Source organism: Coregonus clupeaformis, chromosome 30, assembly GCF_020615455.1.
Source record: "Coregonus clupeaformis isolate EN_2021a chromosome 30, ASM2061545v1, whole genome shotgun sequence".
NCBI classification, from domain to species: Eukaryota; Metazoa; Chordata; class Actinopteri; order Salmoniformes; family Salmonidae; genus Coregonus; species Coregonus clupeaformis.
This window is the reverse complement of record NC_059221.1, coordinates 51,916,256-51,988,344: the sequence shown is the minus strand read 5'-3', so window position 1 is coordinate 51,988,344 and position 72,089 is coordinate 51,916,256. Positions and strand designations below refer to the sequence as shown.

Below are 72,089 nucleotides of genomic sequence, written 5' to 3'. Positions count from 1 at the left end.
GGTTTTACACCGAAGACCCTGTTTAGAGTTACCTACAGAGAGAGAGAGAGAAACATACAAGAAACATGGTATAGAGGAGACGGACCCACTGGTTGCCCTCTAGGTTACAGAGAGCTGGTAGTCCCATCCACCAAACTACCAGGTGTGAAACAGGGAAGGGACTCAGGGGGTATGCTAATTTGGTATAGAGCAGACCTAACTCACTCTATTAAATTAATCAAAACAGGAACATTTTACATTTGGTTAGAAATTCAAAAGGAAATTATCTCAACAGAGAAAAATGTCCTCCTGTGTGCTACCTATATCCCCCCACTAGAATCCCCATACTTTAATGAAGACAGCTTCTCCATCCTGGAGGTGGAAATCAATCATTTCCAGACCCAGGGACATGTAATAGTCTGTGGCGACCTAAATGCCAAAACTGGACAAGAACCTGACACCCTCAGCACACACGGGGACAAACACCTACCTGGAGGTGACAGCATTCCCTCCCCCATATGCCCCCCTAGGCACAACTACGACAACATAACCAACAAAAACGGGTCACGACTCCTGCAGCTCTGTCGCACACTGGGTATGTACATAGTCAATGGTAGGCTTCGAGGGGACTCCTATGGTAGGTACACCTATAGCTCATCTCTTGGCAGTAGTACTGTAGACTACTTTATCACTGACCTCAACCCAGAGTCTCTCAGAGCGTTCACAGTCAGCCCACTGACACCCCTATCAGACCACAGCAAAATCATAGTCTACTTGAACAGAGCAATACTCAATCATGAGGCATCAAAGCCAAAGGAACTGAATAATATTAAGAAATGCTATTGATGGAAGGAAAGTAGTGTTGAAACCTACCAAAAACAAACAAATTCAATCCATTCTAGACAACTTCCTGGACAAAACGTTCCACTGTAATAGTGAAGGTGTAAACTTGGCAGTAGAAAACCTAAACAGTATATTTGACCTCTCAGCTTCCCTATCAAATCTAAAAATCTCTAACAGAAAACCAAAGAAAAGTAATAACAGTGATAAATGGTTTGATGAAGAATGCAAAAACCTAAGAAAGAAATTGAGAAACCTATCCAGCCAAAAACATAGAGACCCAGAAAACCTGAGCCTACGCCTTCACTATGGTGAATCACTAAAACAATACAGAAATACACTACGGAAAAAGAAGGAACAGCATGTCAGAAATCAGCTCAATGTAATTGAAGAATCCATAGACTCTAACCACTTCTGGGAAAATTGGAAAACACTAAACAAACAACAACACGAAGAGCTATCTATCCAAAACGGAGATGTATGGGTAAACCACTTCTCCAATCTTTTTGGCCCTATAACAGAGAACAAACAGCAAAAAAATATACATGATCAAATGCAAATATTAGAATCAACTATTAAAGACTACCAGAACCCACTGGATTCTCCAATTACATTGAATGAACTACAGGACAAAATACAAACCCTCCAACCCAAAAAGGCCTGTGGTGTTGATGGTATCCTCAATGAAATGATAAAATATACAGACCACAAATTTCAATTAGCTATACTTAAACTCTTTAACATCATCCGTAGCTCTGGCATCTTCCCCAATATTTGGAACCAAGGACTGATCACCCCAATCCACAAAAGTGGAGACAAATTTGACCCCAATAACTACCGTGGGATATGCGTCAACAGCAACCTTGGGAAAATCCTCTGCATTATCATTAACAGCAGACTAGTTCATTTCCTCAGTGAAAACAATGTACTGAGCAAATGTCAAATTGGCTTTTTACCAAATTACCGTATGACAGACCACGTATTCACCCTGCACACCCTAATTGACAAACAAACAAACCAAAACAAAGGCATAGTCTTCTCATGCTTTGTTGATTTCAAAAAAGCTTTTGACTCAATTTGGCATGAGGGTCTGCTATGTGCGGTTAAAATTGGCAAAAAACACACACATTTCTTTCCACAGGGCCGTGGGGTGAGACAGGGATGCAGTTTAAGCCCCACCCTCTTCAACATATATATCAATGAATTGGCGAGGGCACTAGAACAGTCTGCAGCACCCGGCCTCACCCTTCTAGAATCTGAAGTCAAATGTATACTGCTGGCTGATGATCTGCAGCACCTAGATCTTCTGCACAGATTCTGTCAGACCTGGGCCCTGACAGTAAATCTCAGTAAGACAAAAATAATGGTGTTCCAAAAAAGGTCCAGTTGCCAGAACCACAAATACAAATTCCATCTAGACACCGTTGCCCTAGAGCACACAAAAAACGATACATACCTCGGCCTAAACATCAGTGCCACAGGTAACTTCCACAAAGCTGTGAACGATCTGAGAGACAAGGCAAGAAGGGCCTTCTATGCCATCAAAAGGAACATAACATTTGACATACCAATTAGGATCTGGCTAAAAATACTTGAATCAGTTATAGAACCCATTGCCCTTTATGGTAGTGAGGTCTGGGGTCCGCTCACCAACCAAGAATTCACAAAATGGGACAAACACCTAATTGAGACTCTGCATGCAGAATTCTGCAAAAACATCCTCTGTGTACAACGTAAAACACCAAATAATGCATGCAGAGCAGAATTAGGCCGATACCCACTAATTATCAAAATCCAGAAAAGAGCCGTTAAATTCTATAACCACTTAAAAGGAAGCGATTCCCAAACCTTCCATAACAAAGCCATCACATACAGAGAGATTAACTTGGAGAAGAGTCCCCTAAGTAAGCTGGTCCTGGGGCTCTGTTCACAAACACAAACAGACCCCACAGAGCCCCAGGACAACAACAACAACAACAACAACAACACAATTAGACCCAACCAAATCATGAGAAAACAAAAAGAGAATTACTTGACACATTGGAAAGAACAAACAAAAAAACAGAGCAAACTAGAATGCTATTTGGCCCTAAACAGAGAGTACACAGTAGCAGAATACCTGACCACTGTGACTGACCCAAACATAAGGAAAACTTTGACTATGTACAGACTCAGTGAGCATAGCCTTGCTATTGAGAAAGGCCGCCGTAGGCAGACCTGGCTCTCAAGAGAAGACAGGCTATGTGCACACTGCCCACAAAATGAGGTGGAAACTGAGCTGCACTTCCTAACCTCCTGCCAAATGTATGACCATATTAGAGACACATATTTCCCTCAGATTACAGCGATCCACAAAGAATTAGAAAACAAACCCAATTTTGATAAACTCCCTTATCTACTGGGTGAAAAACCACAGTGTGCCATCACAGCTGCAAGATTTGTGACCTGTTGCCACAAGAAGAGGGCAACCAGTGAAGAACAAACACCATTGTAAATACAACCCATATTTATGTTTTTTTTTTCTTCCCATTTGTACTTGTTTCCTATTTGCACATTGTTACAACACTGTATATATACATAATATGACATTTGAAATGTCTTTATTCTTTTGAATCTTCTGAGTGTAATGTTTACTGTTAATATTTATTGTTTATTTAACTTTTGTTTACTATCTACTTCAATTGCTTTGGCAATGTTAACATACGTTTCCCATGCCAATAAAGCCCTTAAATTGAAATTGATTTGAGAGAGAGAGAGAGAGTGGGGGTTAGAGAGAGAGAGAGAGAGTGGGGGTTAGAGAGAGAGAGAGAGTGGGGGTTAGAGAGAGAGAGAGAGAGAGAGAGAGAGAGAGAGAGAGAGAGAGAGAGAGAGAGAGAGAGAGAGAGAGAGAGAGAGAGAGAGAGAGAGAGAGAGAGAGAGAGAGAGAGAGAGAGAGAGAGAGAGAGAGAGAGAGAGCGAGAGCGAGAGAGCCAGAGACAGAGACAGAGACAGAGACAGAGACAGAGACAGAGACAGAGACAGAGACAGAGAGACAAATGAAGAACCCCAAGCCCAGGGGATCCCAACCCCTCTGAGCAACCCCCCAGTCAGACACCCTGATAGCCCTCATGACGACCCCCCCACACCCACTGAGGACATACACAAGCCACAGATTGTACTCCTTATGGACTCAAACGGGAAATACATACAAGAAAATAAACTTTTTCCAAAACACACAGTGTCTAAACTCTGGTGTCCAAACACCCAGCGCGCCCTAGACCTTCTGTCTGAGGACCGACTAGGATCACCCAGCCACATAATAATACACACAGGCACAAACGACCTGAGAACACAGCAGGAAAGGGTGGCCACAGCACTCAAGGGAGTGATAGAAAAAGCTTCTTCTACTTTCCCCAACGCACAAGTGGTTATCTCAACCCTGCTACCACGAAAATACTTCCACCCTGCTACCATACAGCGGGTAAACGCAAGTATTTCCCGTGACTGTGCATCAAAACCAAATGTCTACCTGGCCCACCACTCCACCCTGGACGTGAACAGCCTTTATGACCAGGTCCACCTATACAAGGCAGCAGTGCCCACCTTCGCCCGGACCCTAAAGGATATCGCCCTCAACCGCAGACCCAACACCTCACACAGGAGCAACAGATCAACAGACACCCCGCCCAGACCAGCGAGACACTCTCCCAGACCTGCGGGACCCCCCCAGGACCTACACATAGAGGACCCCCGCAGAGAGGACTTACATCCAGACCACAGCACCATCAACCACATCTACACCCCCCACCAATTAACTCCCCCCAAGTCAACCATGCCCACACCCCATTTAGGCCCCCCTCAGATCAGACCTATGCCCCTCCTACCCACCCCAAGCCCCCCCACTCCCACAAAGAGGGCCTCAACATGAAAGTCACACATACGCCCAGGCCGTGAGCAGGCAAACAGGCCCAACACCCACTCTTACACTAGCCCAAGCCAATGGCATGTACCAGATGCTCAGCAGGCTCTGCTCACAATTACTGGCCTGAGGCCAAACCACACAACCAACAACATTAGACACTTTATGGAACACAAAGCCTTCACTATTTCATCCTGGAATATCCAAGGCCTGAGGTCATCTGCCTTTGGCCTAAAGAGCAGGAATCTGGACTTCACCAAAGAAATCGGAAATACAGACATTGTCATCCTACAAGAAACATGGTATAGAGGAGACGGACCCACTGGTTGCCCTCTAGGTTACAGAGAGCTGGTAGTCCCATCCACCAAACTACCAGGTGTGAAACAGGGAAGGGACTCAGGGGGTATGCTAATTTGGTATAGAGCAGACCTAACTCACTCTATTAAATTAATCAAAACAGGAACATTTTACATTTGGTTAGAAATTCAAAAGGAAATTATCTCAACAGAGAAAAATGTCCTCCTGTGTGCTACCTATATCCCCCCACTAGAATCCCCATACTTTAATGAAGACAGTTTCTCCATCCTGGAGGGGGAAATCAATCATTTCCAGACCCAGGGACATGTACTAGTCTGTGGCGACCTAAATGCCAGAACTGGACAAGAACCTGACACCCTCAGCACACAGGGGGACAAACACCTACCTGGAGGTGACAGCATTCCCTCCCCCATATGCCCCCCTAGGCACAACTATGACAACATAACCAACAAAAACGGGTCACGACTCCTGCAGCTCTGTCGCACACTGGGTATGTACATAGTCAATGGTAGGCTTCGAGGGGACTCCTATGGTAGGTACACCTATAGCTCATCTCTTGGCAGTAGTACTGTAGACTACTTTATCACTGACCTCAACCCAGAGTCTCTCAGAGCGTTCACAGTCAGCCCACTGACACCCCTATCAGACCACAGCAAAATCACAGTCTACTTGAACAGAGCAATACTCAATCATGAGGCATCAAAGCCAAAGGAACTGAATAATATTAAGAAATGCTATAGATGGAAGGAAAGTAGTGTTGAAACCTACCAAAAAACAATTAGGAAACAACAAATTCAATCCATTCTAGACAACTTCCTGGACAAAACGTTCCACTGTAATAGTGAAGGTGTAAACTTGGCAGTAGAAAACCTAAACAGTATATTTGACCTCTCAGCTTCCCTATCAAATCTAAAAATCTCTAACAGAAAACCAAAGAAAAGTAATAACAGTGATAAATGGTTTGATGAAGAATGCAAAAACCGAAGAAAGAAATTGAGAAACCTATCCAACCAAAAACATAGAGACCCAGAAAACCTGAGCCTACGCCTTCACTATGGTGAATCACTAAAACAATACAGAAATACACTACGGAAAAGAAGGAACAGCATGTCAGAAATCAGCTCAATGTAATTGAAGAATCCATAGACTCTAACCACTTCTGGGAAAATTGGAAAACACTAAACAAACAACAACACGAAGAGCTATCTATCCAAAACGGAGATGTATGGGTAAACCACTTCTCCAATCTTTTTGGCCCTATAACAGAGAACAAACAGCAAAAAAATATACATGATCAAATGCAAATCTTAGAATCAACTATTAAAGACTACCAGAACCCACTGGATTCTCCAATTACATTGAATGAACTACAGGACAAAATACAAACCCTCCAACCCAAAAAGTCATGTGGTGTTGATGGTATCCTCAATGAAATGATAAAATATACAGACCACACATTTCAATTAGCTATACTTAAACTCTTTAACATCATTCTTAGCTCTGGCATCTTCCCCAATATTTGGAACCAAGGACTGATCACCCCAATCCACAAAAGTGGAGACAAATTTGACCCCAATAACTACCGTGGGATATGCGTCAACAGCAACCTTGGGAAAATCCTCTGCATTATCATTAACAGCAGACTAGTTCATTTCCTCAGTGAAAACAATGTACTGAGCAAATGTCAAATTGGCTTTTTACCAAATTACCGTACGACAGACCACGTATTCACCCTGCACACCCTAATTGACAAACAAACAAACCAAAACAAAGGCAAAGTCTTCTCATGCTTTGTTGATTTCAAAAAAGCTTTTGACTCAATTTGGCATGAGGGTCTGCTATACAAATTGATGGAAAGTGGGGTTGGGGGAAAAACATACGACATTATAAAATCCATGTACACAAACAACAAGTGTGCGGTTAAAATTGGCAAAAAACACACACATTTCTTTCCACAGGGCCGTGGGGTGAGACAGGGATGCAGTTTAAGCCCCACCCTCTTCAACATATATATCAACGAATTGGCGAGGGCACTAGAACAGTCTGCAGCACCCGGCCTCACCCTACTAGAATCTGAAGTCAAATGTCTTCTGTTTGCTGATGATCTGGTGCTTCTGTCACCAACCAAGGAGGGCCTTCAGCAGCACCTAGATCTTCTGCACAGATTCTGTCAGACCTGGGCCCTGACAGTAAATCTCAGTAAGACAAAAATAATGGTGTTCCAAAAAAGGTCCAGTTGCCAGGACCACAAATACAAATTCCATCTAGACACCGTTGCCCTAGAGCACACAAAAAACTATACATACCTCGGCCTAAACATCAGCGCCACAGGTAACTTCCACAAAGCTGTGAACGATCTGAGAGACAAGGCAAGAAGGGCCTTCTATGCCATCAAAAGGAACATACAATTTGACATACCAATTAGGATCTGGCTAAAAATACTTGAATCAGTTATAGAACCCATTGCCTTTATGGTTCTGAGGTCTGGGGTCCGCTCACCAACCAAGAATTCACAAAATGGGACAAACACCAAATTGAGACTCTGCATGCAGAATTCTGCAAAAACATCCTCCGTGTACAACGTAAAACACCAAATAATGCATGCAGAGCAGAATTAGGCCAATACCCGCTAATTATCAAAATCCAGAAAAGAGCCGTTAAATTCTATAACCACTTAAAAGGAAGTGATTCCCAAACCTTCCATAACAAAGCCATCACCTACAGAGAGATGAACTTGGAGAAGAGTCCCCTAAGTAAGCTTGTCCTGGGCCTCTGTTCACAAACACAAACAGACCCCACACAGCCCCAGGACAACAACAACAACAACAACAACACCAATTAGACCCAACCAAATCATGAGAAAACAAAAAGAGAATTACTTGACACATTGGAAAGAACAAACAAAAAAACAGAGCAAACTAGAATGCTATTTGGCCCTAAACAGAGAGTACACAGTGGCAGAATACCTGACCACTGTGACTGACCCAAACTTAAGGAAAGCTTTGACTATGTACAGACTCAGTGAGCATAGCCTTGCTATTGAGAAAGGCCGCCGTAGGCAGACCTGGCTCTCAAGAGAAGACAGGCTATGTGCACACTGCCCACAAAATGAGGTGGAAACTGAGCTGCACTTCCTAACCTCCTGCCAAATGTATGACCATATTAGAGACACATATTTCCCTCAGATTACAGCGATCCACAAAGAATTCGAAAACAAACCCAATTTTGATAAACTCCCCTTATCTACTGGGTGAAAAACCACAGTGTGCCATCACAGCTGCAAGATTTGTGACCTGTTGCCACAAGAAAAGGGCAACCAGTGAAGAACAAACACCATTGTAAATACAACCCATATTTATGTTTATTTATTTTCCCATTTGTACTTTAACTATTTGCACATTGTTACAACACTGTATATATACATAATATGACATTTGAAATGTCTTTATTCTTTTGAAACTTCTGAGTGTAATGTTTACTGTTAATATTTATTGTTTATTTCACTTTTGTTTACTATCTACTTCACTTGCTTTGGCAATGTTAACACACGTTTCCCATGCCAATAAAGCCCTTAAATTGAATTGAGAGAGAGAGAGAGAGAGAGAGAGAGAGAGAGAGAGAGAGAGAGAGAAAGCGAGAGAGAGAGAGCCAGAGACAGAGACAGAGAGAGAGAGAGAGAGAGACAGAGAGACAGAGAGACAGAGAGAGAGAGAGAGAGAGAGAGAGAGAGGTAAAAAGAAAAGAGGAAAGAGGAGAGTTAAAACAAGGACAGAGACCTGTGAGGAAGATACAGAATGTAGTAATAAATAAGGTTGGCATGTGATCAGAGCAGGTTCCTGTTTGATGTAAATCGCCCAGAGAGGGTTGATCAAGCACTGCCCTATTTTTATTGTGCTGGCACTGCCTGCTGAACTAAGCAGTGCACCAGCTGGAGGCATTTGGGTTCTATTAGTTTTTTAGTCACACCAATTCTTATCAAGCACTGTTAGAAACAAGCCTAGTTAGAGTGGAGAAATGTTCTTTGTCCTCTTTCTTGATATAATTAGTTTTGCGTTTTTCTTTTATATGTTGGAGAGAGAGAAGATAATCCCTATGACATTCAGCTGCATTGTGTTGAGTTCCAAACAATTTATTTCCAGTTCAAGGTTTACTTATTCACTGGTGCCAAACATATTGTTTAGAAGGATTTAGTCTAGAGCCCTATGATTACCAATCCATGACAAAGACGTGGAAACACAAACCAAAAAAACATGAATTGAACTGAATCTTCTATTTGCTCTAGCTCAGTTACAAACTGCATTAGGAGACTGGGAGAGAGAGGAGAGACTGGGAGAGAGAGAGGATATACTGGGAGAGAGAGGAGAGACTGGGAGAGAGAAGAGAGACTGGGAGAGAGAAGAGAGACTGGGAGAGAGAGAGGAGAAACTGGGAGAGACTGGGAAAGAGGAGAGACGGAGAGAGAGGAGAGACAGAGAGACTAGGAGAGAGAAGAGAGACGGAGAGAGAGAAGAGACAGAGAGACTGGGAGAGAGAGGAGAGACTGGGAGAGAGATGAGAGAGAGAGACTGGGAGAGAGATGAGAGACAGAGAGACTGGGAGAGAGAGAGGAGAGACTGGGAGAGAGAGGAGAGACTGGGAGAGAGAGGAGACTGGGAGAGAGAGGAGAGTGGGAGAGAGAGGAGAGACTGGGAGAGAGAGAGGAGAGAGACAGAGAGAGGACAGACTGGGAGAGAGAGGAGAGACTGGGAGAGAGAGGAGAGACTGGGCGAGAGAGGAGAGACTGGGAGAGAGACGAGAGATTGGGCGAGAGAGGAGAATGGGAGAGAGAGGAGAGACAGAGAGACTGGGAGAGAGAGGAGAGACTGGGAGAGAGAGAGAGGATAGACAGAGAGACTGGGAGAGAGAGAGGAGAGACTGGGAGGGAGAGAGAGAGAGAGAGGAGAGACTGGGAGCGATGAGGCAGGCTACAGGACAGCTGGATCAGCTGGTGCGTTGAAGAAAAAACGATGATGTAAGCAAACACAAGCAAACGCAAGCACTAATAGCTTCTGCAATCAATCATGGTGACAGGAAGTAGATTTAGCAAAGAAGAAAAGAGTATGAGAATGTTAAGGGACCTCTACACACGCAGCAGCATATCAAATCAAGGGCATGTGAACACACTAACTAGACTTACCCTCAGCTGTCCGAAAACCAAGGATACACATATGAGCGGAGTGTAATACCATTTCTATGGTACCTCTGCTATTCTCCTGCATAAATTCAAATTATAGTCCACCTAATGTTTGCTTCACTGTTATCAATATTACATTGTTATTGCTATTGAATAGGAATTAAATTATGTGAGTAATTTCAACTAATTATTCCAGTCATTAGCTACCTAGTCAAGTGCTGCCTTTGAAGTCTGTTCACTTAATAGTCAAGTGGATTCTAGTGTAATGGATAGTGGCAGTGACCTAATAAAGTAATATTACTGATCAGCTAGAAATACAAGATCAAGCAACCAGGATAAATGTCTGAATGAAGCAACTAACCCTACATAGACACTGAGGCCTAAGCAGGCTGGTAGTGTCGAGAGGCCTGGGAGTAAAGTTCGCACCTTACCCACGATCAGGTGCTTGCAGAGCTGGCAGTGGGTGGGCTTGCGGAAAACGTGCTCCTGGAAGCAGTGGGTCACCTGCGTCAGGGGGCGGGCCGGGGGCGGGGCCTTGGAGGACAGCGAGGGGGAGGGGCTTAGAGACGGGGAGTGGGAGCAGAGGGAGGGGTTGGGGCTGAGTGACGGAGAGAGGGAGGGTGAGCGTTCACTGGCGAGGGGAGTGCCAAGGGGCGGGGAGGGGGGTGGTGGATCGGTGATGAAGTCTGGGGGGAGACGGGCGTCGCTGTAGGACCTCTGGAAGAAGTTCTCCACACTCTTACTGCGCATCAGGGTCTTAAAGGAGAGGGAGCGCTTCAGACGCTGGAGCTGCAGGGAGGGAAAGAGGAGGAGAGCAAGAGGAGGATTCACAACAGATACCAACACGTTAGGGATTTAACAGGTACAATAACAGGTGAACGTACCAGTTGTTCCCCAAGAGGACAAACAAGCAATTTTCCATTACCAAGTTGTTTCCATAAAACAAGTAGTGTTGTATAATAGTTTAGAGAGCTCACAAGGCCATCCGTGTGCAAAACTATTTCATGGAAAACCGACAGCACAAAAGGACATTAGCACTCACATGGGAAAGAATAATTTGTGAAATCCCATTTAGTTGGGTTTCATGTAAGGTTGCTAGCGGTAACCCACTGGGCACAGACGTCAATTCAGTCTATTCCACGTTGGGACTGAGCCAGTTTACCCAGCAGCCTTATCACCCGCTATCAGCAGCCAATCTCCTGGCTCCTTATCTGATTCAGTTCCTTTACAGTACCTATTGATGATGTCGCCACACCAGCCTGCCTCTGGCTCATTGTCAGTACGGATGATGGGCTTAAAATACACACACATCACACACACAAACCTATGCATGCAATGTACACATACACACACACACACACACACACACACACACACACACACACAGCATCCTTACCCCACATACATGACTTGACTATCATTCATTCCTTATCAGCTCTATTGACCAACCTGTTCCTGCATGACTGATAAATGAACACATGTCAAAGCCATCACTCCTGTATCCTGTCTCTCTAACTTGCATTGATTACCTAAATAAGTACATGTCCCCTAACTGACTGATGAGCTCCCCAGGCGCAGGTTGACTTTTATTGTCATGAATCTTGCGCTTGAGGCAGAACTGAACAATTTCTGCTAGATGGGCCAGCTGCAAAGTCAAAATTGGCTATTATCGTACAAATCCATGAAAACAATGTGTTTTTTTTTGTCTTAATTTAAGGTTAGGGTAAGGCATTAGGATTAGCCGTGTGGTTAAATTTAGGGTTAAGGTTAGAGCTAGGTTTAAAATCAGATTTTATGACTTTGTGGCTGTGCTAGCTAGTGACCACTGCAGAGCTGCCTCCAGGGCAAGATTCATGACAATAAATGCCAACCTGCTCCTCAGGCCCGAGATATTGATGATCATACATCATGTGGTGTTAGGTGTTATGGATGGTGCTGTGGTGAAGTATCTGTCACAGAGACACCATAGAGGTGACAGGAGGAAGAAGAGCTAGCAGAGAGAGGAGGGAGTTGTCCTCTCTGTCTAAATCTAAAAGAAGGGACCAGGGTAGGCAGACACACCATTGATCCACCACAGACACAGCTCCCTGCACTGTGCGTGCGAATGCACACCGGCACACACACACACACACACTCTCTCTCTCTCTCTGTCCGTCTGTCTGCTGCTAGCAGAGCTTACGCCTCTGTTTCTCAGGGAATAGGAGATGAAAACAGTTTGTCCAAGAGAGCGTGTGAGTCAGAAAGACAGATAGCTACCCAGTGTTCCTTTGTACGTGTTAGTGAGCATAGAAGTGTGTGTGTGAGTGCACGCGTGTGCTTGTTTGTGTAAAGTGTGTGTTTCTCCCCGTGTCAAATCTTTTGATTACTGTTGCTCATCTGAGTCTATGAGGATTGGGAATTGAAGTGGAGAGGCTGTTTGGTTTGACACACCTGTCAGTGCAGTGCTCCCTACGTAGCTACCATAAGGTGCGGTGCAGTGCGTCATGCGTTTGTACAGAGCATGTTAACTCAGAGGAAAGAAGCGTTGGCGTCATAGTAATAAAATCTAGATTCTATTACTATGGTTGGCGTAGCCTGCTGCCCGCACCGTGCTAAAACACGTCTCAATTAGAACTTATCTAATAAAGCCTCTGTGCTGGGCCGTGGTCAAAAGCAGTTCACTATAGATAGAATAGGGTGCCATTTGGGACGCAGCCAAAGAAAAATCCTTGTTAACCTCTATTTTAATATTAGCTGAGAGGTCCACAGCTTATATTTCTGAAGCAACGCCAAAATTAACATACAGTACTTCCAGTTCGCTTTATGCATAGTAATCCACAAGACTCCTGTTCATAATGAATGTTTGATGTACTTTCTATGTGTATTATGTCCTTTGCATTCAATACCCACGTGACCTAGCTACTGTACACATCCAACCCTGGCATACATACAGTTGAAGTTGGAAGTTTACATACACTTAGGTTGGAGTCATTAAAACTCGTTCTTCAACCACTCCACAAATTTCTTGTTAACAAACTATTGTTTTGGCAAGTCGGTTAGGACATCTACTTTGACCATGACACAAGTAACTTTTCCAACAATTGTTTACAGACAGATTATTTCACTTATAATTCACGGAATCACAATTCCAGTGGGTCAGAAGTTTACATACACTAAGTTGACTGTGCCTTTAAACAGCTTGAAAAATTCCAAAAAATGATGTCATGGCTTTAGAAGCTTCTGATAGGCTAATTGACATCATTTGAGTCAATTGGAGGTGTACCTGTGGATGTATTTCAAGGCCTACCTTCAAACTCAGTGCCTCTGCTTGACATCATGGGAAAATCAAAAGAAATCAGCAAAGACCTCAAAAAAAAAATTTGTAGACCTCCACAAGTCTGGTTCATCCTTGGGAGCAATTTCCAAACGCCTGAAGGTACCACATTCATCTGTACAAACAATAGTACGCAAGTATAAACACCATGGGACCACGCAGCCGTCATACCGCTCAGGAAGGAGACGCATTCTTTCTCCTAGAGTTGAACGTACTTTGGTGGGAAAAGTGCAAATCAATCCCAGAACAACAGCAAATCACCTTGTGAAGATGCTGGAGGAAACAGGTACAAAAGTACAGTGAGGGAAAAAAGTATTTGATCCCCTGCTGATTTTGTACGTTTGCCCACTGACAAAGACATGATCAGTCTATAATTTTTATGGTATGTTTATTTGAACAGTGAGAGACAGCATAACAAAACAAAAATCCAGAAAAACGCATGTCAAAAATGTTATAAATTGATTTGCATTTTAATGAGGGAAATAAGTATTTGACCCCTCTGCAAAACATGACTTAGTACTTGGTAGCAAAACTCTTGTTGGCAATCACAGAGGTCAGACGTTTCTTGTAGTTGGCCACCAGGTTTGCACACATCTCAGGAGGGATTTTGTCCCACTACTCTTTGCAGATCTTCTCCAAGTCATTAAGGTTTCGAGGCTGACGTTTGGCAACTCTAACCTTCAGCTCCCTCCACAGATTTTCTATGGGATTAAGGTCTGGAGACTGGCTAGGCCACTCCAGGACCTTAATGTGCTTCTTCTTGAGCCACTCATTTGTTGCCTTGGCCATGTGTTTTGGGTCATTGTCATGCTGGAATACCCATCCACGACCCATTTACAATGCCCTGGCTGAGGGAAGGAGGTTCTCACCCAAGATTTGACGGTACATGGCCCCGTCCATCGTCCCTTTGATGCGGTGAAGTTGTCCTGTCCCCTTAGCAGAAAAACACCCCCAAAGCATAATGTTTCCACCTCCATGTTTGACGGTGGGGATGGTGTTCTTGGGGTCATAGGCAGCATTCCTCCTCCTCCAAACACGGCGAATTGAGTTGATGCCAAAGAGCTCGATTTTGGTCTCATCTGACCACAACACTTTCACCCAGTTCTCCTCTGAATCATTCAGATGTTCATTGGCAAACTTCAGACGGGCCTGTATATGTGCTTTCTTGAGCAGGGGGACCTTGCGGGCGCTGCAGGATTTCAGTCCTTCACGGCGTAGTGTGTTACGAATTGTTTTCTTGGTGACTATGGTCCCAGCTGCCTTGAGATCATTGACAAGATCCTCCCGTGTAGTTCTGGGCTGATTCCTCACCGTTTTCATGATCATTGCAACTCCACAAGGTGAGATCTTGCATGGAGTCCCAGGCCGAGGGAGATTGACAGTTATTTTGTGTTTCTTCCATTTGGGAATAATCGCACCATCTGTTGTCACCTTCTCACCAAGCTGCTTGGCGATGGTCTTGTAGCCCATTCCAGCCTTGTGTAGGTCTACAATCTTGTCCCTGACATCCTTGGAGAGCTCTTTGGTCTTGGCCATGGTGGAGAGTTTGGAATCTGATTGATTGATTGCTTCTGTGGACAGGTGTCTTTTATACAGGTAACAAACTGAGATTAGGAGCACTCCCTTTAAGAGTGTGCTCCTAATCTCAGCTGTTACCTGTATAAAAGACACCTGGGAGCCAGAAATCTTTCTGATTGAGAGGGGGTCAAATACTTATTTTCCGTCATTAAAATGCAAATCAATTGATAACATTTTTGACATGCGTTTTTCTGGATTTTGTTGTTGTTATTCTGTCTCTCACTGTTCAAATAAACCTACCATTAAAATTATAGACTGATCATTTCTTTGTCAGTGGTCAAACGTACAAAATCAGCAGGGGATCAAATACTTTTTTCCCTCACTGTAGGCTACATGGCCTATGTAGGCTATTTCAAACATATTGAAATCAATTTCATGTTCAATCAATTGAGTGCTATTTTGCTACTAGGCTACTATCTGTAATTTTTGCCTCAACGTGTTTGGTATGTCACGGAATGAAGGGTACAGTAACATGGTGTGTGACAACATGTGCGCAATGATGGGCCCACTCTGTGATTTAGTGCATTATTATTAAAATTATAGACTGATCATTTATTTGTCAGTGGGCAAACGTACAAAATCAGCAGGGGATCAAATACTTTTTTCCCTCACTGTATCTATATCCACAGTAAAATGAGTCCTATATCGACATAACCTGAAAGGCCGCTCAGCAAGGAAGAAGCCACTGCTCCAAAACCGCCATAAAAAAGCCAGACTACGGTTTGCAACTGCACATGGGGACAAAGATCGTACTTTTTGGAGAAATGTCCTCTGGTCTGATGAAATAAAAATAGAACTGTTTAGCCATAATGACCATCGTTATGTTTGAAGGAAAAAGGGGGAAGCTTGCAAGCCGAAGAACACCATCCCAACCGTGAAGCACGGGGGTGGCAGCATCATGCTGTGGGGGTGCTTTGCTGCAAGAGGGACTGGTGCACTTCACAAAATAGATGGCATCATGAGGAAGGAAAATTATGTGGATATATTGAAGCAACGTTTCAAGACATCAGTCAGGAAGTTAAAGCTTGATTGCAAATGGGTCTTCCAAATGGACAATGACCCCAAGCATACTTCCAAAGTTGTGGCAAAATGGCTTAAGGACAACAAAGTCAAGGTATTGGAGTGGCCATCACAAAGCCCTGACCTCAATCCTATAGAAAAGTTGTGGGCAGAACTGAAAAAGCGTGTGCGAGCAAGGATGCCTACAAACCTAACTCAGTTACACCAGCTCTGTCAGGAGGAATGGGCCAAAATTCACCCAACTTATTGTGGGAAGCTTGTGGAAGGCTACCCTAAACGTTTGACCCAAGTTAAACAATTTAAAGGCAATGCTACCAAATACTAATTGAGTGTATGTAAACTTCTGACCCACTGGAAAGTGATGAAAGAAATAAAAGCTGAAATAAATCATTATCTCTACTATTATTCTGACATTTCACATTCTTAAAATAAAGTGGTGATCCTAACTGACCTAAGACATGGAATTTTTACTAGGATTAAATGTCAGGAATTGTGAAAAACAGAGTTTAAATGTATTTGGCTAAGGTTTATGTAAACTTCCGACTTGAACTATATGTGTATCCTAGTCCCTTAACTGCCCTATTCAATGCCTATCCCCTGCAATTTCATGATAATATCAGGCTGGCAATCATGTCAGAAAGTCTAGGGAAAGTTTCTCTTTCTTTTTGTTGCTGTTCACTTTTTAAATCGGAAGCAAGCAGCACAGTGGGAGGAGGCATTGGGGAATAGAACATTATTCCAGTGAGGCAGAAGTCTCTGTGAGAAGTTTGATCCAAAGCTGCAGTGACTGATGCTTTGTGGTCTTTGAGATGTTGTTGAATGTATCCCCCTCCAACATTTCTCCTCTCCTCAGAACCACCCCTTCCTTACCTCTCTGACTCACACGGAGGTAAAGATATGACACAGCTAATTTCTACTCCACAATTGGTTTTCTGTGTACTATTTTAACTTGTTTTAACTGTCTGGTATTGGTTGGTAAGGAAGTATTGTATCGTAAGGCAAATTTCAGCGCAAGCAAACAATCAAGTATAATCTTATTTTACCATCACCCAGCAATCCCCTCCCTGACCGGACTACATTATTGTTCAGACTACAGGTTGACTACAGCAGATTGACTAGCTGGCCCTGGAGACCCACAGGTGTCTTCATATTCCTCACCCCTCCCACCTAGCACCACTCTCTGTAGCCATCCTCCGACCCAATATCTCCACTTCCATAGGTGTTGGTTTAGAGTGCACACATTATGTCAATTAAATACAAAAATAAACCAGCACCAAGTTTAAGTGCTACACTATTTCTAAGTGCTACACTAGGAGATAATTCTGCTGCAGTGCTACTGCTAGAAGCACCACCAGTAGAGTATTTTGTTGATGGTGGTGGAAAATGCTGTATCAGGTGCCGCTCCAGAATCTCCCATAAGTGTTCAATTGTGTTGAGATCTGGTGACTGAGACGGCCATGGCATATGGTTTACATCGTTTTCATGCTCACCAAACCATTCAGTGACCACATGAAACGATTCAGTGACGCTAAGCATGATGGGATGTTCATTTCTTAATTAACTCAGGAACCACACCTGTGTGGAATCACCTACTTTTAATATTTACATTTTAGTCATTTAGCAGACGCTCTTATCCAGAGCGACTTACATTATTATTTTTATTTTATTTTTCATACTGGCCCCCCGTGGGAATCGAACCCACAACCCTGGCGTTGCAAACACCATGCTCTACATCCCTGCCGGCCATTCCCTCCCCTACCCTGGACGACGCTGGGCCAATTGTGCGCCGCCCCATGGGTCTCCCGGTCGTGGCCGGCTACGACAGAGCCTGGATTCGAACCAGGATCTCTAGTGGCACAGCTAGCACTGTGATGCAGTGCCTTAGACCACTGCGCCACTCGGGAGACTACACTAATACACCTTGTATCCCTCATTTACTCAAGCGTTTCCATTATTTTGGCAGTTACCTGTAGATGATAGATAGATAGATGCAAACAGGACTCATTTAAAATGCTGACAACAGAACTAACATTAGTCTAATGAAGATACAAATATCTGCAGAGTCTGTGTTGATGGAGGAAGTGGTGGGGATGCAGATTCTGTGTAGGTTGATGATGTTGATACGAAACAAGAGCAAAAACAGGTGGCCAGAGAGGAAGAGAGGAATAGTGGGGAAAGACACAAATGATCACGCTATGCAACAGTGTTTCTAAGGTCCAATTAAATGCAAGGGAATCCTGTTGTGAGATGATTAAAGTAGCCAATCCGGTACTAAGGGTAATATAAACACTTTTGTTCTTTATCATATATGCAAGAAAAACAGAAGGGATATGAAACTGTTGAATGTCAAACTGTTACAGACCTATATCCATCCTGCCCTGCCTTTCGAAAGTATTTGAAAGCCAAGTTAACAAACAGATCACCGACCATTTCGAATCCCACCGTACCTTCTCCGCTATGCAATCCGTTTTCCGAGCTGGTCATGGGTGCACTTCAGCCACGCTCAAGGTCCTAAACGATATTATAACCGCGATCGATAATAGACAGTACTGTGCAGCCGTCTTCATCGACCTGGCCAAGGCTTTCGACTCTGTCAACCACCGCATTCTTATTGGCAGACTAAATAGCCTTGGTTTCTCAAATGACTGCCTCGCCTGGTTCACCAACTACTTCTCAGATAGAGTTCAGTGTGTCAAATCGGAGGGCCTGTTGTCTGGACCTATGGCAGTCTCTATGGGGGTGCCACAGGGTTCAATTCTTGGGCCGACTCTTTTCTCCGTGTATATCAATGATGTCGCTCTTGCTGCTGGTGACTCTCAGATCCACCTCTACGCAGACGACACCATTTTGTATACATCTGGCCCTTCATTGGACACTGTGTTAACAAACCTCCAAACGAGCTTCAATGCCATACAACACTCCTTCAGTAGCCTCCAACTGCTCTTAAACACTAGTAAAACTAAATGCATGCTCTTCAATCGAACGCTGCTGGCACCCGCCCAACCGACTAGAATCACCACTCTCGACGGGTCTGACCTAGAGTATGTGGACAACTACAAATACCTAGGTGTCTGGTTAGACTGTAAACTCTCCTTCCAGACTCACATTAAGAATCTCCAATCCAAAGTTAAATCTAGAATCGGCTTCCTATTTCGCAACAAAGCCTCCTTCACTCATGCTGCCAAACATGCCCTCGTAAAACTGACTATCCTACCGATCCTTGACTTCGGCGATGTCATTTACAAAATAGCCTCCAACACTCTACTCAGCAAATTGGATGTAGTCTATCACAGTGCCATCCGTTTTGTCTCCAAAGCACCATACACTACCCACCACTGTGACCTGTACGCTCTTGTTGGCTGGTCCTCACTACATGTTCGTCATCAAACCCACTGGCTCCAGGCCATCTATAAATCACTGCTAGGCAAATCCCCGCCTTATCTTAGCTCATTGGTCACCATAGCAGCACCAAACCCGTAGTCTGCGCTCCAGCAGGTATATCTCACTGGTCATTCCCAAAGCCAACACCTCCTTTGGCTGCCATTCCTTCCAGTTCTCTGCTGCCAATGACTGGAACGAATTGCAAAAATCTCTGAAGCTGGAGACTCTTATCTCCCTCACTAACTTTAAGCATCAGTTGTCAGAGCACCTTACCGATCACTGCACCTGTACACAGCCCATCTGAAATTAGCCCACCCAACTACCTCATCCCTATATTGTTATTTATTTTGCTCTTTTGCACCCCAGTATCTCTATTTGCACATAATATCTTGCACATCTAGCATTCCAGTGTTAATACTAATTGTAATTATTTTGCACTATAGCCTATTTATTGCCTTACCTCCATAACTTGCTACATTTGCACACACTGTATATATATTTTCTGTTGTATTTTTTGACTTTATGTTTTTTTACCCCATATGTAACTCTGTGTTGTTGTTTTTATCGCACTGCTTTGCTTTATCTTGGCCAGGTCGCAGTTGTAAATGAGAACTTGTTCTCAACTGGCTTACCTGGTTAAATAAAGGTTAAATAAAAATAAAAAAATAAAATAAAAAAATGTATGTAGATTTCACTGCTAGACTAAAGCTGCTCATTATGTATGGCAAGGGCACAGTCCCACTTTGAATGAGAGATGCAAGAGCACAGTCTCTCTAGCTCTCTCTGCACACACACACTCATACACACACACAAATACACACACGAACCCAACTGATCAAACAATGGGCACACACAGAGCACACTCACAAACACGTTTTCTCCCTCCCTCTCTCTCTCTCTGTATTTCTTCCAGACATATTGTGCTAGGCTGTGTGAAACCAAACTCCAAATAAAAGGATAGCTGCTCTACCTGGCTGGCACCTCCGCCCCCTCACCCAGACACCCTCCATCACCTTCACCCTGACAGCTCATCACCCGCCCATTACACTCTCCAGTCACTGTCCACACGCTAGACCTCAATACACAGCCTGTCAATCACAGAGAGAGAGAGAGAGAGAGAGAGAGAGAGAGAGAGAGAGAGAGAGAGAGAGAGAGAGAGAGAGAGAGAGAGAGAGAGAGAGAGAGAGAGAGAGAGAGAGAGAGAGAGAGAGAGAGAGAGAGAGAGAGAGAGAGAGAGAGAGAGAGAGAGAGAGAGAGAGAGAGAGAGAGAGAGAGAGACCCAATTGCCAAAGCACATGCTACCTGCGGTATATCTGGAGCTTTTCCAGTGAACACATAATCATATGATACATGGATATTTCCTTATCTTTGCACTGCTTCACAGTCCTACAGCAGTGCATCCCTGTCAGTGAGGCAAGACGTCACATCAATAAACATCCAAGCAGTGAAGGTGTTACACCAATTAAAGCCCCCCCCCCATCACTCTGTGGTCTCTGTCTCTCAGCTCTGCCCAAAGGGAGATAGAGGAGTATTAGAAGTATCAGAGGGGAAGACAGACACCATGTTATAGCACAGCCTAAAGCAACAACTCAAAAGCTAACTGAGGAAGAGCATATTGAATTTGAAAGTTTGGTGTTGTTGTTGTCTTACTGAAGGAATCATTAAAGTTCACATACAGTCTCCCTGAACTCTCCTGTATTCTGTAGGCTTGATCAAAGCCATCACAGTGGTTTTCTAAGGAGAGAGACTGGTGGTAAGTCAATCAAATATATTTATAAAGCCCTTTTTACATCAGCAGATGTCACAAAGTGCTATACAGAAACCCAGCCTAAAACCCCAAACAGCAAGCAATGCAGATGTAGAAGGACTGTGGCTAGGAAAAACTCCCTAGAAAGGCATGAACCTAGGAAGAAACCTAGAGAGGAACCAGGCTCTGAGGGGTGGCCAGTCCTCTTCTGGCTGTGCCGGGTGGAGATTATAAGAGTCCATGGCCATTAAGGCCAGATTGTTCTTCAAGATGTTGATAGAGATGACAGTCTGCAGCTACGCGAAGGGTGCTATTTTCATGGCTGCTGTCCACTTCTCCAGAATCTCATCTGTTCCTCAACACACACAAAAACACACCTCAGCCAGTCTGGACATAACACACCACTGTGAGCCAGCCCAGTCAGCCCAGCGGCGACACTCTAGAGTCCTCCTCTCCTCTCCTTCTCTCTCATTGGCTCTCTGCCTTTCTCTCAATTTCTGACATCCTTCATCTAAGTTGGGACTAGTGGGAACACGCTGCAGGCAGCTTCAGGGAGCATCTGTTATCTGATGAGAGTAATTCTTCTCTATCAATTCAATTCAATTTCAATTCAATTTAAGGGCTTTATTGGCATGGGAAACGTGTGTTAACATTGCCAAAGCAAGTGAAGTAGATAGTAAACAAAAGTGAAATAAACAATAAATATTAACAGTAAACATTACACTCAGAAGTTTCAAAAGAATAAAGACATTTCAAATGTCATATTATGTATATATACAGTGTTGTAACAATGTGCAAATAGTTAAAGTACAAATGGGAAAATAAATAAACATAAATATGGGTTGTATTTACAATGGTGTTTGTTCTTCACTGGTTGCCCTTTTCTTGTGGCAACAGGTCACAAATCTTGCAGCTGTGATGGCACACTGTGGTTTTTCACCCAGTAGATAAGGGAGTTTATCAAAATTGGGTTTGTTTTCGAATTCTTTGTGGATCGCTGTAATCTGAGGGAAATATGTGTCTCTAATATGGTCATACATTTGGCAGGAGGTTAGGAAGTGCAGCTCAGTTTCCACCTCATTTTGTGGGCAGTGTGCACATAGCCTGTCTTCTCTTGAGAGCCAGGTCTGCCTACGGCGGCCTTTCTCAATAGCAAGGCTATGCTCACTGAGTCTGTACATAGTCAAAGCTTTCCTTAAATTTGGGTCAGTCACAGTGGTCAGGTATTCTGCCACTGTGTACTCTCTGTTTAGGGCCAAATAGCATTCTAGTTTGCTCTGTTTTTTGTTTGTTCTTTCCAATGTGTCAAGTAATTCTCTTTTTGTTTTCTCATGATTTGGTTGGGTCTAGTTGTGTTGTTGTTGTTGTTGTCCTGGGGCTGTGTGGGGTCTGTTTGTGTTTGTAGAACAGAGCCCCAGGACAAGCTTACTTAGGGGACTCTTCTCCAAGTTCATCTCTCTGTAGGTGATGGCTTTGTTATGGAAGGTTTGGGAATCGCTTCCTTTTAAGTGGTTATAGAATTTAACGGCTCTTTTCTGGATTTTGATAATTAGCGGGTATTGGCCTAATTCTGCTCTGCATGCATTATTTGGTGTTTTACGTTGTACACGGAGGATGTTTTTGCAGAATTCTGCATGCAGAGTCTCAATTTGGTGTTTGTCCCATTTTGTGAATTCTTGGTTGGTGAGCGGACCCCAGACCTCAGAACCATAAAGGGCAATGGGTTCTATAACTGATTCAAGTATTTTTAGCCAGATCCTAATTGGTATGTCAAATTTTATGTTCCTTTTGATGGCATAGAAGGCCTTTCTTGCCTTGTCTCTCAGATCGTTCACAGCTTTGTGGAAGTTACCTGTGGCGCTGATGTTTAGGCCGAGGTATGTATAGTTTTTTGTGTGCTCTAGGGCAACGGTGTCTAGATGGAATTTGTATTTGTGGTCCTGGCAACTGGACCTTTTTTGGAACACCATTATTTTTGTCTTACTGAGATTTACTGTCAGGGCCCAGGTCTGACAGAATCTGTGCAGAAGATCTAGGTGCTGCTGTAGGCCCTCCTTGGTTGGTGACAGAAGCACCAGATCATCAGCAAACAGAAGACATTTGACTTCAGATTCTAGTAGGGTGAGGCCGGGTGCTGCAGACTGTTCTAGTGCCCTCGCCAATTCGATGATATATATGTTGAAGAGGGTGGGGCTTAAACTGCATCCCTGTCTCACCCCACGGCTCTGTGGAAAGAAATGTGTGTGTTTTTTGCCAATTTTAACCGCACACTTGTTGTTTGTGTACATGGATTTTATAATGTCGTATGTTTTTCCCCCAACCCCACTTTCCATCAATTTGTATAGCAGACCCTCATGCCAAATTGAGTCAAAAGCTTTTTTGAAATCAACAAAGCATGAGAAGACTTTGCCTCTGTTTCGGTTTGTTTGTTTGTCAATTAGGGTGTGCAGGGTGAATACGTGGTCTGTCATACGGTAATTTGGTAAAAAGCCAATTTGGCCTTGTGCTTGTGTGATATCTGATCCCATCAAATCACTCAAGAGGCCTTATCTTTTGGAGTGGCTCTGATTGTGTGTGTGTGAAAGAGAAATAGATGGATAGAAAGATAAGATAGAAGGATAGACGGAGAGATGGGATGTGTGCAGCGTGTGTGTGTGTATGCATGCGTGTGCGAGAGACTGACAGCAAGACCCCCACATCCTGAGACCATCAGACCCTGTCTATAGAGTCCATTCCCCACCCCCTGATCCGTTTATTTGGAGAGAATGGCTTTAACATTTCCCACAGTGCTCATCTAATGGATTCTTAATAGACTACAACTGAGAAAGTGTCTTTGGGCACCAAGCTACTGAATTGCAAGCATTTAATGGGAGCTCCATAGACATCGCAATTAACCTACTATTTTAACACTGCCGGAGTTAACCTCAATCAGAGCCATGGGGTTTAAGGTGAAAGAGATAAATCATTGTGGCACTGACCCTTGATACTACAACCTAAGCTCCCAGTAATGAAGGGAGATATTAGTAGCTGACATTGAGGAATGTGTTTTCATCCTAGTAGTGATGACATGATAGGAACATTTTTGGATTGCAATGTCAGAGTGATGTAGTAAGTTTTATGCTTAAAAATAAATAAAGAGAGTTGCATCCTCTATATACAAGCTCCCAGTAATTTATTAGGTAAACCACTAACGTTTTGGCATCACTGTGCTTTCTTCAGGGTGATGTAGTAAACCATAGTAATCTGGAATACAAAAGAAATGTGCAGCATGTGTGAGCTGATTCAGTGTCTGTGTGAGACAGTGTGTGGCATGCATGTGTGCGTGTGTGAGAGAGAGAGTATGAGCGACTGAGTGAGTGTACGTGTGTGTCTGAATGCATCATGGTCCATGGATGGACTCAAGAAGACTGAATCGTATGTTTATTGCGCTCTGCAACATCTCTTACAGTCAGATGCCAGTTGTGTACAGACAAAACTGTCTGAACAGAGGCTAGTAAATGGAAGCAACCTGAGAGAAATGGATGTGGCTAGTGGCTGCTGTCTGTGTGTCTGTTTAAAAAGGCACTTCAAGAAAAAGCACTTTAAACCCTGACACACTTCACAGTGTATTCTATAGCCTACTACTTCAAGGTTACCTTTCAAAATGGTGTCTCGCAGTCAGGTAGCATTCTATGCAATCACAAACCTCATTTGAACAACTGAGGCTGAGCGTAGGTAGGCTACATCAAAGGATGTTGTGTGCCTTATGCTGCATTTAGAGGAGGGACGCAAATACCGTCATACCAGTCGGCATACGGGACAAGAAAGCAAGAAAGACGGTGATGGCAAAAGCAAGCCAGTACGATTGTATGCCTTGCTATGGTGATTTCAGTAAACAAACAGTGCAAATCAACATCCGGTAGAAAACAACGTTACGGCAGACGGCAAAAGTTGAAATATTTTTACTCTGGTGGCAAGTCCCGTTTATGGTGGCGGCTGACGGCATTTACCGTCGTTGTCTCATTGAAAACAATGACATCCAGTTTGCCGTCTACCGTCTACCTCATGCCATCTAAACGCAGCATTAACTTCAATCTCAGCAAATATGTACAAAAGTGCTGCCGACACATTCAATGACACATGATAGGCAATGATAGGAACATGCACAGCAAGGCAGTCAAATGACCAGAACATCAAGGGACAACATGTAATTGCTTGTTTCTATCATGTTTAACCGCAGGGGCCCTTGAATTCTGGACAGTAAATTGGTTTGTATCAGTTGAGAAATTGCTTGGCACTCTTTAATCTCTTCCAGTAAACTAAATGTTGTGAGTGGAGTAGTGCTGTGAGTGGCTGCAGTGTTCAAACCATTTACATTCAAAACTAAACAAACTTTCCTAATGGGCCTAATGGTAAGAGAACCTGGACAGGACATTCATTCTAAAACATTCTGGAACAGGCGTGTCCCTTCCTTAGTAAAGTATTCTTCATTGAGCAATGCGCGTAAGCGCAGACACACACACAGCAAGAGAGAGAAAGAGAACGTTCCAATCCTCTAGCCCCCCTTACGTCAGACCTGACGTGAGTTATTTTATATACCCCTAGTGACGCAATTTACTGATCATGCGGTTTTGAAATACACCTGGCTGCAATCTATTGTGTTCAAGACAGTTGGGTTTATTACCATTCAAATTATGAAAATGAACTATATATATAAAAAAATATTTTACTCCAATACTGTAATAAAGCAGTGATTAACTATGATTTTTTTCTGATATTAAGTCAACAGTATCTCCATCTCAGCATCGTAAAGCAAAATAAAGATATCAATGTGATGGTGAAAGCAACAAGCACTTTTAACTTTCTGAAGCCAAGTCATACAGGCTACTGGTATGTGGTTGTCATGGCTTTCTGGCCAAATAGTATACGTGTTAACACAAAACAAACATATTCACCATGTAAAAACACCTGGAACAACCATTCAAACACCTTCACATTTCAAAACCTCCACTATCTAGTCAAAAGAACGGACTGCGTAAAACCTGCAAACCACTATGGACTGAGGTTCAAATTTCTCCAGCTGGTTATCTTGCAAGGATATTTGTTGTTTCACCGCGGTCTGAACCAGTTGTCAGCCAGTGAGACATTTGAGTATAGTATACTACTTGCCTTGGACACCGGTGTGATGGACATGTTGCTTGGCGAGCGTTGGAGCTGCGTCTCGGTCTCCATCTCGCTGTTCTCTGTCATCATCAGTCTCTTCACGGGATGAAATGAGACAGTCGGGTATATGTGGTCCGGGTTCCAGAATAATTGGACTGTTACTGCTGATTTCATTCAAATGTGAGTTAGTCAAAAGTACTGCCCAGTGTAGCCATTGAGATTGGCTAAATAAAGTGTGCCATCTCACCACGTTTTAAGGATTCGCGCGCGCGGGGAATAGGCAGGCTGTTGAGAATCATGCGCCACGAGATGCACAGGTTTACATCCAATTAATATACATCACAGGTCTAAAGGCATTTCAGGTCAGGGCTGCAGAAAGGGTGCAGTCTGTGGCGGTATTCGAAAGATTGGACCTTAGTTACGCATCAGCAAATAACGGTCCTATCCTGCCCTGCGAGGCAAGTAACCTACCAACTGCTATTCTCCCTGGTAGTATTATAGTTGTCAACTAAAATCTGATCCAAATACCTCATGTTGGAACAAGCAGGTGCGACTCTCCTAAAGAATAACAAATATTGATGTTTTCGAATCTGAGGGCTTATAGTCCATTAGATTTCTAAAAACAAATAGTTTAGATGTTCCCGGAAGGTTTCTCGCACAAGCCAGAACTTCTATAGTAGTAGTATGGTAAGGGTACAATAGCATTTTCCTTTCGTCCAACCTTTTACTGGACGTGTGCTGCCAACATAAATTCGACTAAACCGCAAACCCAGTCACGCCTCAATGTGCGTCCGTGGCGCATGATTGGAGCACTCTTTACAACTATGTCAATATTAATTTACTCAAAATTCAGGATTGGTGGTTGTCCGAATTTCATAAAGGGGGCGGTATCTTGGTGTAACAGTAGTTTAGGATAGAAAATACTGGGCTTCAAATAAAGCTCCCATAACCATGTTGGGCACATGGAAAATCTCTGTGTAAATGAATGCCATTTCATAGAACATTTATATTGTCAACATTTCCATTGATGGGCTATCATATAGTGTTTCCTCACATGCCTAAGACGATATGGTTGAAAGAAAGATACCTTTTGCATAATGATTACATTAGGAATGATGTGATTTTAGAATACATGGTCAGTGTAGTGGTGAAAAAATAAATTAACAAAATTTTGAAAATAATCTCCAGTATTTTTGTTTCCACCTTCACCACCATGTCTTGTTTCTAGGTGTTAGTCGTCAATATAGGTAGCCAGCCTATACGTGCCCTTCTGTATGTGTCATCGAGCACAAGTCAAACAAGATCAGACTCTCTCTCTCTCTCTCTCTCTCTGTGTGCACTGAACAGCGCATGAATCAGCATGATGAATCACTTCGAAATAATATACTGTACCTTATTACACCTTAGAGCACGCACCAAAGGGTACATGTAGATGTCATACCTGTCTCTTATGACATGGATAGGGTAGGGGGCCAGGTTTTCCACACAGATGTGATGACATCTTGCCTGAAGTGTAATATATTATTCGAAAACAGTTTCAATCATTGCACGTTGACTAGTGCACTTGTCTTGGAACGAATACAGAGAATGAAGCTGTCTCAGCAGGTATCCTACTGATAATGCGGTCTGTTTCTACTTAGGCTACATATGAAAAACACTGATCTGAATGACCCAGAGGAGGGGGAAAAAATCTGAGCAGTCAGTGTAATGTTTTAACAGGACACTTAGGAATCTAATCCGAGAATAGCTTCAATTTTTATTAATAGTTTTCAAGTGATTTTCCCCAGAAAGACGACCCATGTGGGACAGGTTGGCCCATTTTCCACTGTCTGTGTGTAAGTATCTACATGAGCATATCTAAAAGAGAGGTAGGAAGTAGGAGGATAGAGTTAGAGAAAGGAAATAAAGAGAGAAAGAGCGAGAACGAGGGAATGAATGACAAAGAGAGACACCAAAGCATCTTCTAGTAATGATCTTCTCTGTTCTCTTCCAGGTTTCTGTCCTCTCCTTTCTTTAACCCCTATGCTCCGCTCCAAGGTTACCTGTGCTTATAAAATGAACCCCTACATGTTATCTTTGTTACAGCATCTTCCATTTAGCAGATACAGTAAATGTTGCACAGCCCATCTCCCCTTCATTTTATCACTGTCCTATAAAACACAGCGGGCACAGTCACAGACCCTATCTGCAATGCTGCCTTATAGGCACAGACCCTATCTGTAAGGCTGCCTTATAAAAGGTGAGCTCCTAATCTCTTATACAGATGTGCCTCTGATGCCTAACCAGCAGGCAGTGGCCATTCATCATGGGTCATGTGATACTGACAGGGTGATGGTTATAAAGGGGGGGGGGGGCTATGGATGGTGGCTGTGATTACAAACAATTTCCTTAGTCTTTGAACCCATCACATTCAGTGGTTTTCCACTGATTGATCATTACACACAGTGGCCATCCCAATTACCAATACTGCACCTGTCCCCAGCAGTAGGGAATTCAGATGGAGGACAAAAACAAGTAACATGGGAAAATAGAGATGGAGGCAAGAGAAACATAAGAGAAAAAGGAGAAGACAGGAGGAGGGAATATGTAAAGGTTTTGGTGTTTTGGTCATTTGTTAAACTGTGGACTCACAGACAGGGACAAACTCTTCTACTTTCACATAGGTGAACGTGGAAGAGTGATGGAGAGCCTGTGTGTGTGTGGTAGCAGTCTGCCACAACATCAGAGAGAGCTACACTTCTGCATATGATTACAGTATTTCTATGCGTTCCATTATTCCACCTAAGCCCTTCATCAAAGTTTGGGCTAAGCTGTCAGAAGCCATTTGGTGGTAGAAGAAGAAGAAGAAGAAGAAGAAGAAGAAGAAGAAGAAGAAGAAGAAGAAGAAGAAGAAGAAGAAGAAGAAGAAGAAGAAGAAGAAGAAGAAGAAGAAGAAGAAGAAGAAGAAGAAGAAGAAGAAGAAGAAGAAGAAGAAGAAGAAGAAGAAGAAGAAGAAGAAGAAGAAGAAGAAGAAGAAGAAGAAGAAGAAGAAGAAGAAGAAGAAGAAGAAGAAGAAGAAGAAGAAGAAGAAGAAGAAGAAGAAGAAGAAGAAGAAGAAGAAGAAGAAGAAGAAGAAGAAGAAAGAAGAAGAAGAAGAAAGAAGAAAGGAAGCCAAGGAGAGTGACATTATTATTGTGTTACCCCAGCAATCCTATTCCAATGAATTATTCCTAGTTTTCTCCAGCGCGTCAGCACCAAGTGCCAGCTGTGTGGCGGATTGTGCAGACACAGAGAGCAAAGGAACATGCTACCTAATAGAACACCGGGCTGCAGTTTGTTCACCTGCATGTATGTTTAGGGGAGGTATGTTTGTGTATTGTTTGTCTACTGTAACATGCGTCATATTTAAGCATATGCCACATTAGTCTCTGAAGTGTGTGTATAATGTCATTATGCTGAGTGGCACAAGTGTAAGCGTGACCAATTTGCAGAGTGTGAGTCGTGACTACAAACTTAGCCATAGGACACAGCATTCTTATTAGTCAATTGCTTTGTGTGGAGAAAACAATACACCCTCATTGGACATTCATAAGATTTTCAATCTCCCTGCTCTGCTGTGCACTCGCAGACTGATACCCCAGGTGTCTGTAAGCCAGCTAAAAATAAAGGTCCCCCCAGTGACAAGAGAGGAGGCAAAAACAAGCCACTCCATGCCAGAGGGAATGAGAAGGAGGAACACAATATCTACAGCAGCAGGGGGACAACTGGAGCCAAAATGGCCCCCATGTGGCACTATGAGCCCAACAACATCACAAGCTAAGTCGCTGGTCGTCATGGCACTGTAGGAGGGGTAGCAGTGTGGTTACTCCCAATGGGGCAGACAGAATTATCCTGTTCATTCATGTGTGATTTCATCACTGACATCTGATACCCACACACCACTAGTATGGAGACTTGGGTTACATACATGTTTGAATTAAGTGTTGCTACAAAGTGGATCAATTAAGTAAAATAGCATTTAACTACTCTTAACATAGTTCCAGTCTGCTTCTTCCAACCCCGCACAGTACTCAGCTTTGGATTTCTCCACAGCCATATTTTGGAAAGAAGCTTATTGCTGCCCTCTAGTGTTCCGCTAAGGTTGGGACAATACGCATTACATACAGTAATAGGAAAACATGTAGGACTACTAGGATATAGTGTAGACTACATGACCTGATCAGGAAAAATTCTGGTCCCTACATATAGCCTATACCTGGGGCCAAGAGTTTTTCCAAATAAGGTCAGGAAAAACTTCAGAGCGAAACAAATTAACACTTCAACATACTGCAATTACAGAAATAACAGGCAGATCTTAATAATATAGTTATATATTTATTCATACATACATATTCATTTATAATCAGTTAATTGTAAAAAAAAAAAGAAAAAAAAAGGAACGATTTACATTAATTTAGATGAACTACAGTCATTGTCAAAAACAAAACAAAAAGTAATCCCCAGGTGTCAAACTACCAAGAACACACTTTAGATCCACCATCTTGTTCATGCAGCCAGCCGTCCTCCCACCACCCCCTCCAACACACAGTCTAGTCATAAGGACTGAGTGGGCATGAAAATGGACTGATCCAGAATTCAGTAATCTGTCATCTTCCATGTAAACTGCTGGAAAATCAGAGGGATGAAGCGCTATAATTGTTCTGCATGTGTTTAGTCTTGACATTCTACAGGGTAGTTTATGTCGTTTATGAGACAACCCAGTATGGACATGTTCTCGTGTGTTTGTATATATATACACATTCTAAAGGAACCGCTTGAGGCTGAATTTGCCTGTTGTCTGTGTATGTGTTGGCATGTATGTCTACTCTGCATACCTTCGCTCTCAACTGAGTTATGATTCAGAGAGGTCCATGGCAGTGCAAATGGTCAGTGCGTACCGTGTGTGTCTCAGTCTCAGTGCGTCTGTGTATGACTAAGCGTGTATAAGTGGTGCCTGTGTATGACTAAGCGTGTATAAGTGGTGCCTGTGACTCAGCAACTATGTGTGAAGAGGGCAAACAGGTGTTATGGATCCAGGCTTCACCATGACTTTCCCTCTCCCTCCAGTAACTCCAGACTGTACGGAGCAGTGGGAGTACAGTTGCACCCAGCCAGAGGGTGAGTAGTATGAGAGTACATTATGCATCTCTGCCATCTTGGCTCCTGGATGTTCTCTAATCCCCCATAAACCCGCATTCAAACAAAACAGATCAGACTGGATTAATCTCAGCTTGCATTATCCCACTCCGACTGACAAATCACAAAATAGAAAATAATACTCATTAAATGTTTTGCCTGGTTGGTTTGAATCTTAGAAGGAAATATGTAGTTTTAGAGAACATAAAACAATTCCTATTGGGCGTACCAACTGTTTTTTGTTTTGTTTTCTATAGTGGGCTGGGCAGCAGACAACACTTTCATGGAAACACATTCAATATGTTGTATAACATCCATTATACATACAAGCAACACCGGTTCATCCTTACTGACTCATCATTAACTTCTATTACAAATTGCACTGGCTCCAACCCTTTCCCCTGTACAAAGGCTACACTCTGGACATTAGGTAACAAGAACTCTTAATAGAACACAAACTGCATAAGACCAAAACCAAGGACTGCAAGAGGGCTCAAACTTAACGGGGGAAAACACTGAACTCATGACTGAATGCAAAACAAAAACAGCCCCACCCCAAAACACACCAAACAGAAGAGAGAGAGGGGAGGGGTGAGAACGAGATGTAGAAGTCACCAACTTGAACAGAAAAAGGCTAAAAAAAGACTAAACTATAAAAAGAAAAACAGAACAGAGAGAACAGGAGAGGAGAGACAGAAAACAGAGAAGGTTAAAGTGTGGGAGACGAGGAAGGATCCAGATGAAAGGCTTTGATACTCATGAGCAGGGGCCAAAGTATTTTGGTAAGGTGGTAGTAGTGGCGGTTTGGGACACATACCCCTGCACTCCAACATGTCTCTCAGCAGGCCAGTGTTGTGCGCTCAGCTCACTCCAGGTCAAGATTCTAAACTACTTCCTTGTTTAGTGACCGCATCTATCCAATCCCAGCAGCCCCTCCTCCTCCCATGTCACTGGTCCCACGCAGAAAGAGGGGGGTGTTGCGCTGGTGGCAGGGTAAACTCTACTGTCACCCTTTCCCCTGCAAGGCCTCATGGGAGTTGAAGGGGCATCACTGTCACTGACCAGATCACAGTGCCCGCTAGCAGCCTGGCACTCCAACACTGGGCATCAACTACTACCCGTGTGTGGTTCACCAGCTCGCATTCATCAAGAATGTTCATCACCAATGGGGAAAAAAACTAAAAGCAACAAAATGAAAATAAAGATACTTTGTTTTCGGTTGGCTTTTTCTTTCCGTCCTCCTGGTCTGCCTGGCATCACAAACTCACACAGTGACGTCAATCTTTTTCATTTTATGTGTTTGTGTCTCTATTCTATATTTTGTTGTTGTTGACAAGACTAGCTTGCAGGGGCCTGATTTATTATGTCTCCAAAATCCAAAACTGATGCTAGTTCACTGTCCAAACTACTCCCCATAGCAACGGAACATTCTCTCACACACATACACACACCTGTGTGTGTACAGTATGTGTATGGCTTAACATAGTTCATAGTGTGAGACCCATTGACGTAAATCTCTCCTTCACACCATGGTCTGTGGTGTGGTTTAGCTGGCTGTGGCGCTGGAGTTCCACAGTGCTTACATATATTACATTTAGATTTAAAAAACTAGAATTGTTACATGCAACATTTGGCATCTTCTCAACTCTCCACATGTAAGTCTCAATTGGTGTCCTTTTTAGAAAAATATTTGTCTTTTTTTTTGTACATGAAGCTTCTGATTGTAACAGAGAGAGGGGAAGGGGAAAAGGGTATTGAGCTGTGTGTGTGTGCGCCAGTGTGTGTAGTCATGTGGCAGTAAACTATTAGGTGAGTCATATAACTCTTTAAAAAGTAATTTTGCTTGATAAAGTCAGCATATACCTTAGCAGGCCTGCGCTAAGCTGTAGCTACTTTGAGTCTACAGAAAAACTACTACCCACTGTATCTACACTATGTGTGTGAGTGTGTGAGTGTGTGAGTGGGGGGGTTGGTAGGCAGTTTAATGGCTGTAGAAGACACCAGGACTCTGTTCAATTAAGCCCCCTTTCCACTGGCACTTAAAATTCTGGCCAAATTCGAGTTGGTTCGAATGGAATTCTCAAATTCGAGCCAGCGCAGCCCAGTTTCACAACTGGTGCCAGCGCAATTACAATTTTGGCTGGCGACTCAGTTACTATGCAACCACCAAACTGATCACTGCTGGATGCTGACAACGCTTAGCTAGCTCATCTGGGCGTGTTGCTGTTAGCTAGCACATGGACAAGCTGTACTGCAGTAGTCAGACATGACACGAATTACCACCACAGCTGGATCCATTCATTTTTGCACAACACAATAAACGTTTATGACAACAGTCAGCCCTCAAATGCTAGCTACCATTCTTAGCTAGCATATTAGAGTTAAAACAAGCTACTGTAGCTAGCTAACGTGAGCTAGTAGGACTTTTAGCTGGCCAGGTTGTATTGAAAGCTAGCTAGCTACATCATATCAAACCGGTCGTCTGGTTTGCTTGGTTAGCTAGCTAGCAGCCAATAGCCAATGTAATGGCAAGCAAGGTAGGAATTAAGCTAGCTAGCCTGTTATACCAACGACAACGCTAACCGTTCAGCTAGTTAGCGATCTAAATACATTGCTCTGAGTATGGCTAGCACTGACAGGAGTATGTGGTAACGTTAGTTACAGCTGGTTACGTTAGTTACAGCATGGTGAGGGTGAATTAAATTATTCAACATCTTGCTAGTTAGCAACATTAGCGAAGCCAGCTGCAGTCACGTATTGGCTACCTAGCAACATGACATCATTTATTATTTTTGGAGGCAGTGGAAACGCAATTTCAGCTAGCCCACCAAGGCCCAACCTGGGTTGACTTCAAAGTGCCAATGGAAACGGGTCTTTAGAAGAAAAAAAATAGGCCTAGCTATAGGTTTGGAGTGGGCAGTCTGGAATCAGAGGCTAACAAAGAGCTACTCACATTGAAGTGCAGTTATGTCTAGAGGTAGCTTGTCAGTCCTTTAAAAAGTCTGAGGGCATTTCTACCAAACCAATATCCTCATCGTAGCTCTAGCCATGTTTCTGGTTATCCGCCCAGCACCTACAGACACACATTGGATGTGAGTTTCTTATCCAAACGTATCTCCTGATCCTTCAGTAAAAGGTCATTGTAGTTCTTAGGGAACCGTGTATGAAGTGATCCCTAGCTACATGTAGTCCATACAGTGTATCAGGAGTCTAATCTGTGAACAGCAGTGGTTCTATTATGTAATCCTCCCTGTAATGCTGGGCTGTCTTTAGAACATGGGCCCGGGGACAGCAGGGAATGTGCTGATGTTCATCTGTGGTAATAATGTGTGTGCGGGTGTGTGTTTGACAAAGGCTGTTGTGAGTGGGTTTGAGAATGTTGTTGGGAAGGTTCTTCCCAGACCCTGTGGTGGTTGGGCTCTCTCCCTCTCTCTGCGGCGCCAATCGGGGACACACACCAGCATGTATACCTGGAGGCCGGATCGGACCATGCCGAGCCAGGTTGGGTGGATGGGCAGCAGGGCCAGGGGTGTTCGGGTCAGAAGTTGGGCTGAGGGGGGCGGGGGCGGGGGCGCAGTCTTCACATCATAGCAGGATACAGCAGCGACAGAATCTCTGGCGACTCCCCCCGACTGAGGGGGGTGGGGTGACGGGGGCGAAATACGCGTGCACTTTGATGTTAGGCAGATGGGTCTGGAGAGGAGGACAGAAAGAGATAAAAAGATAAGTGTTGGTGTAATGCATCTAAGAAATGTTCATTCATCTACTGTAATCTATGTGAGTCTGGGTGTCCGTGCACAACTCATAAGCAGCCATGTATGCTATAGCACCAGTGCCTACCCTTAGTCTCTTGATGCCTGCGCGGGTGATCTGCTGGCAGTCGTAGAGCTCGATGCGGTCCAGGCTGTGGCAGCTCTTCAGATGCTCCAGCGAGGCGTCCGTGATCAGGGGGCAGTTGTCCAGCTCGATCACCTCCAGCCGGTCGTGGGCACAGGGCCCGCTGCCCAGATGTCTGATGCCATCGTCAGTAATCAGCTCACAGTGAGATAGGCTCTGAGAGAGAGACCACAACAACAACAAGGGCACAGTTTAGAACAGCAACACTGTACTGTCACCCGACACACACTGGGTTTATTTTGTTATTACACTATGAGAGTGTGGATTATCTAAGAAACAAGTTCTTCTGAAATGTATTTTATAGAATTTAAAAGACGTTCCTTAGATTGAACAAAGCAAGTTTGAGACAAGCTCCTAGGATAGAAGCCATTAGCTAGGGCTCACCAGAACTTGCAGACAAGGGCAGTGGATGGACAACTGGATAAGTGTGCCGTCCGTGATCTGGGGGAGAGACAGAAACAAACGTATCCTTCTGGTAGATGGTGCTACAGTGTATGTGAGTGTGTGTGTGTGTGAACGTGCGTACTGCGCAGGCTAGCTCACCTGCACACACTCTTCCAGGTCCATCTTTTCCAGCTCATGACAATTCTGCCAGGAAAATAAATAAAAATAATGTATGTGTCAGAGATGTGTGTGTGTGTGTGTGTAACCTACGTCAACTTCCACACTCACCCTTGCTAGCGTAGTGAAGCCCACATCTGTGAGCTGAGAGCAGCGAGCCACCTCTAATATTCTGAAAGGAGACAGGACATACTGTTATGGGTCGGGGGAACTGTGTTATGTATTGACGTGTCTGAGGAAATACAAGATGGGTTAACTTGGGCACTAACCAGAAAGGAGAGAGGGGTGTATTTGAGTCTTAAAGGGTACCCCTGTATGAGGAGTTGTATGGAGTTTCTGGTGTTATTTGGAGTGAACAGGGGTTAGAAGCAGGGATGGGTGGGGGTATCGTGGATGTGGGTTGGATGAGGCGGGGGGTGGGGAGGGGGGGAGACACCTGAGACCAGTGTGGAGGGGTTGGAGCAGGGGTCTGGGGTGAGGAGGGCGACTAGAAGCAGGGGGAGTACCAACCTGAGGCGGGGGCAGTTCAGTCCCAGGGCGTGGAGGATGGCGTCTGTGATGTTGGCACAACCTGAGACACACAGGGACTGCAGATGGTGACAGCCCCGGCATATAGTAATGAGACCTTCGTCTGTGATCTGCTACTCAGAGGGAAACGGACACGGGTCACTAGCAGAACTTCCACGGCATCAAACAGCTATAACACCATTATCAAAATTAACATAATATTATCATAACTAATGCCGTAGGCTATGAATATCCACCTCCTCAGAATGGGGAATGAGAATCACATCTTGGTTTTTGTGATATATTTTCATATCTTTTCCCTCTATAGTTCTTATCTTACAAGATTGCAGAAAGTTGCGAGGGGGAGCCAAACAGAGAAAGCACGGGTGTAAAAAGAGAGAGAACAGAGGATGACAAAAAGAGGCGAGTCTGGCAAAAGATGAGGAAGCTGCTGAAAGGTGAGACACAGTGAGAGGGAGACAAGGAAGGAAAGAGGGAGGGAGGGAGGGAGGGAGGGAGGGAGGCATTTGGGGTGTAGACACAGCAGGTAGGGAATTTGGAGACACAGATAAAGAGGATGCCAGAGAAACAAATGTGTTGTCTGGGTGGATTTCACACGCTATTAGGCATGTAGGTTAGATGGCAGGGCAGGCCTCAGTCCACACCAGCCCCTCTACTGCAGGGCAGGATGCAGACTAACTGAGCAGCCTTGTACACAAGAAATTCCCATCAGTCCACAAAAAAAAAAAAACTGCAGAGGAGAGGCAGGACATGACACATTTACCTACCATATGGATGGCCACAACCCCACAACAGCTATTAGAGATTCATCATTTCTCAATGACAAACCTATTCAGGAGTTACAAGCCCCCAACCCACCACAACAAAGCATTCAGCCCCAAACATGATGGGTGCTGAAATATCAAGCAAGACACTCACTATTTTGGAGCTGTGACCAGCAGGTTTTGCTGTTATGTGACATAAACACTGTGAAAGAGGTGCTTGCTTACCGAACACGTCTGCAAGTTGAGAGTGACCAGCTCTGGACAGTGTGCCCCAATGTGCTTCAGTGCTTCATCCTCCAACTAGTTAATAGGTGGAGATGGAAAGAAGCAGATAGGAGACAGAGGGAGTGAGAGAGAGAGGGTGTCATTTGAAATCCCATTAGCAGTGCACCAAGGTAACCCCACCAATAAGCTAGCTAGCTAACCCCCTTTTGCAACTAAATGTCCTACCTGCTGTTTGGATCTACCATCCCCATCACACTGCTTGCAATACAAACATTAGCCCTGGTCCCATATCTAGACTAGCTAAGCCCCTCTCCCCTCAGTCAGCCCTTCAGTCTACGCCTCATCCTCCTGGCTACAATACTAACCTTACACGATCCATTTGTTTATTTCACCTCCAAGGGTGTCTTGAATACCTCTCACATATCCAGTCTGTTCTTCTGTTCATGCACCTTGCTTAGACTGAGGTAGCGGCGTTATGCTTTTTAATGGTCCAATTTAACTTTAGCCTGGTCCCATCTCCAGCTGACCCTTTTGTTGCCCTGCCCTGGCCCTGGCCTTACCTGTGTGCAGCCCTTGAGGAAAAGGCCTTTGAGTCCAGGGCAGCATCGTACCAAGGCCTGGATGCCATCCTTAGTCACCTGGTCACACCACGAGATGTTGAGCTGCTCTAACAGAGGACAGCCCTCACTGCAGGGGAAGAAATGGGTCAGACCACGACACAGATATTAGATAAAAAGCCAGCAAAACAACAACAAATGTGTCCCATATTTATGCACATCCCCTGAATCGCTGATTTACCTGTTCACCCTACACTTGTACAACAGATGCAACCATCTGCTCCTGCTGAGGAGACTCCCTGGTGTGTGTGTGTGAGAGAGTGAGTATTGTCGGAGCCCTGGAAAAACCTTGTATCTCAAAAGTCACAGGACATTTTGAATGGCTTATATTAGTCCTAGCGTCAACAAACTGTCATGGACTACTTCATAATCAAATCACCAAAAGGTGAGTGACAAGGTTTTTCCAGGAATGCTGACAGTATGAGTGTGTGTGCGCAAGAGAGAGGGAGACAGAGAGACCATGAAGCCCCACTCACCTAAGTGCTTTGAGTGACAGGTTGGTGATTGAGGTACAGGAGGCAAGGTCCAAGTGCTTGAGCTTGGGACAGAACTTACTGAGGCTATTACATGTGCTGCATGGGAGAGAAAGAGACAAGAGAGGCTTACAGATATAATAATGTAACACTTAATACATTAACATAACATAACAGAATTATACTAAACAAGAATAAGGCATAAATGTCTGCAAATACCTGTCAGTAATCTTGGTGCAGCCATTCAAACTAAGCAGCTCAATATTCCTGCAGTTCTGGGAGAAGGTTCTGTTAAAAAACAAACAGGAACAGACATATTTGCACTGTGGAGTGTGTGTACTTGCCCTCCAGCGCCCACATAAATCTCCTCCCCTCACCCTCCTTTCTTAGTGCCCAGAGCACCCAGTCTAGGCCAGATTCCCAGTCAGTCCTCACCTCAGAGCGCTGTCCCCGACCCCCAGACAGCCCCTCAGACTCAGCTTCCTCAGGAATCCCCCACATCGTTTTGAGATGTTCTCCACCACTCGCCCCTGCAACACACAAACAAACGCCTCTCATAAAACATAGATTCATCCCCAGATCATCTTCACTATCGCATACATGCATGCAAAAATACATGTAGCAGAAGCAGTCTATTTATATAAAAATAGGGTAGGTCTGCCTGTTTAGGCAAAACTCAACCATCTTTGTAAACACTGACTGCTTAACTTGAACCAATTTCGCAGAGCGTCTGTCTTAATATTGCACTCAATTCTGGCAGACATGATTATACTTGACCTGATGTTCAGGTAATTCATTGTTGATAATGTCAATGTACTAACTTGTCACATGTGTGAATATATCAGTCGTACCCTTCAAATAATGCCTTTAAATGGTAATCTGTAGTCATCCATACAGTGACAAGGTCAATAGATGGACATACAGTACATGGCATTGATTGTGGTGAACGCACAACATCAATAGTAGTCAATTAGAACTTTCCTTTGGTAGACAACCAACTGCTAAGGTCCTGAATTCAAATCATAGATAATCACGGTGTGTGGGTTTAAAGTCAATGTTGTTTGAGTTTATAAGGTCAAAAAAGGTTAAAGCCATGAATGTCCACTTTGTTTCCATAAAAGATGGCAAGACAGACAAAAAAAATGGATAAATCAATGGGAGGTGAGGAGGAGATGGAGAGGACAGGAGAATAAAGGATATGCGAGACTTCCTGACCTCAATATCTCTCTGAAAGTCGAAAAGGTCGATCCTCTGCCAATTACTGCCGTCCAGGGCGAGCACATTCCACGACTGAGGGAGAGAGGGGCACAAGGTCAACTTCACTGGTTTCACTATTCTGTCCAACACACAATTGCACACACTGAACCAAATACACACTTCAAAAAACACAAACTCACCCGTGAGACCTGGGCACAGCGACAGAGTGTCACCACATCCAGAAAGGAGAAGATTCTGGAACACAGACAGGGATGGTTCAGAACCCCTGGTACCCAGAATCAGAACCAGAGCCCTCTGTGTATACAAGGCTCTGCCCAGAACCCCTGTTCTACCCATATAATTACATACAGAACTCTGCTATGTATGCCAGTATGTGTTTTGATGAGCATACACTGCATATTACACTGTTATGATTGTGTTATTGTGTGTGTGTGTGTGAATTTATGTTCACTCTATTATGGTTATTGTGTTTGAAGGCTAGATAAATAGATTACTTTTGCAGAAGGATTGTGTGGTGGGGCATTACACACACACACACACACACACATTAAGAACACCTGCTCTTTCCATGACATACTGTACACTGACCAGGTGAATGCTATGATCCCTTATTTATGTCACTTGTTAAATCCACTTCAAAATCAGTGTAGATGAAGAGGAGACAAGTTAAAGAAGGATTTTTAAGCCTTGAGACAATTGGGACATTGATTGTGTATGTGTGCCATTCAGAGGGTGAATGGGCAAGACTAAAAATATAAGTGCCTTTGAACGGAGTATGGTAGTAGGTGCCAGGCGCACTGGTTTGTGTCGAGAACTGCAACGCTGCTGGGTTTTTCACGCTCAACAGTTTCCCCTGTGTATCAAGAATGGTCCACCACCAAAAAGGACCTCCAGCAACTTCACACAACTGTGGGAAGCACTGGAGTCAACATGGGCCGGCATCGCTGTGGAATGTCCATGCCCCAACGAATTGTGGCTGTTCCGAGGGCTAAAGGGGGGAGTGCAACTCAATATTAGGAAGGTGTTCCTAATGTTCGGTATACTCTGTGTGTGTGTGTGTGTGTGTGTGTGTGTGTGTATGTAATATATATATATATATATATATATATATATATATATATATGTAGCAAAACAAAAAAACACACAAACATACACTACATTTACATTTAAGTCATTTAGCAGACGCTCTTATCCAGAGCGACTTACAGTTAGTGAGTGCATACATTTTTCATACTTTTGATCATACTACATGACCAAAAGTATGTGGACACCTGCTCGTCGAACATCTCATTCCAAAATCATGGGCATTAATATGGAGTTGGTCCCCCCTTTGCTGCTGTAATAGCCTCCACTCTTCTGGGAAGGCTTTCCACTACATATTGGAACATTGCTGCCGGGACTCGCTTCCATTAAGCCACAAGAGAATTAGTGAGGTCGGCAATGATGTTGGGCGATTAGGCCTGGCTCGCAGTCGGCGTTCCAATTCATCCCAAAGGTTCGATTGGGTTGAGGTCAGGGCTCTGTGCAGGCCAGTCAAGTTCATCCACACCAATCTCGACAACCATTTCTGTATGGACCTCGTTTTGCGCACGGGGGCATTGTCATGCTGAAAGAGGAAAGGGCCTTCCCCAAACTGTTGCCACAAAGTTGGAAGCACAGAATAGTCTAGAATGTCATTGTATGCTGTAGCGTTAAGATTTCCCTTCACTGGAAGTAAGGGGCCTAGCCCGAACCATGAAAAACAGCCCAAGACCATTATTCCTCCTCCACCAAACTCTACAGTTGGCACTATGCATTCGGGCAGGTAGCGTTCTCCTGGCATCCACCAAACCCAGATTTGTCAGTCGGACTGCCAGATGGTGAAGTGTGATTCATCACTCCAGAGAACGTGTTTCCACTGCTCCAGAGTCCAATGGCGGCGAGCTTTACACCACTCCAGCCGACGGTTGGCATTACGCATGGTGATCTTAGGCTTGTGTGAGGCTGCTAGGCCATGGAAACCCATTTCATGAAGCTCCAGACTAACAGTTATTGTACTGACGTTGCATCCAAAGGCATTTTGGAACTCTGTAGTGAGTGTTGCAACTGAGGACAGACCATTTTTTACGCGCTTCAGCACTCGGCGGTCCCGTTCTGTGAGTTTGTGTGGCTACCACTTCGCGGCTGAGCCATTGTTGCTCCTAGACGTTTCCACTTCACAATAACAGCACTTACAGTTGACCAGGGCAGAAATTTCACAAACTGACTTGTTGGAAAGGTGGCATCCTATGACGGTGCCACGTTGAAAGTCACTGAGCTCTTCAGTAAGGCTATTCTACTGCCAATGTCTATGGAGATCGCATGGCTGTGTGCTCGATTTTATACACCTGTCAGCAACAGGTGTGACTGAAATAGCCCAATCCACTAATTTGAAGGTGGGTCCACATACTTTTGTGGACCCACACACACACACACACACACACATACAGTACCTGTCAAAAGTTTGGACACACCTACTCATTCAAGGGGTTCTTTATTTTTACTATTTTCTACATTGGAGAATAATAGTGAAAACATCAAAACTATGAAATAACACATATGGAATCATGTAACCAAAAGTAGCCACCCTTTGCCTTGATGACAGCTTTGCACACTCTTGGCATTCTCTCAACCAGCTTCACCTGGAATGCTTTTCCAACAGTCTTGAAGGAGTTCCCACATATGCTGAGCACTTGTTGGCTGCTTTTCCTTCACTCAGCGGTCAAACTCATCCCAAACCATCTCAATTGGGTTGAGGTCAGGTGATTGTGGAGGCCAGGTCATCTGATGCAGCACTCCATCACTCTCCTTCTTGGCTTACACAGCCTGGAGGTGTGTTGGGTCATTGTCCTGTTGAAAAACAAATGATAGTTCCACTAAGCGCAAACCAGATTGGATGGCGTATGACTGCAGAATGCTGTGGTAGCCATGTTGGTTAAGTGTGCCTTGAATTCTAAATAAATCACAGACAGTGTCACCAGCAAAGCACCCCCACACCTCCTCCTCCTCCATGGTGGGAACCACACATGCAGAAATCATCCGTTCACTTACTCTGCGTATCACAAAGACACGGCGGTTGGAACCAAAAATCTCACATTTGGACTCCAGACCTAAGGACAAATTTCCACTGGTCTAATGTCCATTGCTCGTGTTTCTTGGCCCAAGCAGGTCTCTTCCTCTTATTGATGTCCTTTAGTAGTGGTTTCTTTGCAGCAATTTGACCATGAAGGCCTGATTCACAGTCCCCACTAAACAGTTGATGTTGAGATGTGTCTGTGACTTGAACTCTGAAGCATTTATTTGGGCTGCAATTCCTGAGGCTGGTAACTCTAATGAACTTATCCTCTGCAGCAGAGGTAACTCTGGGTCTTCCATTCCTGTGGTGGTCCTCATGAGAGCCAGTTTCATCATAGCGCTTGATGGTTTTTGCGACTGCACTTGAAGAAACGTTCCAAGTTCTTGAAATGTTCCATATTGACTGACCTTCATGTCTTAAAGTAATGGACTGTCGTTTCTTTTTGTTTATTTCAAATTCTTATTTACATAAGTATTCACACCCCTGAGTCAATACTTTGTAGAAGCACCTTTTACAGCAATTACACCTGTGAATCTTCAGGTCTTGCCATAGATTTTCAAGTAGATTTAAGTCAAACTGTAACTCGGCCACTCAGGAACATTCACTGTCTTTTTGGTAAGCAACTCCAGTGTAGATTTGGCCTTGCGTTTTAGGTTATTGTCCTGCTGAAAGGTGAATTCATCGAGGATTTTTTCCCCTGTACTTAGCTCCATTCCGTTTCTTTTTAATCCTGAAAAACTCCACGGTCCTTAACGATTACAAGCATACCCATAACATGATGCAGCCACCACTATGCTTGAAAATATGGAGAGTGGTACTCAGTAATGTATTGGCCCCAAATATAACACTTTGTATTCAGGACAAAAAGTTAATTGCTTTGCCACATTTTTTGCAGTATTACTTTAGTCCCTTGTTGCAAACAGGATGCATGTTTAATGTTTTGGAATATTTGTATTCTGTACAGGCTTCCTTCTTTTCACTATCAATTAGATTAGTATTGTGGAGTAACTACAATGCTGTTGATCCATCCTCAGTTTTCTTCTATCACAGCCATTAAACTCTGTAACTGTTTTAAAGTCACCACCGGCCTCATGGTGAAATTCCTGAGCAGTTTCCTTCCTTCAAAAAACAATTCCCCTTTGACATTATGGGGTATTGTGTGTAGGCCAGTGACAAAATAAAATCGCAATTTCATCCATTTTAAATTCAGACTGTAACACAACAAAATGTGGAAGAAGTCAAGGGGTGTGAATACTGCCTTGCTGTCTATGCCCTTCAAGAATAGGTATGTATGTGTGATGGATTAATATGTAACACATTGCACTCTGCAGCCCAGTGTGATGTAGGGTGAGTATAATGTTGCAATTGGCCTTGGCCAGCCTGCCCCTAACCCAAAAGCCCTAGTAAATCAGAGCTCAGTCTGTGGCCCCGCACCTTCAGCACCCCCCCCCCCCACCACCACCACCACCACCACCAGTCAGCACCTCTATCCCAGCCCGTTCTGCTGGCGAGACCCAGGCTTGAGTTATGGCCTCCATTTTCTGTTTGCTCAGGGGCTTTTGACTTTTTTTTTTATGCTTAATCGATTTGAATGTTTTATAGCCCAGACCATCTGTGTTTATTTACAGTTTTAGCATTGGGGTAGGGGAAATTGGGGGAAGTGGGATGGGGAGCATGAGGGAGAGTGGCATATGGCAGTTGGTTGGTGATGTTGACCAAACCACTAAAGCCTCAGTATAGTGACCCTTAGTTTCTAAGGTGACCGCTCAAGTGTCATGATGTAACCTCCCTAATTGTCAGTGGCTGTGTTGTGTGGAAAAGGGAAAGAGCAGGTGGATCAGAGTGTACACAGCTGTGTTTTGGGCAGGTTAAGATATTTGATGGTGTTGAGCATGTGACATGCCATATTCTGTGTCTGCATCCAGCCCAGTCATTGAAAAGCCCTCGCTCACCGTAGCAACAGCTCCTTGGGCAGCTTCTTATTGATGACGGCCTCGTCGCTGTTTGAGAACATCTGTGAGGAAGAGATGAAGAAGAGCGTGTTAACTTCCTCTGGCTCTGTCACTCACAGCAGGACCAGCCAGGACTTCCTCTATTCTCTCTGCTCCACAGTTCCAGCACATAATGATAAACGATCACTGTCTCATCAGTCGAGATAGGTTCAATGGCAAAGCTTGACAGGAGAAAGGGGGTGACCGAGTGAGTGGGATGAAGAGAGATCGAGAGGAAGGGAGACATTTTCTGTCTCCTAATCAAACCCGTGTGAGACGTCCTTCCATCCGGTCTGATCATGTCACTGTTTTCTTCTTTGCAAAAATTTCTAAAAACCTGTTTTTGCTTTGTCATTATGGGGTATTGTGTGTAGATTGATGAGGGGGGAACAATTTCATCAATTTTAGAATAAGGCTGTAACAAAATGTGGAAAAAGTCAAGGGGTTTGAATACTTTCCAAATGCACTGTATGTATATTTTGAATGTGAACCTATGATTTATTTTCTGTTAACTTATTATACAAATTCAGTGGACACACTGGGTCAATAGTACATTAAGCCTCTCCTACGATCCCTGTTTACTTTCACACTCCGAGGGAGCAGGAAAGGACAGGCTTTTGGATTTGGGGCAAATTCACTCTGACAGCTTGCCTTTCAGAGAACTAGTCAACAGGTCGAATAATCCACGGCCATTTCCAAATGCGCATGGTCTGGGGCACATAGGCTACAATGTTTTTCCTTTGTGGTGTAACTTTATATGGTTGTTTGCAGGGCTACAGTAGTTATTGGTCATTTCCATTTAAAAAGGACCCATGAGCACCAACATGTGAAGTTCATGGGAGCATGTCAAATTGGGTGTCAAACGAAAGCTAAGAGTCTATATTTTTGAGAAATTAAGGCATATATACATTTTTCAACCATTTTCCATCCTAAACATTTCAGAATAAGCAAAGGCTTTGATTTCTGGTCAAACAGATGGAAAAGGGGTCTTAGAAAACATCTACCAGAAAAAGTCTTAAAGGTATTAGAAATACATCAAAACAATAATGCGGAAGTAAATAAAGACCCCTGCCAACTAATATCAACATGTTTAGTTTTGTATATAAAAAAAAATGCCTTGTGTAAGTTTAAGAAACATTGCCTTGTGCCTTGAAATTCCTTTACCAAAAACCCACATATCTTTAAGAAGTAACAAGTAAAGGTAGACCTATCAGTAAGTTAGTGTTTTTACTGATATACATATTGTTTATTAATTATTAAGTGATTCAACCCCAAAATTACCAAATCAGTAACGGAATTTCCAACAACACACAAAAATAATAATAAAAAATGTAATCTAAAAGAATTATAATTGGTAACTGAATTTCTGCAATTGAATTGGCTACAATGGTAAACTATACTGAACTCTACGGTTCTGTCCTTTACTGAGCTCTATTGTGTTGTACTGTACTTTGATGTCCAAACTTGTGAAACAAGTCTATGATTGGTTTTGATTTGGTCTGGACCAACCAAATTTGGTCTTGTTTGGGGGCAGAGCTCATTAAAATAATAGCCAGTGTGTAGAATAATACCCAAATATGCAGAGGAGGATATTACATATTTATACATTTGTATACCTATTTAGGATACATAACCATGAAGAGGATGACATTCATATCCATAACTATGCATTTCTGTGTAGTACAGATCAGGGACCCATGATGAATTTCTGTTACTGCAATTCCGTTACCGGGTGTAAATCCACTTCACTTGCTGTAGTTTAATAATCAAAAGAGACTTTTTCAAAGTCATTGTGTCATGTCATAGCTGACACCCCATCGTTGAACCTTAATTCGGAGCAGATGTTTTGAGTTTCTGGAAAATGTTGACACTGTGATTTTACCAAACTTCTGTTACCAAACTTTGCATCTGCACAGTTCTTCCAGTAAATGTGTTTTTGTAAAATGTTCAGTGTAAATAATTTTCAAAGGTAGTCATTGTGCATAGAGTTGTATGGTTTGTTAAACTTTGAAATCAATGGTTTTTGTTTGGCATACATTTTAAGTGAAAAATCTGAGTCTCAACTCAATTCCCTTACTATGGAACTGGCCTTATGATTTGAGTATGTTATGTCACATATTATTACAGAGTACCTTTTCTTGAATGGTGAGAAATACTCTTCCATGTGATATATCCTATTGTATATCAAATGGTTTGAAATAAGGCTAAAACATGTTTGAATCTCCAATCATACTATTTAGAAATTTTTTAAATAACTCATTTTGGATCATTTACCATCATGATATGGAAAAAGTTAACTGTACTAATTGTTCACAATTTTCTCTACTATTTGAATATGAAATCATATCAAGAATATCTCTAGATATCAATGACTTTCTATTAGTTAAATAACTGATAGTGTGGTCTAAAAAACGTTGAAATAGAATGTTCAGAATACAAAACAAAACTCAAAGTCAATGGGTTAGAATTTAGAATTCTCTTATAACATTTTAGGCTCTGGTCTATGAAAAACTGTTTAAAATGCTCAAGACTTAAGGGATTTGTGTTGCCTTGTCTTGGTTACACTACATGATTGATTCACACTGTAAGGATTGTTGAGGACAACACCCCTACCTCATCCCTTTGGAAACTAAATATGCACAACGCAAGATAGAGGGAAAATCAAACTGTATCGTTTCAAATCTTCAACACTAGGCTACTTGACAATATGCAATATGTTGATCCATAAAAAAAACAGGGGCGTTTATTATAGGCCTGCCTTTAAATGCAACCCAATTTCAATTCTACTCTCCAAACCGTTGAAGTCCATTGATATTGGCTAATAAACTACAGATCACGTATCTGCGGCAGCTGTCAACCCGTCAGGCCAGAAGGTACGGCCTGAATCTTATGAGTCGTCAGCTGTTGCACCGTTAAAAATAAATAAAACCACACAAATCCCACGCCGCCTAGTTGAGGATTAAACAACATCGAGTGCTCAGGATAGACAGGCCAATGTCACGGCGTGAACACACACGGACGGCATTTGTTAATGAGACTGCATTTATCCAAAGCCATATTTCACAATTGGTGCATTCTTTATCGCTGTGTATAAAGCGACGAAAACTTTGCCACAACGTTGAATAACGATCGCTTGCATGAAAAACAACATGGGGCTTCTGTCAACGTAAACATCTATAGGAAAATCACAGCCTGTATGATTTGAAAAACGGATAGATCATGTTGTATTTGCTGTTGATATTTGGAGTGTGGTGGTGGAATAGCCAAGTCGTGGCCGAGCGAATGGCCCATCTGTAGCAGAATCAACCCGCAGCGGCCATGAGCCTACACAACAGAACCCTAGCTGATCAAGGACAACAATCCAATTCTCCAACTCTGTGAAATAACTCAGTCACAGTAGGATGGAGTAGGCCCGAATATTATATCACATGTTATGTTTATAAAACGAAGGAAAATAGAGCTTCGTATCAGTGTGAAGCCTAAAAGTCTGTCTTTATGCCATTGTCTTTGTTTTGACGGCACAAAGAGAAAGCTCGGATAGGCTCCACAATTTTAATTAGCCTTGAAACCTATGAATGCTTTATAAAACACAACATGTTAAACTATAATCTCATTTAATAATAGCAAATTCTGGTAGGCTATTGAAGAAATTAAGATGTTGTCGTTACTTGAAAACAACATTTCCCTAATCCAAACATTGACTGCGGAAGCTGCATCGGTGCGCAACCATGGACGCAGTTTAACAAACACCATAACACCAATCAAAAATAATTATGTAATCTATCAATCGCATATATTATAAACTCACCTCAAACCGGCTCCGCGAAACACCATTAACCTCCTTCCCCATCTCGGACGGTGGTTTACCCGACTCGATCAGGGGGATAAGTAATTCGGTGTTAAAATTGCAGTAACGTATAGATATCGGTGCTCGTCTTGCAAACCCCCTTCCAAAGCTACCATGCTACCGTTGTTTCGGCAGCTGCGAAGGCGGATTTCATAGTTTTTTCGATTTGTATCACAATTGCAATAGCCTACCTCTCGACAACTGCCCCAGCCAACAACCCGAACTCTTATATCTCCGCTCACTATTTCGCCCTCCCCTCCTCCGTTCCCCCTTTATCTGTGAACACCGCTTTTAGCATTAGCCTTCTTCATTATGGACACATAATTACATTTGGTAATAACCCTGGACGAAGTGTAGCCTACATGCATTTTTCCTCAGGGCAATATTCTGCCATTAGTTAGAATTCTATAGAATTAGGCCTAGCCTATTTCTTCCTTTAGCCTAGGCCCAGCCTACATCATTATGCTATGGGATATCAAAACATTAACCTGAAATAACTGTGATATAAAGGAGGACACTATGCAAGAGCAGTTTATTGGTAGTCCTACTGTATAGGCTATGGTGCTGTCCAGTTGTCATTGGAGCCATGCGAGGCCTAGTTTTGGACAAGAGCATAGCCTACCTACCATTTGTTTTGAACAGTTTTTTTGTGTTGTCTTTCATGCAGGATAAAGTGCATAATTAGGTTGCATAAATCAATATTACATACATTATATCATCGCCTTGTGCATAGACCTACTTTGTGTGTATACACATAAATGGTCATAATAATGTAGGCATATCTTTATTTAAAAAATAATGTACTGTGGTGTCCATTCTTTACCATTATGAAACTTATATATATATCTATATATATATATTCAATAGCCACTGATACTTAGTGACATTGACCAAACACAATTTGTCAATTTGATGATCGAATGGATACATTGTAACTTTGTTGTTGCTGTTTGGGGAAAGAGCACTTCCGCTTTGGACTCCGCTTCCAGCTCGCAAGAAACCAATCAAGACACATATACGTGAGTTGTCATTGGACGTCATTATAGCGGGAAAAGGTGCATGTAAACAGGGAGCAAAAAACCATGCTGAGCCATTGCACTTTAAATCAAGTTGTGGTTCTTTCTGGACTCCTATTGTCAACATACACTGTATAAAGACAAAATAAATACACATAATGTCCTTATAACGGAGGAAATATACTTTGGCCATAATTTCTCACGTCGCATGCGCATACATCCAGCTGCTAATACGTCATTTATCCGGGACATGTGCCGCGTTCAAAACAACTGGGAACTCGGAAATCTCCGACTTCCGAGAGTTCAAAACAACTGGGAACTCGGAAAAAAACGAGCTCCGACTGGGAAAAATGGATTTGAACAATCATCCATCTCGGAATTCCAAATCGGGAACTCGGGCCTCTTTCTAGAGCTCCGATTTCCGACCTGAAGAAAACAAACGTCATGATTTGACTTCGTATTTTTCCGAGTTCCCAGTGGTTTGAACGCAGCAATGGACAAGCGTGGTTGGTCGAGAAATGGCAGGCTGGTCTCATAGACTAGGCGTAGCATAGTAAACTAAAATCCGTTTGGTATGTTTACAGAAGGTCAAAACGAAAGGAGGTTGGTTGGTTGGGGAGGATTTGACATGAACGTCTAGCAACCCAAAGGTTGTGTGTTCAAATCTCATCACGGACAACTTTAGCAACTACTTACTACGTTTTAGCTACTTTGCAACTACTTAGCTAACACAAAGGTCTAGAACCCAAAGGTTGCGTGTTCGAATCTCATCACAGACAACTTTAGCATTTTAGCTAATTAGCAACTACTTACATTTTAACTACTTTGAAACTACTTAGCATGTTAGCTAACCTTTCCCCTAAACCGGTAACCTAAATCCTAACATTAATCTTAACCCCTAGCCTAGCTAACGTTAGCCACCTAACTAATGTTAGCCACAACAAATTGAAATTCGTAACATATGCGTATTGAAAATTCGTAACATATTTTATATATTCTCGATCCTAAAACATCATATGAATTGTAATTCGTAACATATCATACGAAATGGATGATGGACATCCACAAATTAATACATCCCATACCAAATTTAACATATCATACTAATTTGAGTGTCCCGGATTATCGTTTATTATGTTAAGTCTACCCTTGAGTCCAGGTTGGAAATTGAGGTATGTGTTAGATAATTTCCTATTTGGTTCAACATACAATGATTTATAGTTTTTCGTGACACAAGTCTCTGATGGTGGAGACCGGTCTACGATAACATTAGTGATGAAGATAAAAAAAAGTTAGTATTCATTTAACATTGGCGTTACTACCAGAAAATGTATACTGTGGAGCACTGCACTGATTTATTATGGAGCAAAATAATTATTGAATGTGCGGATACCTCATGGAAGCAATAGTTGGTCTCTGGTTGCCATTTGTGTGGTTGTTGGGGTGACACCACTGAGTGATGTGGTTGTTGGGGTGACACCACTGAGTAATACAAATAAATAGGTTTTAAGTCGGTCAGTGTCCGTTTGCTATGTTTTACGACAGAGAGGTCTCAGTATCTGTACTTACACATCATAGCTAGCTGTTTCTCTTTGGACGGCTGCACAGGGCTATGGCCACTTTCTGTTTATTTCTCAATAAAGACACATTACTTTACCCGTATCGTTTTTGTGTTCAGTATTTTCTTGTCAACTTCTGAAGTTGTTTAAATTAATTACAAGCTAGGTAATGTAGTTGGAAAACAATAACGTTTACTTTCTTGGAAGAAAACGTATATTTAAAAGGCCCTCTACAGATGAAACGCTGCGGCGCGCCAAGGGCAGAAGGCGGTGCATCTCCCTGGATAGCGCTTTCGGATAGGCTGTTGCTGAGCTACCATGAAGAATGACAGCCGTCGAGATTTCCGGTTCTAGTCATAGGGCGATAACGATAAGAGCGCAGTTGCAGAATTTACAACAGGAGCCACAATGGCGGTTGTCGTCTCTTGACAGGGCTGTGGATGTTATTAAATCCACTATCATCGCCCTAAAGATAGGCCTGGTTGATTCCCAGAGCCATTAAAAATAAACTGGAACATCTACTGCACATTAAAATACTATAATTTCTGATCAATATCAAATTAACAAGAGATACAATTATATTAAAAGGGACCATGTAAACAGTACCAACCGGGTCAAGTTTTCAGTTTGTTCGAGAAACAACATCGGCTGTTAATGACGGCTATCTGTTTGTTTATTGAACTCCAAAACCGTAAATCTAAGGAACAATAACACCTAAACTAAGATTGGCACCGGACAAGGGAAGCTAAAAGAAAAGGGACTTCTTTTTTTCGTTCGTTTTTTACCAAACAGCATGCTAGCTACACAGAGCTAGCTAGCCAAATAGAAACGGAGAAGAGCGCACAATACTCCGATTTGTTTGGGCCTTTTCAGCCAGTTTCTCTAACTAGCTAAATGCACAGGCCTTCAGTTTAGTGGCGTTTTTTGCCACTAGCAACCTTTATTTTTCTGCTTTGACAAACCATGCTGTCGAACGGCTTGGAATGAACTCGGATAATGCTTGAGGACTAACCCTGGGCAGACTATTTGCTGTTTGTCGGCTTGCTTAGAACACTGGATCTCATTTTACCGGATTTCGGAGTACTACTCTCCCGTTAATGTATTGTCTCGGCTACAGAGGCCCACGCTCGGGAGAGGTTCCGTCGCTGACGTGAGGAATGCCTGGGTCGGATAGACACCATGGGACCAAGAGGAAGCCGGAATCCAACAGTAGCATTGCCCTGCCGCCCCAAACAACGAGCGGCAACAGCGGGCTACACCAGCCCCTGGTCCTGCCTCATACCTCTGCAGGCAACATGACGAGCAAGGACGGTAACCTCCAGTCAAAGTCGTCAGTGCCATCTTCTTCCAAGCGCAAACGGCATAAATCAGCCAAACATGGACGTGAGTCCGAGGTGGCTCAGGGCCCTGGTTTTTCTGCCCTCACCTCCACAGCGCCTCCTTCCGTTAGCGCCGTGAAGCCGCTGGTAGAATATGACGACATAAGTTCCGATTCGGATACTTTTTCGGACGCACCTACTGCAAGGTCTGCTGAGAGAGGAGCTGGGGATCGGTTAGAACCTGTCCTAGATTATAGTAAAGGGGGGGTGGGCGGGGCTGTTGGTAGAGATGGTCGGGAACACAAGCACCGACACTCTCGCAAAAAGTCGAAGGATCCCAACAAAGTTAGAGACTCTGGGGAAGGGGGTCAGAGTACTAAGAAAAAAAGCAGCAAAGACCGTGAGAGAGGGAGTTCTGGAAAAGTCAAGGAGAAGGTGGCCTCCCTGTCCTCTGTAGCATCCCTGTCCTCTGGGTCACGACGTCAGGGTCAGCTGGAGGCTGACTTGGGGCCAAAGCGTGGAGAGTTGCCCCCCTCCTCCCAGGCCCAAACTGCAGCCAGTGTGGGAAGCACCACCTCCTCCTCCTCGTCATCTCGCAGCAAGGAGGGTGGTCGCTCCAGGAAGTCTCGCAAGGATAAGCAGCAGAAGCGAGAGGGACGGGAGGGGCGCGAGGGTCGGGGGGACGCAACCGCCAGCCAGAGCACCTCTGCCTCTCAGAAGGCCCGGACGGAGAGGAGCCAACGGAAGTCCTCAAAGAGCCACAAGTCCAGCCCTAAGGGCAAGGGGCAGCCTTCCTCGAGCAGGGGGAGCCCTCGCCGGAAGGCCCCAGCCCCAACACAGTCCCCCAGCCCCCCCAGGAGAGGGGGTAATGGAAGCCCCATGGTCAGTGGTTACAGCCAGGAGGTGGACAGCTACCACCACCAGAAACGCAGGCCGGCCCCACAGAGCCCCAGCCCCTACAGGGAGATGTCCAGGCGGAGCAGGCAGAGGTCAGACAGCCCCTACGCCAGCAGGCAGAGGTCTTCTAGCTATGAGAGAGACGACAGCCCCTACTCCAGGAGACGCTCCATCAGTCCCTATGGTAATCGCAGGTCCTCCAGTGCTAGCCCTATGTCCCGGTGAGTATTCTGGCCTGGCCCAGACACCTTCCATTCAGCCTGCCTCATATACACATTTACATTTATGCTAGTTGCGTAATATGTACCAAATCACACTCTATTCCCTTTATACAGCACTACTTTTGACCAGGCCCCATGAGACCCTGGTCAAAAGTAGTGGACTACAAAGGGAATATGGTGTCATTTGAGACAAAGCCTAATACTAACATGTAGCTATGCACTACTACTAGCCACCCAATCTCACTCGGTTATTCACTCACTGTATGCATGGCATGCACCTCCACACACAGAGGCATATTCACCAGTGCTACCTAACACACACATTGATTCTCACAAATGACCGAAGTGCATTTTTACTAAGGCTCCAAACGTGATAATGAACTGGTGTTGTTACTGTTGATGTTCTCATTACTGGAACAGGGCCAGGCCACTGGAGGAGACACCGGGTCCACTTTGACTGTTTCTACAGTTTGTTTGTTTTCTACTTCCTTTTCTGTGTGTGCTAAGGAAGTGCTTGTATTGTGTGTTTGTTAAAGATGCAATATGTAACTTTTTGGGCGACCTGACCAAATTCACATAGAAATGTGAGTTATAGATCTGCCATTCTCATTGAAAGCAAGTCTAATAAGCAGATCTGTTCTATGTGCGCTATTTCTATGCTTCCCGTGCTTAAGTTACATTTTTGCATCTTTTACTTTCGGTTTTGTACACCAGTTTCAAACAGCTGAAAATACAATATTTTGGGTTTTATACAATATATTTCACAGCGAGTTTAGTTGGTACAATGATGCATTGCTTGTTTTGTCACAAACGGAAATTAGGCAAACTATTAGAATTTTTGCAACCAGGAAATGGCGAAGAGATTCCTGCATATTGCACCTTTAAATCGTAAGTGGTCGAGACAGTGCTTTAGATAGCTGAGGATTGAGCCATGGGAACAGACGGTACCTGCAGCTTCCTCTCCTGTGCTCTTAGCCCCAGGGTGTTGGAACGGGAATGGCTAGGCCAGGTTGTAATGTCCTGCATGGGCTACTTAAAACTATAGTCAGGGAAGAGACATTGATTCTATGTTCAGATGTGTCTGTGTGACATGCAGGGCTGTTTCTGCCAGGGAGTTGTTGTCTCTTGCCATGTGGTGTAGAGGGGGAAGGGAAACCTATGTAAGTCAGGACAGGCATCACATGGGGCTCAGACAGACATGCAAGGCCTGTGCGCTCCAGGCTAGGGAAACCCTATGAGGGGCTGTGGTGGTCTTTGGAGCTGGAGAGGGCATGGGTTGGGGGGTAGACTACACTAGCCAGGGAGTGGGGTGACTGGCTAGGCCATGGCTCTCAACCCTGTTCCAGGAGAGTTACCCTCCTGTAAGTTTCCGCTCAAACCCCAGTTCTAACTAACCTGATCGAGCTTACCAACCAGCTAATTATTAGAATCAGGTACACCAGATTAGGGTTGGAGTGAAAACCTACAGGACAGTATCTCTCCAGGAACAGGGTTGGAGAGCCTTGGGCTAGGCTGTTGACATTCAGCCATTTTGATTTTGTGTCGCATCAGAGAGTGGACCTTGAGCTTCTGTTGGTGGGAGGGGGCGTAGCTGTAAGATAAAACTAGGCCCTCTGTCGTGATCGTTAAAAGGTTCTCTGCTGACAGTAGACTCTGCTGACAGTAGACTCTGCTGCTGGTGAATCATGTTGATGTAGTCAAGCCTGTAGCTAACTGTAGGCTATTTGTTTAGTCTAGCTAATTAACTTAATTTCCCAGTTCTTAACTCATAATAATCACATTTTAGATTTAGTTTGTAGTCTTTTATAAGTTTTCATGCTCAGGGACATATTAACTTGCTACTAGTTAATTTGTTTTCCTAACCCCTCAAACAAATTATTGAATCTGAATGTTGTCTCTGCAATTAAAGGGATACTTTGGGATTTTGGCAATGAGGCCCTTTATCATCTTCCCCAGAGTCAGATGAACTTGTGGATACCATTTTTTGTCTGCATGCACTTTGAAGGAAGTTGCCAACTAGCGCTAGCGCAATTGCTAACTAGCATTAACGTTAGCATTGGCTCGTGAAACTACCTCTAACTTCCTTCGTATTGGACATAAAAATGGTATAGATTAGTTTATCTGACTCTGCCAAAATCCTGAAGTATCCCTTTAAGTATGTTCAGAATCTTCATACTTTTCATCTTACATCTCCCACATTTTGAATAAGGGTTAATTGATTGTTATCAAAGTATGTGTGGTGATGAGGTGTTTGAATGTATGTCCCAAAGCTATTTGGCCTAATGCCAGAGGAATGTTGAGGTTAACCCACAAGACAGTGAACTTCTGGAGGAAGTTTGTACACACAGTGCTTTAGTCTGAACTTAAAGTAGCCAAAGGTTGTCCTCCTGACTAACCACCTTTTATGTTTGTATGCTGACTAAGGGAATGGGAAGTGTAGCTCATATGGAAGAAGACATAACTCAGTTTATGTGTAAAAGGCGTCAGTGTGCTATCTTAGCAAATAGCACTCCCTCTCTGAACTTGCCTCTAACTGGGCTTGAACCAGGGTCCTGCCTCGCCAAAACACGTGACCGCCAGTTGATAACTTATGAACCAGTTGAGCTATAGAAAAGGATCCAATTCGATAGCACCATTGGTGAAATGTCAAGCTAGCTGTGAAGTGAGCTTGCCACATGGTCTTATCTCATTATATAAACATAACAAATGTTTGGTAGTTATCATTTTCCATGACATGTGCCATGTGTTGTTTTTATTAACACATTTCTTAATACACAAGTGCACAATGCCCCAGTAATGTCAAATGGCCTCCTCCCTTCTTCTAGTTCCTCTTTCTTGGTGCCCCCTCCGAACTTAGAAAGAGAACTTGCAGCCAACAAGAAATTATTGTTTTCCTAACATCTCGTCTCTCTCTCCAGGCGCTCAGTTCGCTCCCGGAGTCGTTCGCCACCTTTCTCCTCTTCCCATCGCTCCTCCTCTCGCTCTCGCAACAAGAAGCATTCGTCCTCTGCTGGGGGGGCTGGGGGTGGCGGGTCTCACAGCAGCCGGCCCACCAGCCGCTCCCCACCCTCCTCCCGCCTGCCACTCAACTCCAGCCTGGGGGCGGAGCTTAGCCGGAGGAAGAAGGAGCGCCAGGCTGCGGTGGCTGCAGCTCGCCCCCCCTCCCCTCCACCTTCCTCACGCAAGACCAAGGGGTCCACTTCACGCCCCCCTAAAGCTGAGCCCGAGAGAGCACTTGAGAGAGACTCTGTCCAAGCCGCGGACCTCCAGCCTCCACCCAGTGCACCCCAGCCACAGGACACTCTTGTTGGGGAAGAACACGGCTCTGCATCTCCACCCTCCACCTTCTCATCTCCTGCACCCCCTCTGCCCCCCGGTCAGACGACCCCACTGCCCCCACCTCCTCTGCCCTCCACACCTGTCACCCAACTTCAGCCACCTACACCCCAGGGCCAGACAGAGGCCAGCCTCCCACCCTCCACAGCCCTCTCCTCCTCCTCCTTGTCGTCCCCCCAGTCCAAATCTCCTGCCCCCATGCCCACACGCAGCCCTGCCCGCCTGACACCCATCCACAAGACCTCCACTCTGCCCCCCCTGCCTTTACCACCCATGCTAATGGGAGACTGTCAGGACAGGTGAGCCATGGAACGCACATACACACACACACACACACTCCACTCCCCAGTGCTGTTGCTTGGCAAGCGGGTAGTCATCATCACAACAGTTATTAGGCCTATACTGTAGGCTCAGGTTTCACCCAACAGTCAGTCACACACATGCCTGCAGTGCAGTACTGGAATTCTGAACAGATTCCCTGACTGCTCTGTATGCCTATGCTTTAGCTACCATTAGACCATGAGTATGTCAAGTAGTCAAAACAGGCCTACTCGGGACTTAAAAATAATCACTAACTCCTTGCAGCCTTGTCAAATTCAGTGCTTCCTCTACAGTGGACTGCACTGGCCAAAATGTCTGCCACAGTGAAACTGTAGTTCATGGGCCCCACATCCCTTTGTCATGCTATTTGGGGATACATTTGTGCTACAGACATATAAGGAAAATAAAATTCAAACTCACTAGAAAAACAACGATGCGCTGGAGTAATGAAATTGTTTCTTTTTCTCTCCTTCCTTCTCTACCTTCAATCTCTCTCTCTCCCTATCTCCCTCTCTACCTCCATCAGTCCGAAGAAGTCCACTCCTCCTCAGAGGTCTTCCAGGAAGGAGAAGGAGATGCGGAGTCGGCCGTCTCTGATTGATCTCCCGCTGCCCCCGACGCTGGCCGGAGGAGACCCCTCGCCCCCTCAGTCCCCCGTCCACAGAGCTCCACCTCCACCCCAGTCCGCCCTCAAGAAGAGACCAAAGTGAGTTCCTATCTGCTCAACCTAACCTTCTACTTCTTTTCAATCCCCCCAAACCACTGAACTCTAATAGTCTTTTCCACAGCTCTCCTCTCCCACCGCAGCCTCTTTTCTTTCAACAAAAATAAAAAATAAGCATAAGATAGTACAAAGTTATCATCAAGGGCTTATTCAGTGAGGTAAAACGTTTCCTAATAGCAAGTCTCCTCTGCTCTCTCTAGGTTTTGCTGTCCACGCTATGGCGAACGCAAACAGACACAGAGCGACTGGGGCAAACGCTGCGTGGATAAGTTTGACATCATCGGCATTATCGGAGAGGGCACCTACGGCCAGGTGTACAAGGCCAAGGACAAAGACACCGGTGAGAGCCCCGTGTGGCCTTTCACTGACATACCTGTGTTTCATTGTTCTTGAGAGAGGCACAAATCAGAGAGGCCCTTGCTCCAACCTCCTGCTTCTGTGTGTCTGTCGGAGGAATTGGATTAAAGCAGAAGACACATTTCCATTGGGCATCCGTGTACATTGGACAAATGTATTTTATATAGCACATTTATTACACTTTTAAACAGGACAATCAACAGAGATGTTTTCATCCACCCCCTACATTGGACAATGAAGTGATCTGTAATGTTCATCTTGTTCTCCTGTCCTCCAGGTGAGCTGGTGGCTCTGAAGAAGGTGCGTCTGGACAATGAGAAGGAGGGCTTCCCCATCACGGCCATCAGAGAGATCAAGATCCTCCGCCAGCTCAACCACCGCAGCGTGGTCAACATGAAGGAGATAGTCACAGACAAACAGGATGCACTGGACTTCAAGAAGGACAAAGGTGTGTGGAAGGGGGACTGTGTGTGTGTGGGGTTTGATCTTGGTGCATGAGCCAGCCATGTCTGCCTGTATGCGTGTGAATGCGCATCCTCCTAACCCCTCCCTGTCCCGTCAGGTGCCTTCTACCTGGTGTTTGAATACATGGACCATGACCTGATGGGTCTGCTGGAGTCAGGGCTGTGTCAGTTCTCCCAGGAACACGTGAGGAGCTTCATGAGACAGCTGATGGAGGGACTGGATTACTGCCACAAGAAGAACTTCCTCCACAGAGACATCAAGTGCTCCAACATACTGCTTAACAACAGGTACTAGTGTTGCACGGTGGATCGGTACCACGGTAATATCACGGTACCAAAATGTCATGATACTTATGATACCAACATTTTAAAATACTGTAGTACCGTTTCGAATGATACTACTGAATTTTTCAGCCCAACCAATCTAAAGAACCTGCTGGCGCCTGTTATAAAATGTTTATAAAGTAGTTTGGTTTATAAATTCAGTTGAATTTAAGCAACAGTCACTAGTCTCTTGTATGCGCAGGTCCAATAGTGTCCACTTCACTTTCATGCGCATATCACTTGTGGCAGCTGTAATCAGCCAGCCGCATCCCCTACCATCCCTCACTCACCTGCTTCTCTCTGTCCGCTCTTCATGCGCATCTATTCCTCCGTTCGTTTTTAAAAATATAATTTAGCCATGATAATAATATAATAAATAATAATATGCCATTTAGCAGACGCTTTTATCCAAAGCGACTTACAGTCATGCGTGCATACATTTTTGTGTATGGGTGGTCCCGGGGATCGAACCCACTACCTTGGCGTTACAAGCGCCGTGCTCTACCAGCTGAGCTACAGAGGACCACATGATGACCACCATGATGGCGAGCGGGGATGCAGACCCCGATGAGTCTTCTGTTGTTAGATGTGTACATTTGTTACATTGGAGCAGTGCACAGAGCGAGCAATGTTAATACAATGTGTCATTTTATTGCCTGTTATAACCAAGAGCACAGGCCAGTCTGAGTAGACTTTGCAAGTTCACTGTCATACAGCCTCTGAGTGTCAGAGAGGGAAAATGCAGCACTGCTTCACAACAGGCATGCTTGACAGCAAAGAGGATGGCTTGTCTCTAGCCTAAACTGCTCAAAAGAAATATGACCCATATTACCGGAGATGCATTTTAAAATGTTCTATCGGGATTCGTGTGCATTTTTAATTTCACAAACCGTGTCGCGGGCCGTTTTAAACTAGTCCTGGATCGCTAATTATTGGTTTGATAACAAACAACGTTGTTCAGTCATGTTACCTAGCTGGCTAACAACCTGGTAACGTCACAGTAGGTCTAGTCAAATTTGATTGGCCCAGGAAGAAAGGAAAGGGTTTCCTACTCATGAGATGTGCTTCAAAGGTAGGATTCATATAGGTCTAGGAAGCCTAAACTATATCACAAAATCTATTTCTCCTTATATTCTGTTTGGTGCCTAACGTTTTAAAAGTTGGGAGCAGTGTGTGTTTTTGTGGGAGAGAGAGTGGTGTGTGTGTGTATGAGAGAGGGAGACTGAGAGAGTGTGTAAGGGAGGGAGTGTGTGTCTGTGTTAACTGAAGATTAAAGGTTTCATGCAGTGTTTTCCCCTTAGTGCTACAATGACATGCAGATCATAATGCTATTCCTTCCTCCCACTCCTCCAGCCAAAGCACAGGTAGGCCTTTGCAAAATGAGCAAATCGGCCATTCTATGCAGTATTCTATTATACACTGAACAGAGTGAAGTTAAATTCAATGTGTTGTATTGGGTAGAAGTGTGAATTTCAGTGACAGGTTTTTGTCGTATAGTTAGTAAAATGTTGGTATCGTGACAACTCTAACAGGTTCACAAGGAGGAGGGAACAGTGTTTCTCCGTCCATGGGCCGGTCCGTGAGATGTTGCTGGCTGGTCACTGAGATGGTTCACTGTCCATTAATTTATACAGTTCTACAGTGCTAGTTTTAAAGGTAGACTCAGCGAGATGACGTTGCCACGAGCAACACTGCAGATAATGAGATGAGTGGTGCAAGACTTTGCTCTCACACAGTCACACAGAGTATCTGCTCATGTGCACAGGTGCACTTCACGCTGCTACAACGTGGTATCTACGGGACCAAAACAGCGAAGAAGTTCAGCCTCGCGCTTCAACGCTCTTAGTTGTTGTGGAAATTGACCCACTACTGCTGTTTACTTTGTACATCTACGTCGTCTCACTGAGTCTACCTTTTAATGTAAGCAGTTCCCCAAGGAGGGAAAAGCATAGCTTTGCCGGTCCCTGGTATAAAAAAATGGACTCACTAACCTAGAATGTTATGGTAATAGCAACAGTAGTAGTTTGTGTGGTTTTAGTAGTGAGGACAGGGAGTACAGGGGTTGTTTTAAAATGATTGTTGTAGCTAAAGTAGGATTGGGTTTTTCCTTTGATTGGTGCTTTCAATGTGCAACATTCTACCATGGGAATTCAAATGCCCTTTCCTCTGCCTTTCTGTTTTGATTGAATTATTCACTTCTGTAGTTAGGGTTGTATAAGTTAACAGCTGTAGAATGTAATAAGTTGTCTTGTTATTGAGCTTGATTCTCTGTCTCTAACCACACACTTCTTTATCTCTCTCTCCTTGTGCAGTGGTCAGATCAAACTGGCTGACTTTGGTTTGGCCCGCCTCTACAACTCAGAGGAAAGGTGAGACTTGGATTTCTCAAGTTGCTTTGGAGCAACGATGACATCATCATGTGTTTATAAGTACATGAAGTCAGAGGTCCTTCCTGTCTCTGGTTCAATCCTTTTAAACTGTGACCCTCACACTGGCTTTTTCTCATTTGGGCAAAGCCCGTCCTCCACCCTCTCTCCGCTCTCCTCTGTGACCCGGAAACCGATAAGTGGTCGATGAAATGTCAATTCCTCGATAGCCACCTTTCATGAGGTAGTCATGTATCTTACAAGAGTCCTTCACGGAAGAGTTTTGATATCTGCCACACCCCCTTTGAATCAGCTTTTGTTTTGTCCGAGGAGAAAAGCATGCACACAAACAATATGTTACTTATCTTTTTATCTATAAAATGTCTTGCACAACTAACTTAATTTGTTTATCACTTTACACATTTATTTTGGGATCCACCCCTGTAAACGTAATTTGCCTGATGATGCGCGAGTGGAAGAGGCACATTTTTGTCCACATTCCCTCTCCTCGATTCCCTTTGACCTTTTTCCAAAAGAAGGCGAGAGAGAACGGAGGAGAGGACGCGGGAGTTGAGCAAATCCAATTGAGAAAAGGCCTCCGTTGCCATGGCAGTCTGAATGAAAAAACCTATTCTAATGATTCCCCACTAGGTGGTGCTGTGTCCTGTATTAAGAGGTTCTCCCTCCGTCAGAGCCCATTGTTGAGAGATGAAGTGTGGGGGTTTGAGCACTGGAGGGCATAGTAGGGGTACTGTATCTGTGTGTTATATCTGAATGTCCCCTTCCCTGCTCCCTCCAGTCGACCCTACACTAATAAAGTAATCACTCTATGGTACCGCCCCCCTGAGCTCCTCCTGGGAGAGGAGAGGTACTCTCCAGCCATTGACGTCTGGAGCTGCGGGTTAGTACACACACACCTTGCCCACACACACACACACTGTCATGCACCTGGACACTGATTCTGTACATGCCCAAGAACACTCATTCCCTATTTGTTAACAGAGGTTTATTGGTGCACAAACATTTCATTCACACATATTCTCCAATCAAACATGCTCTATGTAGGAAAACAGATTGCACTTACCTTATTGTTCCATATGGTGTCACTATAAAACTGCCATATCATTTTGACTGAAGTAGTCGGAGCTCTGAACCTAAGGATTGGCAAAGAATGATCACTCTTAACAAATCCAAGTCGCCAACATTGTCCATTGACTGTTTGTGCACAGGTGTATTCTGGGAGAACTGTTCACTAAGAAGCCGATCTTCCAGGCCAATCAGGAGCTGCTGCAGTTAGAGTTGATCAGGTATGCTGCTGTTGCCCCCTACTGCCTGGAAGACTGCAACTCAACATTAAAATCCTGTCTGACATGGCAACCTATTTCCTATATGACATGGCAACCTATTTCCTATATAGCAGCCATATTCAACAGGCGTACTGCAGTCCAGACTCAGAACGAGGTCAATACGGACCGTGGGTCTTGACTTTTGTTTGTTTTTGGAACTCAGTTGGGCTTTCAACTTACTGCTGTCGAATGCAATTTCTAAATTTAGAAGTGCATGGGCAGTTTAACTCTTATGTCATTCACTGACAGATCTTAGAGTTATTTTTAACTGAAATGTCCAATTGATCAACTAGCCCATGTTAGATAGATAGGTAAGTTAGGCTAACCAGCTACCTACATCTTGTAGTTATCATGGCCAAATGGTGCCCAGGGGCCTCGAACCCCAGGGATCCCCCATTTTAGATTTTGTTGAGTCACTCAGGTATCATATGAACACACATAAGAAATGGTGAAATGTGTAGAATTGCAGGTAATTAGCTTATAAAAAGAATGTTCTCTCCGCCAAAAAGAGGGGTGTGAAGCCTTTGGGGTCGCATGGGTTGCGAGGTGGGGGTTTGTTACTACGCCGATAAATGACAATACCCATCCGGACCTTTGCCACCTAGGAAATGTGTGTGACTGGACCTTCTCAAATAGTAGTTCCCTTGCTATATAGTGCACTACTTTTGACCAGAGCTCTAGGGGCCTTGGTCAAAAGTAGTGCACTATATAGGGAATAGGGTGCCATTTGGGATACAGACCATTTTTACCAAAGCTCTAACTCTCTCCTTCTCTGTCTCAGTCGTCTGTGTGGGAGCCCCTGTCCCGCTGCCTGGCCTGACGTCATCAAGCTGCCCTACTTCAACACCATGAAGCCCAAGAAACAGTACCGCCGACGGCTACGCGAGGAGTTTGCCTTGTATGTAACATGACATACAATCCGTGGGATTTTCTTGTTCTTTCATCAATCTGATAGTTGTGGCAGTACATCAGTTGTTGATGCTATTTGTTTGACTCGCACTCTCTAATTTCACACTCTCTCTCGCGCTCTCTGTCAGTCTGCCTGCCCAGGCCCTGGACCTGCTGGACCGCATGTTGACCCTTGACCCAGCGCGGCGCTGCACGGCTGAACAGGCCCTCAATAGTGACTTCCTGTGTAACGTGGAGCCCAGCAAGATGTCCCCGCCCAAGTGAGGGCCTTGTCTTTGGCCTGTCCTTTCCTGGGCCCAATACATCTATCTAGAGAACACCCTTGAACTATCCACTACCATACTCCAACACCCCTCTCGCTTTCTTTCCCGTCCATCTACCTTTACTTCTCTTTCTGTTTCTCTCCCTCATGCTTTCACCACTCTGTTTTTGCCTCTGTATCTTACTCTCTCTCTCTTTCTCCAGTCTTCCTCACTGGCAGGACTGCCACGAGCTGTGGAGTAAGAAACGACGGCGCCAGCGTCAGAGCGGGCTGCCCGAGGATGTGCCTGTGCCCAAAGTGCCCCGTAAGGACCCCTCGGGGGCTCCCAGTGGAGAGAACAGCCGGCCACAAGCCAGCCCAGCTGGAGCCCCGCCCCCTCCTCCTGGAAGACCACCCTCCTCAGCTATCTCAGCCAATGAGCTAGCAGGTCAGGCAGACACAGTAGTCACAGTTCACTACTATAGAAGAACATACCCTTACCAAATGTCTCCTTGGTTAGATAGTGGCTGAACAGGTTGTTGTAAGTCTATAATGTGAACACGTTGTCTCCATACACTCTCAGCAGGCTGCTGTCTACATTATGTGTGACCATTGTCTCTCTCCCATCAGGTCTGGGTGCTGCAGCGGAGCAGCTGAACCAGACCGAGCTGGCTGTACTGTTGAACCTGCTGCAGAGACAGACAGACCTCAGCCTGCCCCAGATGGCCCAGCTTCTCAACGTCTCCTCCAACCCAGAGAGCCAGCAGCAGCTAGAGACCCTTAGCCAGTCCCTGTCTGCCCTGACCGAGGCCTCCCACCACCGGGGGGCCTCAGAGGACCAGGGTCCGGCTAGGTCCCAGCCCCCCGAACCTCCCCCAGAGCCCCAGGAGCCCTCCCCGCACCACGGCGAGCCGTCTCTCAGCCAGGACGACCAGGCCAACCTCCTGGCCATCCTATTGGGCCAGCTCATCAAGCCGCTGGCTGAGGGGGTGGAGCAAGGCGACGAGAGCAATGGCGTCCAATCAGAGGAGGCAGTGACACGCGGTTCGTCCGCCTCCACTGCTGACCGCAAGGGCAAGTCTGGGTTCAGTCTCTAGGGGGCGGGCAGAGAGCACTGGGTCAGGGGGATCTCACAGGGGACTGGTGGACGAGGGGGAGGAGACTGGGCGGAGGGTGACGCCCCGTCATAGTTTCCCTGTCATGGTGCGGATCTTGTCATCAATTCTTTTTCTGCTTCCCATAAAGCAGTTGTAAATTCCTTTATAAACGAGATGAAAGATATTAACTTAATGGTAAATCGTAAGAAAGATTCCACGGTTACTTTAAATATTTTTTGAGGAAGATTAGTTTTATGTTGTGTCTAGACCCACCACCTCTCCCCCCTCCTCTCACCAACAGTCCACCCCCCTACCCACCTTTTGTCTGTCTCACCCATCTCCCACTTCAAAGGCTACTTTCACCCACTCAGTCACACATAGGTGGAAACATACCATACATGAAGTTGGCAAGTCCTCAAGATGTCTGACCAGAGAGTGGCTTCGGACGGCCTAGGTCACATGGACTGGGCTTTGGGCACAAGGACTTTTCTCATTGGTGTGAATGTAAACCAAGAGAAGGTGTGTAGTGTTACAGCATTAGAAAGAAAATGGTTCACACTGCACTCTCCCCTCCACCCTTTCACTCCTGCCTCTCTTTATCACTCTGTTTTCTTTTCCTTCGTATTTCTTTTCCCATTTCCTCTTTCTCTCTCATTTTTCCATTTGTTAAAGCAGGTTTCTTGGATTGTTCTTCCTTCCATAAAAATATATTGATTTAAAACCAGTCTGTAATGTCAACATTTTTATGAAGAAAGTCTAATAAATTATCAAGCAAAAATAAATGTTTTGAACCTTAGACTTCACCTGCATGTCTTTCTTTTAACTTTTATTTAAATTACACATTTTAATTTTATTTTTGTATGTTGTCTTTTACATTAGACCTCAATCATCCAACGCTAGTAAAGCGTTCTCCTCTGTAGTCTGTCTATCTGTAGTCACCCTGCTGTTGGCACTTATAGCAACAACCCTGTTGCCTAGGAAACAATGGTAGCAGCAGTGTTGCCCGGTAGCCATGACAGCAGACTGAGAAGGCATCTCTTTCTCTCTCAGCTTTATGGCCTGCATGGAGCTTTACGTACCTCTCTCCCTGTAGTGTCATCCCCTCCCCAAACCTCATATTTTACCCCTTCCAGTCCATAATAATCCATGAGCCCTTATCTCCATGTTCGTATTGTTGTTGAAATATAACTGAGTGTCTGTCAGGTTTGAACAAACCCTAAGGTGAGCATCCCCCTCTACTATGTAAAGCGCTTTGGGTGTCTCGAAAAGCACTATTTAAGTCAGTTATTATTATTACTATAAACACCCCCCATGTCCTGAGTCTTTCTTTCGTTGTGCACATAATGTGTGAATAAATGTTATATTGATTATTTAGGCCACCATGAGGTCTTTTGATATTTCACCATCTCTCAACATTTCAACCTGTCTGTCTTCAACATTTTATTACCCTTTAAACACCTACGTAATGATTTTATAACATAACATACCAGTAACCATTAACCAAGAGGGGAGAAATAACATAGGTGACACACTTCCAGATTAAGTTAATCAACATTTATCCTAGTCACATACTTGTGGTATTTAGTAGCATTATCAACCTATGACACCTACACCTTTTACTCATGCAATTCTACAGTAGCCTATTGAAAACATTTATCATACTGAAACTACGTTGTTGATTGGATGGTGAGGATCCAGCAGTAGGAACGGTACATGCTCTCCCTCTGCTGGCCAAGGTGGGAGATACAGCTGTACGTTGTCTAGACCCCACCCACAAACACTTACCCGGTTCTCTGGGACATTTCGCTAAAGGAAATTGAATAAAAATGCATCTAGTATAGATTATGGCACAAATGTCCAGGTGAAATCTCACTGTAACTGTGTGTGTGCTTTGTGTTGACTGTCTTGTTTTCTCTGACCCCCCAGACTGTGCAATCACCAAGCGGAAGCAGCAGATCGGAACAAATCAGGTCCCTCCATCCTCCGAGCGACGTCCCCCCTCTCCGCCTGGCCCTCCCCCCTCAGCCCTCTTCTTCCCTGGCCAGCAGCAGCCCAGCTCTGAACCCCAGCCTGAGCCTGGTCAGGACATCAGCCCAGCGGTGGCAGCCGCCCTGCTGCAGCTCATCTCCCAGCAGGACCCAGAAGCCGGGGCCCCCCAGCGCAGCAGGGACCACTCCCCCGCTGTGGGCACCCCTGTCCGGGGACAGCCATCCCCTGCCTGGACGACTGACTCCCCTAAACCCTCCCCTGCCAGAGAGCTTCCTACTGGCATGGAACCCGCTGCCTCTGCTATCGCAGCACAGTTCCCCAAGGACCAGGACCTCCGCTTTGCCCACAGGACCGCTCGCTGATCGCTGGGTAGGCCTGTTTAGAGACCTGGGCTACAGTGGGACGACCTACAGGGACAGGAGCCAGGGACATCTACTGTGCTGATAATGATGATACTATAGACCAGTCTCTCTAGGTGAGAAGAGCAGCTCACCTGAGCAGGTTGTGTATATTGGAAGATGTGAGGTTGTTAGTCTGGAGGAAAGAGCAGGCCTTTGGGTCTGGATATTTGGAGGATGTTATTGTGAAGACTGACGGTGTTGGTTTGGCTAAAGGACAAACTAAGCCCCACTCTGGACGGACAGACAGACAGACAGACTGGGGTTGGGCCTTGGTGAGGATTCTAGACCTGGGGGTGGGACAAACTTCCACACCCTTCAATCACTAACACTGCCCCTCCTCCTGGACCTCCTGACTTGTTGAAGAAGTTGGTTCCAAACGAGTTCCACACATGGAATGTGATCAGCTGTGATTTCGTTTTGTTTAATTCGCAAATCAAATGATTGTTATGTCTACTGCAGTGCCCTCTAACGATTAAGGCTATCAGTGGGTTTTGGAGTCTGGTGTCATCACTAATCTTCATCTGCAGTTGAATGGGTTGGGGTTGGTGTCTGCTACGTATGACACCGGTGGAACAAAGAACCAGTCTGAAATGTAGAGGTGTTTAACTGGGGAACAATGGGGGTACAGATGTAAAACACTGGGATTGAGAGTGCGTTAACTACTAACTCAGTCTCATCATGCTTGCTGGCTCCTGACTTTCGACCTTGTGCCTCCTTTGTGACCTTAGCGACCCCTGAATGATATTTTCCCACAGGGAAGAGTTGGGTTGTTTTCTTCTGTTCTGGAAGGCACATTAACAAGAGAAGGCATGGCTCAACATTAATTGGGATACCTTGTGTGTTTATTTCTTTGGCCAAAGGTACTGTAAAATTAGGTATTTGGATCTCAGTCCTATCTCACCTTGCTGTCTCTCTCGCTCTATCTATGTATGTCAGCCTCAGTCAGCTTTCCCATGTAGAAATGAAAATGTTCATTCTCGAACGCTATCTCTCTAGTAACAGGTATATGTGCCTCTAACCCTTATACTCCCTTTGCTACACATTTACAGAAAACACAAATTCTGACACTGTCTCATGAACTGCTCCTCTATACTCAGTCACTAGTCTTTCATTGACCCTCTGGTCACAGCTAGCAAGCCGGTCACCCAACCCCATAGCGACTGGACACATACACCTCTCCAAAGCTTTCCCTGACAGTCTCTGATAGCCTTGTCTTATCTCTTGCCTCCCTGTCTAACTATGTGCGGCAAATATGTTTTTGTGTGATTTATTTTCTACTTTAAAGACAAAGTTACATGTTAAAAAGATGGTCCATGGTTTTGTTTCCTTTGCTATGTTTTGGTAAGGGAGAAATTGGGAAGAGATCTGACTTTGGGTTTCATGTTACCATGTGACTGTAAAAGATGATATTTTGTAATATGTGTTTTCTCCGTTCAATTTATTAAAGGAAATCATGCGACCAGAAAGTTTTTGTAATGTTCTTGATTCTCTTGTCATGTACACTGAGTATACCAAACATTAGGAACACCTTCCTAATATTGAGTTGCACCCCTTTTGCCCTCAGAACAGCCTCAATTAGTCAGGGCATGGACTCTACAAGGTGTCAAAAGCATTCCACAGGGATGCTGGCCCATGTTGACTCCAATGTTTCCCAGAGCTGTCAAGTTGGGTGGATATCCTTTGGGTGGTGGACCATTCTTGATACAATACGGGAAACTGTTGAGCATGAAAAACCCAGCAGCTTTGCAGTTCTTGACACAAACCGGTGCGCCTGGCACTTACTACCATACCCTGTTAAAGGCACTTAAATGTTTTGTCTTGCCTATTCACCCTCTGAATGGCACACATACACAATCCATGTCTGAATTGTCTCAAGGCTTAAAAATCCTTCTTTAACCTGTCTCCTCCCCTTCACCTACGCTGATTGAAGTGGATTTAACAACTGACATCAAAGGATCATAGCTTTTACCTGGATTCACCTGGTCAGTCTATAACATGGAAAGAGCAGGTGTTCTTAATGTTTTGTATCCTCAGTGTATTTTGCATGTGTGTTAGAATTCACCCAAACGAGGGCACTACGTTCATCCACCTCTGGCCTGCTAGCTCCCCTACCTCTACGGAAGCACAGTTCCCGCTCAGCCCAGTCAAAGCTTTTCGCTGCTCTGGCACCCCAATGGTGGAATAAGCTCCCCCACGACAGCGGAGTCACTGACCACCTTCCCACTTGAAACCCTACCACTTTAAGGAATACCTGGAATAGTATAAGTAATCCTTCGACCCCCCCCATAAAAAAAAAAGAAGAAAAGTGGTTGTCCCACTGGCTATAAGTTGAATGCACCAATTTGTAAGTCGCTCTGGATAAGAGCGTCTACTAAATGATTTAAATGTAAATGTAAAATTCAGAATGGCCACTAGGTGGCACATTGAATCATCTTTCTCACAAATGTTATCTCTCACTTTCTCTCTCACACACACACAGGGCGGCTGGAAAACGTGTGGCAAGGCAGAATTTGCCCCAGGACCTTTCAATCAGGTGTGGCAGCGCCACTACTTTTGATTTAGTTTAACAAAATCTATTGACGCACATTTTTAAAAAGAGGGGCAAAGTACTTTATTTGTTTTTACAGATTTGCCCACTCGTGCACAATTTCTGTCCTTCACATCAAGTGCTGCTGCAGGCTCTAAGCGTGTCTTGACCAATCAGTCACGGAAATCGCAGTTCGCGCGGGCCGGGCTCAACGCTCTACACTTTCCTCCGGTATTTATTTAGAAAGCGTGATAACACACTCCAGACAGACACAAGCAAAACCTCATGCATAAATGTAGCAGCATTAGTGATCTGACATGCTTTATTGGATGGAAACGAGATAATTTTTCAGTCTGATCAACTGTATGCTACTAACAGCAGCTGTCCCTCTGGCCAGGGTAAAAACAAAAAAGCGGTAGCGTTAACCTTGTGCGTGTATAGCCCATTTCGTTTGTGAGAAAATGTGAATGGATCAAATTTGGTTTATACTGAACAAAAATATAAACGCAACAATTTCAAAGATTTTACTGAGTTACAGTTCATGTAAGGAAATGAGTCAATCGCAATAAATTCATTAGGCCCTAATCGGACTTTGAGTACATGTTTTATTAGGCCTACAGTTGCATAGGGCAGGACTACAATTTGCAAGCTCAGCCCTGTGAGTTTTATTGTCCAATCATGTTGCTTTCTCTGTGTCTGTCACAGGAGGTTGGTGGCACCTTAATTGGGGAGAACGGCTTGTGGTAATGGCTGGAGCTGAATGGTATCAAACACATGGAAACCATGTGTTTGATGATTCCATTCGCTCGGTTTCAGCCATTATTATGAGCTGTCCTCCACTCAGCAGCCTCCACTGGCTGTGTATAGGAAGCCCCCTAGTTCTTCTGTAAAATAGAATTCGTATGAATGGGTTTTTTATCCTCCACAAGGCCAGGGTTTTCCCAGGATTATATATTTTTTAAACCATGTAACCTGATTAGAAAAACTGGTCCCATCAGTCCATATTAAACATTTTTACAACAGATGAATCATGTCATACCATATTAGGTCCAGAGTTTTACCAGGCTAGCTTACCACCTCTACACACACACACAATCCATTGCATTATTACGGATTTCATGGAATACTTGACATGATTTATATTGCTAACAAGCAAACATTTAAATTGCTTTAAATTGAGATATCTCCTCTATTTCAGTCCTGATTACTGGGAGTTGGCTCAAGGTGTTGTTGTTATGTTGTCCACTGACAGAATAAGGTGTTGGATATGCCAGGCGAACTGCAGCTCAGCGTTGGCCTGGAGCTGGGTCATTACTCAAAGTAGGTTGATGTCCATTTGTGTCCACTGACTGTGACTGTGGAGCCTCAGGAGCGGCAGGTGAGCTGGACTGTCTCTGTCCTTGCCTTGAATGTGCTGTAGGTCTACCCTGTGGAAGAGATAGCAAGGGGTTAGACAAATCCACGTCACATTCAACAAATCTATCCCGATCTGAATATTAGGCTCATATAGTTCAAATATTGAAGTAGCCAAATTAAATATGTTAGCCTACTGAGAAAAGAGAAGATACATTTTTGCTTACATATGTGAGTGGAGAAGGACACACCCTGGTTCTGTTCCATTTCTCGCGTCTCCTTCGCTGATAACGGGGTGTCTTCACAGTAGGCCTAGTCTCGTTCACTAACACCAGTCCAACGGAGGGTACTGTTCGTCTTAGTCCTGGGGGAATGAGAGACTGACCCTGCGCGCTCTCCGAATTTAGGTTGATAACCCGTTGGGACCTCCGTCGTGTAGGGAGGGAAAGGTTTGGACCCTGAGGGACAGGGATGGGGTTTAGTCTTCTGGGTGGCCCTGGCACATTAGGTTGCAAGGACTGTGTTGAAGACGCCGGCTCCGCATATTCCTCCTGTGGGGGCACT

At 44.3% G+C, this 72,089-nt stretch overlaps 3 protein-coding genes and 1 non-coding gene across 4 annotated transcripts in view; 2 read left to right on the top strand and 2 right to left on the bottom strand.

The window, feature by feature from the left end:
- LOC121570223 (SH3 and cysteine-rich domain-containing protein 2-like) overlaps positions 1–27,098 on the bottom strand; it is a 39,567-nt gene extending 12,469 nt beyond the window's left edge. Inside the window, exons 1-3 of the mRNA XM_041881707.2 lie at positions 26,396–27,098; positions 10,640–10,997; positions 1–32 (exon numbers count right to left, since the gene is read on the bottom strand). The exon at positions 1–32 is cut by the window's left edge and continues 63 nt beyond it. Coding sequence (XP_041737641.2) covers positions 1–32; positions 10,640–10,997; positions 26,396–26,563 — 558 coding nt within the window. The 5' untranslated portion in view covers positions 26,564–27,098. The remainder of the gene's footprint in view (positions 33–10,639; positions 10,998–26,395) is intronic.
- A 6,413-nt stretch (positions 27,099–33,511) lies between these two features.
- Positions 33,512–49,134, bottom strand: LOC121569597 (F-box/LRR-repeat protein 20). Its single transcript, XM_041880688.2, has 15 exons — positions 48,720–49,134; positions 44,873–44,934; positions 40,006–40,060; positions 39,824–39,898; positions 39,044–39,138; positions 38,828–38,896; positions 38,612–38,707; positions 38,079–38,205; positions 37,519–37,593; positions 36,512–36,642; positions 36,113–36,173; positions 35,984–36,028; positions 35,825–35,881; positions 35,384–35,596; positions 33,512–35,236 (listed from the first exon to the last, which is right to left on the bottom strand). Exons 1-15 carry the CDS (start codon positions 48,759–48,761, stop codon positions 35,129–35,131), a joined length of 1,311 nt encoding a protein of 436 aa, XP_041736622.1. The 5' UTR covers positions 48,762–49,134; the 3' UTR covers positions 33,512–35,128.
- A 3,356-nt stretch (positions 49,135–52,490) lies between these two features.
- On the top strand, positions 52,491–69,111 carry LOC121570224 (cyclin-dependent kinase 12-like). Its single transcript, XM_045209300.1, has 14 exons — positions 52,491–53,770; positions 56,689–57,405; positions 57,954–58,133; positions 58,352–58,491; positions 58,786–58,956; positions 59,071–59,260; positions 61,609–61,665; positions 62,462–62,563; positions 62,892–62,969; positions 63,790–63,906; positions 64,046–64,177; positions 64,383–64,606; positions 64,789–65,232; positions 67,182–69,111. Exons 1-14 carry the CDS (start codon positions 52,491–52,493, stop codon positions 67,604–67,606), a joined length of 4,257 nt encoding a protein of 1,418 aa, XP_045065235.1. The 3' UTR covers positions 67,607–69,111.
- On the top strand, positions 57,687–57,823 carry LOC123482325. Its single transcript, XR_006657674.1, has one exon. It is a non-coding gene; the product is annotated as a small nucleolar RNA SNORA5 (small nucleolar RNA).
- Positions 69,112–72,089: the final 2,978 nt, after the last annotated feature.

Bases quoted from the DNA above. Each gene is read 5' to 3' on its own strand.
- LOC121570224 (XM_045209300.1), top strand. From the start codon at position 52,491: ATGCCTGGGTCGGATAGACACCATGGGACCAAGAGGAAGCCGGAATCC. The intron at 64,607-64,788 runs GTCAGGCAGACA...CTCTCCCATCAG, and splicing joins CTCAGCCAATGAGCTAGCAG to GTCTGGGTGCTGCAGCGGAG. The intron at 65,233-67,181 runs GCAAGTCTGGGT...CTGACCCCCCAG, and splicing joins CTCCACTGCTGACCGCAAGG to ACTGTGCAATCACCAAGCGG.
- LOC121569597 (XM_041880688.2), bottom strand. From the start codon at position 48,761: ATGGGGAAGGAGGTTAATGGTGTTTCGCGGAGCCGGTTTGAG. The intron at 39,139-39,823 runs GTCAGGAAGTCT...TGTGTGTTGCAG, and splicing joins ACTTTCAGAGAGATATTGAG to GGGCGAGTGGTGGAGAACAT. The intron at 38,897-39,043 runs GTGAGGACTGAC...GTTTTTTAACAG, and splicing joins GTCGGGGACAGCGCTCTGAG to AACCTTCTCCCAGAACTGCA.